This window comes from Tribolium castaneum, chromosome 10 (genome assembly GCF_031307605.1).
Source record: "Tribolium castaneum strain GA2 chromosome 10, icTriCast1.1, whole genome shotgun sequence".
Lineage (NCBI taxonomy): Eukaryota > Metazoa > Arthropoda > Insecta > Coleoptera > Tenebrionidae > Tribolium > Tribolium castaneum.
Genome location: NC_087403.1, coordinates 8540108 through 8595025, shown reverse-complemented (window position 1 = coordinate 8595025; position 54918 = coordinate 8540108). Strand labels below are relative to the sequence as shown.

Genomic DNA, 54918 nt, shown 5'->3' with positions numbered 1-54918 from the left:
ATCTCCGCTACAAAAGGACCCACTACCTACCCCAATAACAATAATGACTGCAGAAATTTTACAACTAGCGGCACGGTCCCATCGGGCGGTTTTAAAGCCAGGATCGGAATAAGCACACTAACGTGTTAAAAATATTTTTATTAAAAAATTACATCAGATGTTCAAATTAATGACTTTTTTGGTCTCAACACAAACGGTTCTTCGTTTAAAATTCGCATGAACCCTTGCCGCAAGATTTAAAGATTAATATTCCATTTGCAGTAAACAGATAAAATAAATGGGAATCTGGGCCTGAAAAATTCTTACCTTCGGACCCAACAATGATCGCGTGACAAATGCAATAAATTTTTGAAAGCCACCACCCTGATGGAGACCTTTTGTGGAAGTGATTTACAGTTCTACCAAAATTCACGAGAAAAAAGCTGCTCCAATATCAGAACGCAAATTAAAAATCAACGACACATTTTCTTGAAAATTTAATTAGGCACTTTGATGCACTACCTCCAAATACACCCATAGACAAAAAATCGTTGACATTGGACTTTAGTTAACTAAGCGAAAGTGAATAAACGCACCATACAAGTAAATATTTTAAAAATTGGTCAAAACGTCCTTCTATACAATTAAATCACATACGATTTTTTTTAGATTTTTAGATGAATTATAAAGAGGTGTAAAGTGCCTAAGTGTAAAATTTGACTCACCCGGTATATAGCGTGTCTTAAGTCTTATGGTGCTTTTAGTCTTATAAAAAAATAATTTGTTAATTAATTACCTAAACTCCTAAACGATAGAGAATTAATTATTCAATTTGATGCTTTGCTATTGTTCAACTTTTTAAGGTATGGCTGACAGATTAACAATTTTTCAAAAAAAGTTATTGGCATGTTTTCTAGCATACATATGAAACACCCTGTATTTTTGCGATATCTCTAAAACTAATAATAATCGCACAAAATTCAGCGTTTTCTATCAAATATTAGGTATTTTTCTCTCTCTATGCCTGAAATATGTTTCAGATTTTTTCTACAATTGCTTATACTTAAATTAATTAATTGATTGATTGATAATAAAAATAAAAAAATTGTGATACCTTGTGTCACCTGAGAAGGCAAATGTTGTAAAGAGTGGTGTAAATTAGGTAAGCACACACCTGGGCGGAGACTAATTGCGCACAAATGTAGGAGGGGACGCGGAGCAGTGGCGTAACAAAATGTGTTAGTGGATTGTTTAAGAGACAATTGCTTGTAAATAATAAATTCCACTGTCAAAATTGCAGTTCACTTACAACTGCTTCAAATGAGTTTCCTTTCGTTCTTTGTGAAATTTTGTCATAATAAAGCACATTGCACGCCACTGGTTTAAAAACTCCTCTGCTTTTTACAATGAACTCGTTCGGGACAACTACACATACAAGCCCAGGTGTGGTGCTAGCAAAAACTTGTGTGAGAATTGCTTGAAAACATCATTTAAACATCGTTGTTCAAGAAAAACATTATAAATCATACAATTTCGAATAATTCATATATTCACATTTTTTATATTGATATTAAAATAGAAATGTGATCTCTGAGGTTAGTTCTTCTAAACCTATTACATAAAAGCCATGTAAGCTTGAGAATAAAGTTTTCAAAAGATGCAAACTTCGTTTACATTTAATTTTTTTAAGAGTTGCTAGGGCTAAAGCGCGCCCTCTATATCTCAGAAGCTATAAACATTCGAATAAGGCAAGTTGAATTATTTTGATTTATTTTGAGCTCTACTATTATAATCGTGTTATAGTTATATTATATTATAATACCCTTTAAAATAAATGTAAAACCTTTAAATCCACCTTGTTGCAAATTCGAATTCTTTTGGTAATTCCCACGTGCTACCCCTGGTGTCCATTTCGAGAAGCAAACACATACCAACTTGCAGTGGAGAGAAGTTTGTAGCGTGATAAATAAATCGAAAAAAAGTGAGTAAAAACTGTTGTCACATATCTCTTTTTGTCTTTAAATACATATTTGAGACGTCTTGAGCGTGTAAAAGTGAGTAAAAACTGTTCTCACATCCCTCTTTTTGTCTTTAAATACATATTTGAGACGTCTTGCGCGTCTTTTATTGGAAACACCTTTCTAACCGGCGATTGCGACTTAGGTAACTCTCAAACTTTCACGCATTTGGGTAAAATCTGTCTTAAATTTATTTTGAATGAGTTTTTGGACAAAAGGCACTTTTCTGCCCACAATTTTCGTTTTATTCAAGATGGCGGCAAGGCAGAGCCCTCTGCCTTGGCGCCCCGGCAACTTACGAAAAATTTCCAAAACGGTTTAACTTTCAAAAATCAAATTCATTGTTTTGGTGTGCAGGCGACTAGCGAGACATGCATCCGTGGCGCTCGCCGTTCTTTCTTATCGTGTTGTGTGTCTTCGTACACGTATTAGTACTGAAAGCCGCATTTGACATCTATCTTTCGAGCCCCATCGAACATGGGACTCCATTTAAATCAACTGAAAAACCGCCGGCAGGCCGCGCCGTTATCATCGTTTCTGATGGTCTTCGAGCTAAAGACCTTTTCGGGGAAAAGCAAGAAATGGCATTACCGAATTTGACGTAAGCAGTTGGTCTTTTTTTTGCTAGGTTTTGTAAATTTTTTCTAGTAAATTACGTAAAACTCGCGCCTCGTGGGGCGTCGCCCGCACGGAACTTCCGACCGTTTTGTTAGCAGGGGCTTATGAGCACTCGGCTTCGATTTTTCTGGGGCTGTCTGGAAATCGAAACAGTTTTGATTCGGTTATTAACCAGAGTACGTTCGCCTGGTGCTGGGGTGGTCCCCAAATTGCTGAAATGTGCAGCGAAGGTAAGTAAACAAAGTTTTTCTCTGGGCACATTTTTGCGATAAGAGAAACGGTAAAATTATTGCAGAAGTGGCTCAGATATCAGTACGTATAGTATTTCTAATACAAAGTGATAAAAAAAGTCCTATCTAGTAAGCGTACTATTGAATGGAACAAATATTTATTTATTTGCTCAAAATTGTAAAATTAAAAATACGATATTAATTCAGCTGTCAAAAATATATAAACTGACGTATTGTTTTTAAACGTAATAATAAATAAATAGCTTTTATTTTTGTTGAATTTAGGTTGTTGTGATATAGTAGCTGATGATAAATACATATATCCCATTTCAGTTTATAGTAGAATTTTGCAACAACGCATTTAAATTTTTTGGAGTGAAATAAAGCTCAGATTGAAGAGTTTCTGTATAGCAAAAGAATTCTGTGTTAAACTAAATTCCAGCAACAAATTTTGAGCCAAGAAAATCCACTAGAAACTCCCAATTTGTGTTACATTTTACTCCAAAAAATGCAAATGCGTTGATACAAAATTTTACTATGAACTGAAATGGGATTACGGGAGTGTCAAAAATAAAGAAGTGACAATTTGAGTCTCTTCTAATTTATAAATGGTAAAGAAAGTGCTACTGGAATCAGTAAAAAAGGTTACATTTAATTAATTGTGGATTAATTGTGTGGATGGAACAAAGAAGAATGAAGAGCTGGAGAATGAAGAATGAAGGCTTTGGCAGCATTGTCTGGTGTCAAATTATTTAAAATATTGCCTAGCTGTTTATGTACATTATACGGTAGATCGACTTAAAATACACAAACTAAAGATATTTTTATTATACACAGAGTGTTGTGAACCAAAGTTATATAACTTTGGTCTACCACTAAATGGAACACCCTATATATTTTTGCATAATTAGATTGTATAAATTATTATAGGTCTATCTCTTTTCGATTCGGAATTATTTAACTTTTAGTTATAAAAAAGACCAATTTTTGAAAAATTATTAGGTAAGTCGGCAATGAATATTTTCAGAATACCTACAGTTTTAGCAAACAGTCGACTTTTACTTGAAACACGCACATAAATAGCAAATGCTGAATAACTATTTTTTTTTCAAATTGAACATCATGTATTGTTTACACGTATCGATAGCATTTTGCATAAGCTTTTCTAATGGTAGAGTAGCAAATTTCACACATTTTTCGAGAGTTTTCAAAAAAAAATTATAAGAAAAGTTGTTATCCTAGAATCTGATAACTCAAATGGAAATTGGTTTTTTGATATGTACTAATGTGACTAATTAGTAATTACATTAGTAATTTAATTGTTACTTGATAGATAAATGAATTTTACTTGTCAAGAATTAATAATAAAATAAATAAAAAAAAATTGTTAACACTTCAAGAAATATTTTTGATTTGCTATACAAACTGCATATCGTTAGAAAGCTTATAAAAAATGCTATCGATACGTGTAAAGAAAGACATGGTTTTCCTGTAAAAAAATGAGTTATTCCACTTTTCCGTTTTGGCACATCCTGTACATTATGTGCGTGTTGCAAGTAAATGTCGACCGACCAGATGGTCGTTGAGGTAACCTCGAAGGATTCGAGCCTACAGGGTCGTATTGTTTGATTTTTGCGATAGTTTTCCAATTTGATAAATAAAGTAAAATCACCGTTAATTGTTTAAAGTAAACGTAACTTTACAAACCGTATGATCACTATTTTAATAAGATCTTGCCATGACAAACAAATGAATAGTATAATGCATCTCTCTTTAAAATGCCGAATACGACCCTGGAATCTTGTCCCATAGCACGCGCCGGTAGTTTACAATGCACTTATAATTCAGGGGCTGGGGTTTCTTTACAGCTTAAATCCTAAAAAGTTAAATACCTCTATTGCACCATAAAATTCAAGGAAAGATAGACGGACTATAAAAGTCGACTGTTGCTAGAACTTTAGGATATTCTGAGTTTTTCTGTTGCAAACTTATCGGAAAATATTTATAGGTGACTTCGCAGTGATTTTTCAGTTTTTTTTTCTAAAAAAAAGTTGAATAAGTCCGAAACGAAAGAAGATAGACTCATAATAGTTCATATAAAGTTACATTATTTTTTGCGTAGAATCTAAGTGTGTAAAAATATATAGGATGTGTGTTCTATTTGGTATAAAAAAATATAACTTTGTGGCATCACCCTGTATGGTCGTGGTCGAATTGGTTCCCAATAATCTCTATAAGTATAATTCTGTAAAAGGTGATGGTCGAATTGGTTCCCGTATGAGCAGGTAGGTAAAAAGGATTAAGCCAAATATATGTTAATATTTTAGATTTAAAGCTGGTAGACATGTTCAAATAATTATTTTCTTAGCACAAAATCCAACAACAATTTTCATTTATTCATGGCTAACTGATTATTTAAAAAAAAAGAAGAATGTAAGTTTAATATGTCTATTAATACTATTAAAGCATCAAAATGGAGACAAATTACAAATATAATTTTAACATTTTTCGACATAGTTCCCATTAAGTTCTATGCGCCTTCTCCATCGTTTTGGAAGTACTTGAATACTCGAAGAAATATTTAGCCACACCCTTTAAATTGTTAAAATACGATTTGTTTTTGAACGTTTTGGAACTTGTAAATTTGTTCATACACTTATAAACGCTATTTCTGTTATCATAATACTTTAATCTGATTATCTGCCTACCTGACCGACGGGAACCAATTCGACCATCCCCGGGAACCAATTCGACTATAATTAGAGAGGATTACAAAATTTGGGAACCAATTCGACTCGTCCCCCCTGTATTATAACGCTCTTTGTATAATAAAAATATTTTTAGTTTGTGGACTTTCAGTCGATCTATCGGATAATGAAAACGGCATGGTAATATTTTAACCAACAAATAAATTATAGATCGATTACGCACCCCTGGGTCACCTGTATTCAATAGAAAAGTAAGTTCTGATTCGTTATGCTGACAGTAAAGAATGAATGATTGTTTAAAACAGAAAACGCAAACTGATCAACAACTGAAGACAATTAACAGTGAAATAAAGGATGGTGTTCTAGCTGCTTTGATCTTCGTTAGTTTACCAGAACATTTTAATCCATTAATTATGACTCTAATGAACTGCAATACTGAATTAACTACAGATCAAGCCAAAGAAAGATTACCAAAGAAAGATTTATAGCGGAAGCTGCTAAGTATGAAAATAAAGGAGGATATTCAGCCATAATATTAATAATGAAGAGGCATGAACAAGAGGAACATGATTTAATTGCAAAAAATTAAAAGGTAACAACGTGGTGACAGTTGCTTCAGGAGAACAATTTGAAATCCCAGCCAATGAAGAGACTTCAATTTTATTGAATGTTAATGGTAAGAAACTTCAATAAGACAAGTTTATTATGCTCCTGGTTTGAAATTTAATTTAAGTTGTTGTGAACAACTAGCGAAACTAGGGACTTGAAGATAATTTTTGAAAATCAAAGATATGAGATTCTAGAAAAGAAGACTGGAAGCCCAAAGCAGTTGCGACATCAAAAGATGAAATTGACTCTTAAGAGGCTCGTTAATATGATTTATAATATAAAATTTGAAGACATTAAAGGAGAATGTAATATTTGTGAAAATTGTTACAAAGGGAAGCACAAAAATAAGTTTCAGAAGAAACACAGGGCTAAAGAAAAATTAGAACTAATTCATAGTGATATTTGCGGTCCAGTGAAAATAAGTTCACTTTACACAACGTGATATTTTTACTTAAAAACATTTGTATATTTTTTAAAGAATGTGAAAGTGTGAAGTTTTTGATATATTCTAAAGTTTCAAGAAAATTGTTTAAGTTGAAACGGATCTCAAAATAAAATGTCTACGCACAGATAACGCTAAAGAATATGTAGGTAATTTCTTCAATGGAGGAATTTTTGAAAAAGTTTGGAATTCGTTATCACGTATACACCTCATCAGAATGGAGAGCAACTGAGAGACTCAATCCAACTATGGTTGAAAAGACGAGAGCAATACTGCATGATGCAAATTTTACTCAAGATTTTTGGGCAAAAGCTATTAATAACGCTTGTTATTTAAAAAAATAGGAATTCTACTGTAACATTAAATAATACGACTTCAGAAGAAGCCTGGACCGGACGAAAAGAAGATTTAATAATTTTTTGATGTGAAGCATTAATCCAAATACTAAAAGAAAAACGAACTAAATGATATTCAAAATCAGAAAAATTTATCTGTGTTGGTTATTCTAAAAACTCAAAGGCCTACAGATTAATGGATGAAAAAAGTAAAACTGTGGAGAAATCAGGAAATATTATGTTTGCAGAATTGTCGACAGTGAAGAAAATAAATTCAGCTTCGAAAGTGAAGAAATTTCATCGTGATGGAAATAATCCTCAATAAGAGTTAAAAGAAGAAAAAGTGCCAGAAAATATAAGACAAGAAGATTTTAAAATTCAAAATGTTTTGCATGAAGATGACAAGAAAAAAGACACCCAGAACGTGAACACCGAAGACCTGTAAGATTTGGTTCCATTTTGTGTGCAGTCGATGAAATTGAATTTAGATCAGTAAGATCTGGATCTGAAACTTCATCAAGAAATGACGGTGAACAGTGGGGAGAAGCTAAAGACTTGGGTAAAGTTACTCATTGTTGCGAATGAAAATTTTAAGAAAGAAAGTTTTCACACCTATGGAAGCTGGAAAGGAGTTAAGTAATGAAATAAAATTGGGAATAAAAAAATTAAGAAAGAAAATTTCGACACCTATAAAAGCTGGAGAGAGATTATCTCTATCACATGTTATGTTATTGTGCCTATGTAAAAATATATGTGTGTAGTTAGTTACGAGAGTATTAAAAATAAAGAAGTTACAATTTAAGTCTCTTCTAATTTACAATTATTTCAAAATGGTCTTAACATATGAAAATTTCCTACTTAGCATTAATTTGCTTAATTTTTTGACATTTTAAATTTCTACGCTTACTTGATTGGACTTCTTGTTCACTTTTTACCTCCTATTGTACAATGTTTTTGTGACTAGATGACCTAGGCCATATTCATTCCTACGTTTATGACTCTGCGAATCCCGATTTCGGCCTTCGGGTGTACGAAGACGTCGAGACTTTTATTCTGGAAAGATCAAACTGTGAGGTTTATTGTCTGGACTTTATAGAACGGGGAAACGTATTTTTCTTGCACTTGTCTGGTCGTGGATTTAAACCGAACTCAATGTGCGTATTTAATTTCACTAAACCGCCTTTTATCTTTATTTTGGCATCAGGGAATATTATAACAACATCGGGCTCGTTGACAAAATCATTCCAAAGATCGAGGAGCTGTTTGAGACTGCATTTCCCGACGATTCCACCGCGTACATTTTTACTTCCGGCAGTGGGGTGACAGATTGGGTGTCGGAACCCGCAAATGAAATCCCCTTCATAGCGTGGGGCGCTGGCGTTAAAACCATAAACGGACAGAAAGACATCAAACAGGTGGATATTGCGCTTTTGATTTCAGCCTTAATTGGTTTAAATTACCCCGTGAATTCAATCGTAAGTATTATCTTGTGTTTGGACAAAAAATGAGGAATTTTTAGGGGACTTTACCGCGCGATTTGATTGATACATCCAAAGAAAATTTGGGCGAAATGTCGCTTTCAAATGTTCGGCAACTCCTGGAAACATATTTGTTGAAAAGTCAATGGAAGATGAACAATGCGTATTTTCACGGTTTTGACAAAATAATTTTGGGTAAATTTAGGCAATTGGAGGATTTGCTAAGTGACAAGAAGTTTGCACAATTTGTATGTGTTTTGTGTTTTTGTGTGTCTTTTTAAGTAATACTATTTCAGAACCAAGAGTGCGACCTGTTTATCGGATACCTAACCCAAGGTCCTGAATACCAGGTCTCGATTCTAATTTCTGTAACAATAGGATTTGCGGCTTTTATTATTTATGTAGCCGTTTTCAATATACCTGTACGCAGACAATCACGGGTCACTACGTCTACAATAAAATTCATACAAATATTTATTATCATCCCGGCGTATCTGAACGTCTTAATTGTCTTAAAGGGTGAGATTCACCACCAAAATTCTTTTTTACAATGTAGCATTTTAGCTCAAAAATCTTCATTGCTGTATTACCTATATTTCCTATTTCCTATTGGTATGATACACGCACTTGTACGCCGGTACCCTCAAATCGTGGCTGCCATGAAATACATCAGGCGTTACGGCTTTAAAAACACTGCCAAAAGGTCTGTTTTGTTTTTGGTTGGACTTCGTCTATTAGTAAGTAACTCTTTTGATTGGCCCCTGTTTATAAAAGTTTTGTAAAGGCGGAATCGTTCTACAATCGTATGGCTTTGGCTGTCTTGATGTTCGTTATGGGTTTGGCCGTATATGTCACACCGTCAATGAGAAGACATACAGTGAGTGCGCAAAAATTGGCTTGGCTTGCAGCAACGGTTTTTTTGGGTGTCTTGCAGCTAATCCCTGTTACTGGGATAGTAACTAAATTTTCGGCTTAGTAAGTAATTTTTTTGTTAAGTGCATGTTTATTTGAATTTTAGCATGATGGGGTATGGTTTCTGGTGGATTACTATGGATATGGTGATAGTACGTCAGTATGAACATCCGTTTTATAACATAAAATTGATAGAAATAGTTGATTTGCAACACTTTTTTGTGAAATTAACCCCACTGTATACTATTGCGGTCCAGTTTGAATTCATTGCACACGATTCATGGTGGAATGTTTTTGCATGGATTTGGGCCCGTAAGACGCTTTTGTATAAATGCTTACTTTTGACTGTTATGTTACTTTAGTTTATCCCGTTGTTATTATACCTTGCTCGTCACAACATGTTTTCGTACGCCTCACAAGTATATTTGTTGCTTTTGCACCATTTTGCTTAATGGTGACATTTGGTTTTGAAATGTTCTTTTTGATAATATTTGTGCTGGGGCTGTACGCTTGGCTTACGATTGAGAATACGTGCTACGGTTACGAAAAAATTATGCGGGCGAATTTTTTGGAAGAATTTGAGCTCAACCGTAGACTGACTGCTGACGACTTCCGTCGAGGGTTCTTTTTTGTATCCTTTTTCAAACAACTTACCTACCTTGAGAGTATGAGTTTAATGACTTAACTATTTAATAGGTATCTTTCGTTTTTGTCGGGTTTATTGGTACCGGAAGCTCCTTTGATCCAGAGTGGCTGCGTACCACTTTCATTTCTGCTGAACTGTTTACAATGGCAAATTTCCTATTTTTAAGGATTCTGATACCATTTATCTACACTAGTTGTACTTACCGGGCTATAAATATTTTTCATAAAGCAAGCACCCTTACGATGTTTTGCGCTGTTTTGGTATTTTTGGATTTAATGCTTTTGGAACTCTTTTTTAATCTTAATAATGACGGAACTTGGCATGAAATTTCTACCAGGCTTTCATGCTTCATCGTTATGCAGCTGTTTGTTTTGGCACTCATAATGTTGCACGGTGTGGGGTACTTTTTGACGACTCTATTCTATAGACTTAGACTGAATTGCCTTTTGTGTCATTTTTAGTGAAATTGACCGTTTTTGCAGTTTGTGTTGTCAGTATTTGTCTTCTTAAATTAGACTAAAGTTTGATGTTATTTTAAATAAATTTTGCGTTCTTGATAAAATTTGTCTTTTTACACCACTTAATCCAATATTTTTCAATAAACACTAAATCTTCTATGCCTGATTGACTGACAGATATACAGAGTGCCCCGCGAGGTAGTGCATATACCATAGATTGAGCATTAAAATTAAATGGACTCATATATTTTTTTTTTCAAAAAGTTCCAAAAATACAGATTATAATTTTTTTCTTTAATAATACTAATCCAATTTTTATAAAATCTGATATACTGACCTTATTTTAAACACTCATTTAATTGTGCAAATTGTAAGCTTGTAGGGCATTGTTGAAGGAGGCTACCAGAGCCTTTTTTCTACCAGAAACTTTTTTGTCTCTTATAATTTATTTGTAAAATATACCATTTTCGAGTAAAATAATAAAATAATAAAATGTGAAGATGCAATCGATATTAGCACAGCCACAAGTTTTTAAACAAAGCGGCTTTGACTTCAGAAATATTATTGTCAAACCTGGTTTCACATCCAGGAATTTGAAAACGAAATTTTACAATAAAATTTTCACTTTTGACAGCCTTTAGGTGCGATACTGATGCTGATACCGACTGCATCATTTCACATTCTATTATTTTACCCGAAAATAACAGATTTTACAAAAATATACAAGAAACAAAAAAGTTTCTAAATGGAAACGGCTTTCAAATTCTATTAGTACCAAAGCTAAATTAATTTGTGCTACAAAGTTATGAAACAATTTATGTTAAGGGGGCCTCGGTAGCCTTCTTTCACATTGCCCAACAAGCTTACAGCTTGCACTCTTAAATGAATGTTTAAAATAGCGTCTGTAATCTTATCAAAATTGGATAAGTATTTTTAGAGATAAAAATTATAATGTGTATTTTTGGGAGAACTTTGGGGGCTAATAATTCCACAAAAAATTTTTGTAGAAAAAAATTAAAATTATGGGTTCATTTAATTTTAATGCTCGATCTATGGTTAAAATATATGCACTAAGTCGAAAATCAATCTCTAACAAAAAGGTGAAATGGGGTGTTGAAATTTGAATGAAAATTCATTATTTCTAAAGATATATTAAAGTTACATCCATGGTATTTTGGCTTTATGTTGAAAATGCAGAAAACGTGTTTCAGAATTTTCGGGAAACGAACCCCTAACGGGGTTCAATGGGGTGTTAAAATTTAGATGAAAATTCGTAATTTTAAAAATAATATTCATGCAATGTAAAAGTTTATAAAAAATAACTCAGAAACGAATGAAAATTTCTGAATGGGGTTTTTACGACATACAAGCATCTACGTTTCTAAAGTTACCTATTGTTGCATAAATCACAAAAATTCATTTGTTAAAAATTTTTAATGTTTTTGTTCATTAATTTTTTAAAACAATATTTTACAACAGTTTGATTTCGGAAATACATAAAAAATTATTAATTTAATTTTTGTCTAATAGTTTAAGTTACCTCTAATAAACTTGAAATTTTAACGCGAGTATTTAAGGAATGCCCTCACAGATTTTAACCACTAGAAGAATGCGTTATGAAAAGTCAATTTGAAGACAAAACAAATTCCGTATCCAAAAAAAATTTCCCCATTTTTCCTCCCATGATTTTCACGAGCCGTTCAATGTGTCTCTCCTTGTTAGGTGCCAGGAAAATATCCATGAAAATAATGCACTAAACGATGACCGTGAACGTTTTTATGCACAAAAAAGAAATAACTTTTTGCACCAAAAAAAATTATCAGGTGTTTACACGTTCGGTTAGTCAGTTGCGACTACGCTTTCGAGTTAATTCACGTGTCAGTTTGAAATTGAATCATTATGGTCAATTATTCAAACGCCAAATTGAGTCATCTGGTCCTAGTGTACGGGGTAGTGGAAATAATCCTGTTACACTCTTGCCATCTCCAGCAGGTGCAGGCTCTCCAGATTTAAATTCGTGTATTTTTTTATGGATTCACGTGAAACAACTAGTGTTCAAATTGTGTTCTAAGTAAAACCGTCAAGGAGCTGACCGTTTGTGTTATGCAAGCATCAACCCTATCATTTAGAAATCACGAGAGGATGTGTGCAAGACCGCAAGTTTTCCTACCCTGACGAGATCAAGCGTGCATTGCGACCGAAGGGCAACATTTTGGGCAATTTTTATAATGGTACTACTGACCTACTAACATTGACAGATATTTTTTTTGTTTTTACGGTGTTTACGTTCCATAGTTTTTTTGTGTTTGAATGAACGAAAATATCGTATCTAGACATAGGCGGAGACGGGTTTTCAGTCTCAACTTATTTTTAATTTTAACTCAAAAATGACATGTTTTCGGCAAAAATTGGAGAGAGAAAAGTTGTTTCTTTTGACGAGGTCTATTAGTGTTTAAAATTTGTGAGCGCAATCCCCAAACAGCCCGTATTTATCTGACTATACTACCCAGCTAACAAGTAGCAAATATGGGCATAAAGATGTCAACTTTTTCCCACAAATATGTCAAGTATATGCCTCATTTTGACCATTTATGCTTTTTTATTAAATATTTATTATATATATATATATATATATATATATATATATATATATATATATATATATATATACTTACATACATTATATATATATACACTGCTCAACAATTGAAGTGGATATTGAGAGAAATTCTAAATTTTGGTAATTCATTGTATATTAAATAACAAAAAACAGTCACAGTAAATAAATTAATACTCATTCACACACATAATTAAAAACTGAAAAAAATTGTCCGTGAAAAACCAGAACTAGAAGTAAAACAAAAAATGAATAAAACCTAACTAAATTTAAAAGTTCTCAAAATCAAATTTTACACCGTCCCTACAAAAACCTAGTACCGTGTAGGTCCTTCCCTGGCTCTTAGCAAGGCTCTTAGTCGATTGAAGAGACTCATTATTAAATTATTAATAAAATCTTAAGGTATCGATCCCAAATTTCTTACAATCCATTAGCAAGTTCTTGTAACGTTTCAAGAAGCTGCTGGAGCTGGTTTAAACACCTAGACATTTCGGCCCAAACGTGTTCAATGCAGTTCATGTCAGGCGAACAGGGTGGCCACTCCATTCGTGTAATGCCATGATGTTCTATGCGCTTATTCAAAATTCTGGCGCGATGAGGGCGGGCATCATCATCAATAAACACGAATCTTTCGCTTATTGCACCAAAAAATGGTACAATTATCGGCTCTATTACTCTATCTCGATAACGCTCAGCAGTTATTGTTTCATTAATTAAGACCAATAGGTCTGTGCGGCCATTAAAACATATGCCTCCCCACACGCACACTGATCCGCCACCAAAAAGAGTGGTTGGAGCCATCACATTTGCATTGTACCGTTGTCCTCTTTCCTTCCACACTTTTTAGCATTTTGGCTAAGGGAACAACGGTATAATGAAAATCCAACCACTCTTTTTGGTGGCGGGTCAGTTTGCGTATGGGGAGGCATATGTTTTAATAGCCGCACAGACCTATTGGTCTTAATTAATAAAACAATGACTGCTGTCCGCTATCGAGACAGAGTGATAGAGCCGATAATTGTGCCATTTTTTGGTGTAATAGGCAAACGATTCGTATTTATTGACGATAATGCCCGCCCTCGTCGCGTCAGATTTGAGAATGAGCGCATACGACAACATGGCATTACACCAATGGAGTGGCCACCCTGTTCTCCTGACATAAACTGCATCAAACATGTTTGGGCCGAAATCTTAAGGCGTTTAAACCAGCTCCAACAGTCTCCTGACATTTTACAATAGCTGGCTAATGCATTGCAAGGAATTTGGGAAGTGATACCTTAAGATTTTATGAACAATTTAATTTGATAATGAGTCTCTCCAACTGAGTAAGAGCCCTGCTAACAGCCAGGGGCGGTCCTACACGGTACAAGGTTTTTGTAGGGATGATGTAAAATTTAAATTTGAGAACTTTTAAGTTTCGTTACGTTTTATTCGATTTTGTGTTTTACTTCTAGTGCTGGTTTTTTACGGACAATTTTCTTCAGTTTTTAATTTTGAGTGTGAACGAGTATAAATTTATTTACTGTGATTGTTTTTTGTTATTTAATATACAATGAATTACCAAAATTTAGAATTTCTCTCAATATCCACTTCAATTGTTTATATATTGTATATATATTATATACATATTATATATATATATATTATATACACTTTATTTTTGATGTGTTTGTTAACTGGAAATTATATAAGTATAAGTTATATTTATACATAAAATTAATCATTATTAGATGATATAAGATCGTGCTTTACATTTTCAAAGATACCGACGAAATGCATTGTTGTAAAGAAGTTGTCGTCTTCCTTATTCTCTTCCATCTACTTTCATATTTTCCACTAGCGACGTGCTGGTCTATCTGCGATGTTTTTTCACGTGGTACCTTTAAATAAACACTCCTATTAAATGAATATTATGTGAAAAAAAAATCATAATTTTTAGGTATGTTTTGAGAAAAGAAAAACTTAAAAAATGTGTGTAAATTTTGATTAATAAAAAGTTACTTGGACCTTGGTATTTGTTAGTAAATAATAATTCTTTTGGCTATCAGGTCCTTTTATTAAACAAAACATTTTTTTTATAATAAAAACATAATTAGGACGTTTCGACATAAAAGTGTCATTATCAGCTTGACGTAATTTGTATAAGTAGATATTGTAATAATACATTTAATAAATAAACATACCTTGAATGGTTTAGTAAGTAAAAGCATACAATGAAATGCGAAAAAAAAACTTCAAAAATAAAAAATAAGTGTTCTATAAACGCCATCTATAAACAAAAGAAAACAACAGCATTTCTTTATTTCTCGGTCCTTTTGAAGATACTTTCGAATCTTTCGATAAATAAATAGATGTGGTTTACAAAACCAGAGTTTACATAAATATCTGATTACGATTTCCTTGTTTTTGAAAGGTGAAATGTACTCATTTCTACGATATCTAATGGTGGGAGAGTTCAAAATTTTATTTATTTTATTTAGGGCTAATAGCTCGTTAAACATTCATAAAAGATCTAGTAATGCAATAGATAAATGGAAAAAATTGCTGAAATGTGAAGGAATTTTCAAGACCAGGTATAGGGCCTCAAAGAATTGAATTTTCTACACCAGACAGTGGGCAGCTCACTCTCGAAGTCTAGCGTTAGGTCCAAAATCCCACTTTACTTCGAAATCTAGCGCGTTAGGTTCGGCAAACTATCTATTGACCCAAAATTTACGATCTTCCCATTTCTTACTGCTTTATTTGGAAAATTTAGGGTTTGTCTCGATTGGTGTTTTACATTTTTGTACCCTCGGTCTCGGTTGTTGGGTGTTCCTGCCGTTTAAAAAAAGGCTTCATTGTTAATCAAAATCTTATTTGATAAAGGTTACAATATTCAGAAAGTACAATAGGCATTAGAACAAAGAATTCCATCATCAAGTAGATGAAAAGAACATTTATAAACAGTCTGTATTAAAATTAACCCCTTCAACGCTACGCCACTGATAAGCAACCCGCCGTTATGTTGGCAACACATTGAAATGACATAACCTCAGTTTTTTGTTTACTTCAAATACACAAAAACCGGCCAAATGTGGAGTTTTTCGTTTGAATATAGTAATCTGTGACGAAACATGTTTGGAACAAATCGCAAAGTATTCGTTTTAATCTCTTTCGGGTTTTTTGTGCACGGTCTTGTGCTAAAGGCTGCGTTCGACATCTACTTTTCTAGTCCAATTGATAATGGAATGACCCCCATTTTATCCACAAATAAACCCCCAGCCAAGCGTCTTGTCCTTTTCGTGGCCGATGGTTTGCGAGCGGAGGGAATTTTTGGTGAAAATCAGACCGAAAATGCACCGAATTTGAAGTAAATTTATGATCGTTTTTCCCACCATTACGAATATTTTTTCAGTAAAATAAAACAAACGCGCGGTTCTTGGGGCATCGCCCACACTCGAGTGCCCACAGAATCGCGTCCAGGCCATGTGGCCTTGCTTGGCGGAATTTACGAAGACCCTTCAGCCCTACTCAAAGGCTGGAAAGTGAACCCTGTTGATTTTGATTCCGTGATTAATCAGAGCCGGAATGCGTGGTGCTGGGGCGGTCCCAGCATCATTAACATGTTCAACAAAGGTAGAAGTTAATTTACGTCATCTAAACCGAAAAAATATTTTTTTAAGATGATTTGCCGCACATTCACTTGCATTCATACGACTCGAGTTTAGAAGATTTTGGTAACAATAACACAATTGGGTTAGATTTGTGGGTGTTTGACGAGGTTAACAGTTTCATCCAACAACAAAAAACTTGCGATGTTTGTGAATTCAAACAAACGGGAAATTTATTTTTCCTTCACTTGCTTGGTATTGATACAGCGGGACATGCCTTTAAACCCAACTCTTTGTAAGCGCGTGATTACTGATTAGACAACTATTTTCGAGCTTATTGCAGAGAATATAAGAAAAATATCAGATTTGTTGACGAAAACATTGTAAAAATTGAGCACCTGTTTGAGACCATTTTCCCTGACAAGTCCACAAGTTATGTGTTCACGGCCGATCATGGTATGACAAACTGGGGCTCACACGGCTCTGGCTCCGACCATGAAACCACAACCCCCCTAATTGCCTGGGGGGCCGGTATCAAAATTGAGAAAAAACGCAAAGATGTGCAACAAATCGATATCGCGCCGTTATTATCGGCACTTATCGGAATTAATTACCCCATTAATTCATTGGTAAGTTAGTAAATTTAGTTGAGAAAAGCTATCGGCCGTTTTAGGGACGCTTGCCGGTTGATTACCTCGCCACCTCATTAGATAATTTGGCGCAGATGATGATTTCAAATGTCTTACAACTAGTAGAGACTTTTAATATTAAAAGAAACAGACGGATGCGAAACGCGATTCGGTTTGTGCCCTTTCAAGGGGTCACAACGCAAGAGCTTGAGTCGAGAATTGCGCATCTGAAACATTTGTCAAGTCTGCAACAGTTTGACTCACTTGTAAAGGTGCAAAAGTGTCGTTTCGCATGATTTCAGTATTTTTTTCCAGAAAACTGAGTCAGAGAAATTGATTGAATTCCTAATTGAGGGTTCCGATTATTATCACAATTACTACCAACTTCCGATTTTAGTTTCCATAACTGTGGGGATTGTTGCTTGGATTGTTTATTTAGCGACGTTTAATGTCAGGGTTTCTCAAAATACCTCACGTCGAAAAATAACTATTTACTTCGAAGTATTGGTTTTTGTTCCACTGTACTTAAACGTCTTATATTTATTGATAAGTGCGTCTGACAATTACGTATAATTTTTTCGTTGACCTTTAACCAAGCGACGTTTCTGAGAGTTCAAAGAAATTAATTTGTTTGCAAAATGTAATTAATTGATGCTGAAAATTTTGATTTTGTCGCCAAAATTAAGAGTTGCGGTTAACGAAAAAATTTGGTTAATGGGCGATTAATAATCTCACTTAAAGCCGGTACCAATTATACAGGGTGTTTCAAGTTTTATGGCTGAGGCAAAAATAAATATTTTTAGTCGAGTAAAAAATTAAATTAATTGTCTAAACGATAAGGAATTAATTACGCTTCCATTTGTTACTTTGATATTGTTCAAACTTTTTAACGTACTGTTGCGAGACATTGAAACTAAATTTTAGTAAAAAAATTGTTTAAGTTATTCGCGTATTTTCTACAGTGAAATTCCTTTAAATCTTAGAGCCGTAATTGCTCAATCAGAATTATGCGTAAGTTGATAGCTTTTGAGTAATTAACGTTTCAGTATTGAAGATCCAAATGCTCCAATAATTTATGGCAGGCTATTGTCAAGGAATTCTGACCTGATCACCACAATACCACAAAGACCATCATAAATTATCTCAATATTAAAATGTTAATTATTTAAAAGCTATCAAATTTCGCATAATTTTCTTTTAGGAATTGCCGCTCAAAACTTTACCAAATAAAAAATACTCCAATAACTTTAAAAAAATCACAAAATTGGTCTTGAATGTCAAAACCTTAGAAATTTTGACAAAATATGAAATGGTAGCATAAATAATTTCCTATCGTTTAGGCTATTAATTTATTTTTTATTCGACTACAAATATTTATTTGTGCATTGGCCATAAAATTTGGAACATTCAGTACAGGGTGTAGCGAAAAGATGAGGACAAAAGGGAGTCAGAGATTCTCTAGGTCAAAATTTATCAGTTTAACCCAACTTACCTTTATACAGCGCCAAAGTACAAAAATTATTTTCGTTTTTTGTTAGTAAATTTAAAATGGAATAATTAATTTTGATAAAATTTGGTAGAACTAATTTGTCATCAAAACCACATGTTTTGGTGCTATTTCTTTTTTTATCAACAAATGAACACATTTTAGGACCTATTTTTGTCATACGTTATCTGAGTAACCTAATTCTTTCTTTATTTGAAAGATCCATTATTTCTGAATTTTTATATTTTGATAAAAAAATATCTACCTTGGTTTTGTAATAAGACAATTATTTAAGTAGAAGTGTCAACATTTCGGACGTTCGGCAAGGATTATTATTGGTTTTAAAAATGCATTTAATTATTTTATGATTACTTTAATTATTATTTCTATAATTATGAATTTTTCTTAACAGTGGTGTAGATTTTAATTAGTTGTGTTTGGTAGAAATCAAACGATTTTTTGAAATTTTGTGAAAAAATGCCTTTTTTGGTTTAAATGAATAACTAATTTTACATTATTGTTATCTAACATACAATTACATAAAGGAACTAAGGCTTAAATTGAAAATGTAATAATAATAATAAGATTTAAAAAAATGTTTTGTTAGAAAAAAGCTTTTATTTGAAAGATGCACTAAAAAGTAAAAAATAATGTTCTATCAGAGAAGAAAATTTTTGCTTAGAAATTAGGATTTTAAAATTTATAAAAGCTTTGGGAACAGTGCTCAATTTAAGAAAGTAATTCTGTAATGACGTATTGTTGTGACTTATGACTGTTCCCGAAGCTTTTATAAATTTAAGAATATTAATTTGTAAATAAAAATATTCTTCTGTGATGGAAAATCATTATTTTTTTACTTTATAGTGCATCTTTTAAACAAAAGCTTTTTTCTAAAAAAACATTTTTTTAACGTCTTTTTCTCTTAGATTTAGTTTTGCCGTATTATTGTAACACCATTACTTTTCTGATTTGTGCAAACTTGTTTAGTGGTATGTGATAGCAAACACCTGTTAGCATTGGAAGCACATCCTAACCTCTGTTCTGTGACTATACCCTATCGTCCAAGATAAATGAATAAAAAAAATAGCGACATTTGTTTGTAACGAAACGTAATGAAAATGTCACGCATATTAAGTAAGTATGCAAAATTTCAATTCAACGGGAACCCTTTAAAATTTGGCTCCAAAAATATGACTGACAGACAACGAAGCAAGGTAAATAAAAGCTTTTAATAAATGGACGGACGTTTGAGATTTTACATGTCGACTTAAATTATTTTTTTTTACTCTAAAACCGAGGTTGAAAAGTTAAAAAAAAATAAAAAAGAATAGATCCTTCGAATAAAAAAAGAATAATAAAAAACCAAAATAACAGTTAGAGCAAATTATTTATACCAAATTTCATCGAAATCTATTTTTTCATTTAAAAGTTATTAAACAAAATCGAAAATAATTGTTGAACATTGACACCCTCTAACTTTTCAACGGTGCAACTTGATAATGGGGTAGTAGTTAAGTTAAATTCAGGGGCGCGTCCATTAAGTAATTTTTTTTTGTTTCCAAAAATTTATGTTAAAATATTTAAATAATGTATTAGAATTTTGCTCAACAAATTTTTTATCCAAAAAATGCAAATTTATATACATTTTTAAATAAAACACTCTATATTTTGTGCATTTTTGGATATACATAGTTGTTAATCATAATATTTTTTACTAGTAGATTTTGTTAAGTTTTTGAAATAATTGGATCTCATTGACAAAAACAAAATTTTTTTGAAAAGTTAAAAAAAGTACAACAGGGAATGAACCTACAGTTGTTTATGTAAGTTTAAGTAATTAAAATTTCTAGACGTAAAAAAACTTCTTTCTAAACATAAAATAAGATGTATTGTTTTACTTTTCCAAAATATTCCAACAATATTTTATTAAGTAATAATAATTTATTTAATAAATGTGCATTAAAAAGACTTCTACTGTTATTATTTCAAAAACATTTGTTCATCAGTTTTTTATATTATTTATAAAAAAAAGAAAATTGAAGTAGGGGGGCAGTTGGCCTTGAATTCGCCATTGGTTAAATCGCTCTATATTGAGCTGGGGAGTCTCTGGTTCCTCTTTGTTCCCATCTTTTCGTTACACCCTGTATAACACAAAAAAATGTGCAGCTAGTTAGTATTATTATTATTGTTATTAATCGCCTTCACTCACTATTTTATTAAGTAACTATTCTGTGATTTTTTTGTTCTAGTTCAGTCGCTTCCGCTGATGTATTACGTTTATTTCATGTTTCCCATTTTCATGGTTCAGATTTTGGTACGTCGTCACGTTTTCATTTCCGAGGCTTTGAGACAAGTAAAAAGTTCGGGTTTTCGAGCGGCTTTGGGCCAATTTGTTGTCTACTTAATTGGACTAAGATTATTAGTAATGACCACACCAACAAAACCATTTTTTCATCATTTATTAATTATAGGTGCAAGGATTTCATAATCGCAAATCGCTAAGTATCGTAATGTATTTAGTACTAGTTTCCGTTTTTTACTCCAAATCGTTACGTCACACTAGTCGCTACCAGAAAACACTTTGGACTATTTGTTGCGTTAGTGTTTCACTTTTCCCGTTTCTTCCTGAAATGACAACAACGTTCAATACTACCAGCTAGTAAGTAAAAAGAACAGTAAAAAAACGTAATAAAATCTAGTCTTCTTGGATATATTTTATGGTGTATGGCTGCATGCAAATTAATTAGTTGCCAAAAATCGAGCAAAGTGATTAGTGTGCAATTTGGAATGGTGGTCTTGACCCCGCTTTACACTTTGTCGGTGGAAAAAGGCTTGGTCACGTCAGATTCGCCCCTTAAAAATTTCGCACTTATTTGGTCGTGTAAGCAATAAAGTTTGTGCATTTTTGGAGTTAATCGTGTCTTTGTAGTGGCCCCAATTGTTGCGATATTGTTTTCACCGATTCAAATTTTTTCCCGCCTTTGCAGTATTTTTATTGGGTTTGGTACCTTCTACCTGATGGTGACGTCCAATTACGAGAATTTGTTCTTGTTTTTTTACGTGTGTCTACTTTACGTTTGGCTGATTTTGGAAAGTCGATTGGATTATAAAAATCTGGGGGAAGCCACGTTTGAGAGGCGTTTTGAGGGAAATACGTCACAGTCAAGTGATGATTTTCGCCGAGCGTTTTTCTTCGTATCCTTTCTATCGAATTCTTGTTTGTGGTTTTGCTTTTGCAGCCTTAACTCTGTAACAGGTTGTTTTGATTTTTATAGGATTTTTCGGGACTGGGAACATAGCAAGTTTGAACTCGTTTGATCCAATGTGGGTTCGTTGTTTCCTGACGATTTTTAGTCCATTTAAAATGGCAGGACTGATACTTTTAAGGATAATTGTACCTTTTTTATTTACTAGCTGTGCCTACAGAGCTGTGAACTTATTGTGTAAAAGTAATACGCTTAATATGTTTTGTATAGTATTGATGTTTTCTGATTTAATGTTACTTGAACTGCTGTATTATATCACAAATATAGGGTCCTGGTTAGAGATAGGCATGAGTCTGTCAAAGTTTATTATAATGGAAGCTTTCGTTATAATTATCTTAATTTTGTACGGATTTGCTTATTTATTGACTTCTGTTAAAGTGAAATTGTAAAAACCGAAATAAATTTTTTCTATTAAGTTTGTCATTTATTCAAACAAAAACCAACCAAAACCATGTTTTTGATTAGATAAGATTAACCCTCTACGGATTCGCTCCAAATCAAATAAAAAAAAAGGTTTTTTAAACATTTTTTTTATTTTGTCAACATTCAAATCATTTGTTTTCTTTGGGCGAGTGCTGTTTGGATTAAAAATGATGAAGAACAATATTTATCTGCCGTAACAACTAACTTAAATCTTTCTCAAGAAAAAAAAAACACCTATTCATTGACAAGTTATGAAGATTAACAAAAACAAAGACGAACTGCGACCGCTAGAGTTCACTTCGTGAAAATTTTCGGAAACAGAAAACACAGAAGGCATACAATATGTTTCCAACTGCAGGTTTAATATTGATGTGAATTATTATTTATTATGAGGATATAGAAATTGATAATATCCAAGTAGATGAAAAAAATGTTCATTCATACAATCTATATACAGGTCGCTAAAAAGTATGGATATAGTTAAACATTATAAAAACTATTTATTCAGTTTTCTTTCGCCATTTGTTCTAAGGATACAAGGCTAACTTAATTTTTTTTTAATAGCAAGAAAAGTTAAATTTAATATTTTTAAAAAGAGTAATTTTTTCTTGATGTTACACACGCATACGATAATTTAATCAAAACTTTAAAAAAAATATCGAACTGATAAGATTTTGAAAAATGTAAAATTTTGTTAGCATTGAAAATGTTGTCTTCATCTCCTCTTTTTAGCTCTTTGCCGCTTGAACCCGAAAAATCAGAAAAGGTTAATAGGAATTGTAAAAATAACATTTTTAACTGAAAAAGAACACAAAAGTTTAAATACGAAATACGTGATCAGGTGTTGTGTTATACCGTTCTGAAAATATTTAGCCGTATTATCCATACTTTTTTGCGATCCTGTATATAAAATTGCTTGTTCTCATTGACTGACCTATCAACCCACAGAGTAAAGGGCTGGGTACAGAAAGTTAAAATTTTCACTGTAGATATAGATTTTATAACGTAGGTATCTACTAAGAAAGGATTTTTGGAATATCACCTCCTAAAGAATTTAAAATTTAATTTAAAATTTTCGATTAAACATAAAGAAACGCGTGTTATTGGATTTTTGGAAAGTCAACCCCTAAGTGGGTTAAATGGGGGTGTTGAATTTTAAATATAAATCCGTCATTCAAAAAAATATTAATGTGATATCCATTAAATTAGTATTTAGGCTTTAGGTTAAAAAAAATTAAGAAACACGTGCCTCAGAATTTTCGAAAATCAATCCCTAGAGTGTTAAACTGCTGGGTACTATAATTTAAATTAAAATCCGTAAATTCAATTATACAGGTTGGTCCAGTCCAGCTCTCGTCTTCTGCAGCTCAGTTATTATTAAAGTTGGACTTTTGATATTTAGTAGATGTTATTTAAACTGTAGGAAACACTTTTGTTTCAAAAAAGATATGACGTCAAAATAATATTTTTTTAACGACGTGCTATTATTTTTTGTGCTTATTATGATACTTTTTTAGCTTCTTACGTGTCTAAAGTTTTTTTCAGATCGGTATAAGGATTACTATTAGAATAATAAAAACAAAAAAATCGGTTTTATATCTTTCGTTTTAAAAATTAATTAAAAATAGAAACAGAGTTTTTTTGACGACATTATTACAATGTAAGTGTTAAACAAGGTTTAACAAACTTGTTAAGTATTAAGTAGGTTTGATTGATTTTAATTACTACAGGGTGTTTACAATTTAAACGTTTTAAAAAAACTTTTGAGTCTCTTATTTTGCTTATTTCAAATGACAACCTCTGTTTATTTTTATATCATTCGATGCAGAAATGAAAAACATACGTGTTTCATGATATTTTAGAGATTCCACCCCTACGGGGTTAAATATAAAAATCCGTCATTTTTTAACTTATTTCTATGAGAATTGGTATTTGGCCTTTCGGTTAAAAATGAAGAAGCATATGGTTAGTTAGGGTAAACGTGAAATAATACAATTTCAAATCCGTCGCAACGCGACGTTTCGACGCTCTGAGAGGTCACAAAAATAAAAATTTCGCGGACAGTGATGCGATCGCGAAACGATCACTTTGCTATATATCCGTTACCCAAAAAATATTGCAAATCAAAATAATTATTATAAACTTAAAATTTGATTGTTACAAATGGCAATGAAAAAACTTACAAAAATATTACAATACAATTGTTATTTTAAATTCAAGCAAAGACGTCGACCTTCTTAATGGTTTTAATTATTAATTGAACATTAGTTTTATAAACATTTTGGTTTACAAAGCTCCATTAAATTACAATTTGTTGTTAACAAATTTTATTAGAACTTTTATAAACCTGTCCTTAATGTTTTAAAAAATTGGAGTAGTCAGAATAAAAGTTGTCAATGAACGTTACGGCAATTCATTCTTGGAAGTACCCGAATTAAAATTCCGACCATTACCGTGAAGGCGTAAATTAGATTTGCTGGAAAATAATTAACAAACCCTTAACACTACAAAGTATAACTTAAGACACCAAAATGTAATTTTTCTTAAAAGTGATAAACATTTATTAATTTTCTTAGAAGAAATATGGGGAGTAAAAAAATTTACATGTTCATCGCCACGTTTCGACACTTGAGAGGTCAAAGAAAATAAATATGTTTTTTTTTGCAAATTTAATTTATTGTTTACTTGATGCAAAATAAGATTATAAATAAGTTTATTATAATAATTTAAAACATATATACCCAGTTTTATTGATTTTATTTAGAATACCATTTCTAGTTAATGATTAAAATTAAATATCACACGTAGGTATAAGGTAATTTTTTATTGATTTTTGTATCCGTCTACATTTTAAGAGAAGCTCAAAAAGATCACAAAGAATGTTACCCTCCTTAAAATTGAATTACGACTATTTTTTGGGATTAAGTTATCAATGAACGTTACGGCAATTCATTCATGGAAATACCCGGATGAAATACTGACCATTACTGCAAATAGGGTTCACTGAATATAATTAACAAACTCTTACAGCAGGGGATAATTAAAGGGCAAAATTTCAATGAAATATTTTTAGATTATTGAAACTGATAAACATTTATTAATTTTTCTTAGAATACAAATGAAAAATACAAAATTGTCGCTTTTTTTGAAAATCTAATTTACTCTTTAGTTGATGCGAAATAACAACTGTTGTGCAAACAAAGTAAGTTGTAACCTTTTCACAAAGCGTCGAAACGGCGCATTGCGACAAACTTGATATTGAATTGTTTCACGGTTGTCCTATCCAATCATTTCCATCAAAAAATCCTTAAACATTACAAAAGACGATAAGCAAAATTTTGAATATCACTCAAAACTAGTTTACGAGTTTTGATAATTTATGTCTGTGTTTGGTTGCGGTCAAGGGACCGAGGTTGTACGGTAGGTGTTCGTCTATGGACGCGTTATTTACACTTTGGGTAATAAAACTGATATTTTTAGTTTTTTGTACACCAAATAACACAAAAATATTTTTTGAATCTCACTTGTTTTTCTAAGTTTACAAAAGTGTGCAAAAAATGTGCTAGGCATCAAATTTCTTATGGTACCTGACACCATACTTTTTATAAGTTTTTGCTGAAATTTTTAAAATTCTGGTGCCACGAGGCTTAGAAGGACAAAAAAATTATGAAGTTGAATTTTTTGTCAGAGAATAAGTCAATAACTATTTGAGAGAGAAAATAACAAATAATATGGTACGAAAAGGAAATATTATCAGCTTTGATTTTGATCATAATATGAATATCCTAAAATATCCCATTTTCGAAACAGCAACGGCATTGCATCTTTTGTATCGCCTTTCGGAATATACATTTTTTGTTCGTTGACATTTCATATATTTTTCGCGGTTAATACACCACCGTTTTTTTTTCCTAAAAGGCGTATTATTAGATACTGATTAATGTAAAAGATTAATTTTCGAGGGCCGGGTTAGGCGTCCACATATTTGTGCCAGGGGCCAGGCCCGCCATAAGAGGTGTTTTCGCCTGCGTGCAAGTTTGTACGTATTGTTATTTTATTTGTTATCTGTTTATAAAGGGTATACACCCACAAGATTTTTTCAAATTAGGAAATAATAGAGATTTGGGGTAAATGTCATTAACTGACAATTAAGTTCCAATCAAGTTTGTCACAAAATTTATGTATTAAAATAACAAAATAAACATTCTAGTATATCTCAAAAATACTAAGATTTCTTCGGATTTCTTTAAAAAAATTGTACTTTTTTAACTTTCAAATTTGCAAACTATACTGTGACTTTATATTCAAACAATTTAATAGTTCACATTCTGTTGTAATAAGAGATAAATTCCTTAGACTAGATAGAATTGTTTAGACTAGAAATGGGTAGTGTAGATAAGTACCGTGTGGGCAACTTTATCGCGCATTTAAGAAAATCACGATTTCTAATTAAATAAAAAAATATTGCATTTTACACGCCTGACTGTACGTTCGAAAGGTATCTCCCCTAATTTTTTGGTAATTTTTCACTTACAGATAAAAATAAAAATTAAAAAAAAGTAATTTTCGACCAAAAAGTCCAATTCTGAATTGTATACTAAACCACGCGTATTCGCTTCAGATAATTGTTTACGAAAGGAAAATACCAAACAGATTTTCAATTAAACGCACTTTTACATTTTAACTTTAAAAATGGACTGTAAGTGGGGTAAGATTATAAAAGATTTCGTTACTGTAAATAAGGGGCTTCAAGAAGGTCGGCTATTGGTAACTGATCCCTTTGTTGGCAAATTATACCATCTTCTAATAAATCACGAGTCTGGTTTGCGTCTAAATAAAAAGACCAATTTTTTAACCAACCAAGCAAAAATTTATAATTCTGATACCAGCGTTCGATGGGCTATCAGGTAAGCATGCATTTAGTCTAAAAACTTTGTAGTGAAATTAATAGTTAGTGCCCAAAAACTCACAAAACTGCTACGACTTTATTTATTAACAAAAAAAATAATAAAAATCGAGAATTGTCCTTATCAACGTACAGGCTGGTGTGTAAAATTTCAGGATTTTTATTTCATTAAAAGTCGCGATTTTCTTGGGTGCGCGATACACTTTTTAATTATTACTGCTGTATTTGGAAAAATAGAAATCAAATTATTTATAAAAACATATTCCAAACTCTTATGGGGTTCTTGCAAAATATTTTCTGAAAAATGAATTTTTAAAGCTTTAGTCTCGTTAAGTAAATCAAATCCATCATTGTTTGTCCCATGTCGAAAATCATCTTTAAGTTTTATGTCTTTACAGTTTTTTTATAAAACTTTTTCTAAAAAATTGAAGTTATTCACAAATCCAAATGGATTGTGAAAATAGGAAATAGGTGAAAATAATAAGAGGATTTTAATTGGATCTTTACGTCAAAAAATATTTTTAGTTTATGTCTAAGAAATAACTAGCTTATTAGCAAGTGGGTGTTAAATATCTAGGGAGGTATAGGGTTTTATAAGGAGTCCTTTTATTATTTCTTAGCAAATTTTGTCAAAAATACATTATTACATAGAATTTATTATTTTACCTAGCATTTAGAATTTTATTTGGAAAATCACAATTTATTTACCTAGCAGTTTCTTAGTATCCGTAATTTTTGCTCTAAGTCTGTTGTTTTTTTTTTTGAACGACAGATATTTTTTTACATTCATGTCTGTGGAACAAAACCACCAGGTTCTAATAAACCGGGTTAAGTACGACAAATTTAGCTATTCGAAAAAAAGTTCAAAAACTAGTCTATCAAACAGCACATGGGAGTAAAAGTAAATTAAAACAATAATATTGTTTTAATTAAAACGTATTGTCATTATTAATTTGATTCCATGAAATAAACCCTCACGAAAATGTACACAAGAAAAAAGCCCACAGAAAAAAGCCTACAAGAAAAATGCCCACACGGAAAAAGCTCACACCGAAAAAAACTCCACACAAAAAAAAAACGCACTGAGAAAAAAATTTACATTGAAACCACCCCACACAAAAATAAACCCACAATGAAAAATGCCCACCCAGAAAAAAGCTCACATGAATACAAGCCCAACCGTCAAAAGCCCACGGAAAAAGTCTTACAGAAAAAAATCTCTGCTGTCGTGGATGAATTTATAAATCGATAACTTGATAACTGAACGAAATTTAGTGAAAATGTTTTTTATTTAATAGTGTAAATAGGTAAATAAATATAACTACAGGTTGCTCAAAAACTGGCGCACCATTCATTGGCACGTTTTGATAAACATGTGTATATTACAGGAAAAATCTTCCTTAAGTCGAATTTAAAAAAAATTGAACCTCCAAACTTATTTTGTTAAATTCTTCAGTTTTCATTATTTTTTAATGATGAATAATTATTTTTAAATTTGCTATCAGACCTTAGCAGTTTTTTGAATTAAAAAATAATAATAAAATCCATAAAAAAATCACAATTTGTAGATGTGTCAACACTGGGAATTATCTCCTAGGAACCGTTTCAGAAATAATTTATATATATTGTTGATCAAATTCTATTGCGATCACAACGTTGCCACATATCATTTGTTTAAAATTTGTTATTTTCAATGGTTTTACTATTTTTACCTTTATATGTTGACATTTCTCTATCACACACCATTGAGTAATGGTGTAATTTTATTTATAACATATAGGAATTAATAACTACGGCGATTCAATCGGGGTAAAAAATTAAAATGTAGACTAGTTTCGGCTTAATTTATTAAACCATATCCAGCTATAGGTGATAAAATAGTTAAAAAATTTCCTAGATCATAAATTGAAAATTGATTACATTTTAAAATTTAAAAACTGACACAAAAGTTAAAAGAATAGCTGACCTAAGGTTATGCTACCCTGATGTTGATTTTGGTAAATTGTAAATTGACAGGAAATCTTATCTTTAAAGTAGAGGAAGACAAAAAGAGAGTTTACTGTTGAATATAAACTAGAGGAGAAACGTAATACGACCTATTTGCATCAGCACAGTTTATACTGAGTTTCTTTATCTGGGATTTTTTTGTATGTGTGTTTTTTGGTAAGTGAGTATTTTTCTATGTAAATTCTGTATCCACTTCTGTTCTTTGAAAACGTTATTAATTTATTATCGAATGCCTGAGAATAGATATCATTATCTTTTCTCCAATGATAAAATTCATTTCTTATGATTGACTGCACGTAAGTACAATGTTATGGGAAAAATTAGCTTCTGCTCGTACAAAAATTTCAATGATAAACACATTGTAAGTTTAATTGGAAACGCATAAATATTTCGGGCCGTATTTAACAGTTCGAAAGTATATTTTTCTTTTCATAATTTAAAAGATATTTTTTCACACAAACATGTGCAATATATTTTATTTTTAACAAAAATATTGTTTAAAAAATTTGAATAAAAAAAATTAATAAAAAATACGCCACTGCTCCGACATTCAGAAAAATTTGAAAAGCATTAACTTATACTAGGTCAAAAGCGATTTTATTTTAGAAATCAGGCCATAAATAAAAATTCTACAGCACCTGACGTTTTTCAAATCATCAGCCTGTATACTTATAAAAAACTTTTTTTGTCGGGCCCTTCTATAGCCCAATAGCCCACAATCCCACACTGGCAACAAGCGTAGTATACTTTCTTGTTCAAATTTGGTGGATAATTGATATTATACTATTTTAATAAGAGATATGATAATGCTGTGCGTTATAATTTTTTTATTATTTTATATTCAAATGAATTCGCGCCGAACGGTTTTGTTCGAGCGCCCTATTACAGATTCCTTTATTAACAACCAAATCCCCCCAAAAAAAAAACCTTTTCACGAAAACAAGTATCTAAAATATTAATTTTTCAATTTTTTGTATAAGATCATCACTTTAGTTAAAACCACGCACAAGTGTGAGATGTATGGCCCTTCTGGAATTTTTTATTTTCATTGATTACGTCCTGCGGTTAGTAACTTTTTACCGACGCCATTTTGTAGCGTCATTCTTGTCCTTGTCTTGCTGTGTCGCGCACGCTAAGCGAAGATATCCAAATTTGTTCTTTATCGCACCAGGTATTAAAGACCAAAAGCCATCCTCATGGAAAATCGTAAGTACGCGCATGCTTTCATCTTTGCCGCGTAGTATTTGTTGATATTGTTCAGAAATAATGTGATTCTCACCTGATAAACCCAAATGTAGAAGTTCGTGAAACGGTCCCTTTAAACCCTTTAACTGTGTTTTAAAAATTTAGTTTTCCGTGATTTATTGTGCCTCAAAACGAGTTTTTTTGTTTGATTTTGATCTCTTGGTGGTAATTTAGCTCCGTGGGTGATATTATTATCAGCTGTTAAAACCGCCAACATGTTATTACAAAGGTAATACGATCTAAGTATTTCGTTACTCTTGCGTCAATTATTTAAAAAATTCAACAACAAAAGCTGAGTATTTCATACACAGAATGTATTATACAACGGTTTTCATTAATTTGTGAAGGTTAAGTTCCCCGGTCTTTTCATTTTTCGAAACCGCCTTTCTCGATTGATCTAAATGATTGATTCGGGTTTTTCGGTGTAATTTACTAGAACAGGCGGTAATAAGTCGTAAAATTCATATTCAGTGGTAAGTTTCCCAAAGTTGGGTGAGTTTTGAAGCGGGAAAGTTTTGGCGCCCATAACCTAACAAACCGTCTACAATTTCTATCCAATTTAGCCAAAATCGTTGTTAAGATGCGATTTCCGCCCAACTCGATGCAAGTTGAAGCCAAAAGTTGCATGTTTCGGGTTTAGGATACACTTTGGCGCCTAAAAATCAATGTGCCACGACGGCAAAACTTCTTGAGTTTGTTGCATTTCTAGAACCAGCTGCCCCTGCTGTAGAATCGGCAGAACCTCAGCCAGGACCAAGTGGTGTTGAGCCGATTGACGTTGATATTATTGAGATTGTCGATAGCCCGGAACCCGGGTTCCCAGCTGGTGAAGAAGCTGCAGCCTTGCAACCCTACGGTGGGAACTTCGCGGCGGACACATTTGATTCAGACGTTGATGATTTTCTGGATGAGGCGTTCGAACTTTTCATTCTGCAACCACAACGTTGGCAACAGTTTCGGCAGTTTTGCTACAATCCTTACTACAATTCGTCGTTGATGTTCGACATGCCTCCTATGTCGCCACAGCCGTAAGACATTTTTTTCGTCCGGTTCGTTTTTATAAATATATCATTTTATAGAGTAGTTATTAGCGATGAGTCGTCAAGTGATGAAGAAGACGAAATGTAAGTAAGTGTTCTTGTCGGGTTTCGTAAGTTTCAATGTTTTCTAGGGAAACGCTTTTCATCATTTCAAGCGACTCGGAAAACGAAAAAGATGACCATGAGCCGGATGGAGCTGATGGGGAAAAAATGGAACTAAAGGATGGTGAAAATGAGGACAGGTTGGTTTCAGAATAAAAGCATGAATGTATGTCTAACCGTCTTCAATAAAATTCCGTTACAATATTCAGTAACAATTATTTAGTTTAAAACATTCATTCAAAGGAAATATCAGTTAGAAATGGACTAAGGTTATTCTGCTTTTGGTGCTGGGAGCGGTTTTTTGGAGTTTTCACCTCTAATGAGACCATGTTAGTTATGTGTACTAGAACAAGTTATATTATCTGCGATTTAAATTCAACGTAGCGACTTATTCCAGTACTTTGGTGTTGGGTTTGGGTATTTTAACTAATATGTTTGCTCATAAGTAGGAAAAAAAATAGTTATAAATTTATTTTTATGCAATCATCACATGAGATTACATGAGTATACAGCTAACTACGGATATGAAGACCATTAAATTTTAAATTTTATTTTAAACAAAATAAAATTCAGTCTGGAAAGTTCTTGGCATGCTGTATACTCACGTAAACAACACTTAGAGGAGCGACTTTATAGTTTTTTTCAAGTAAATTTAATGATTGGTTTCCTCTAAAACCAAATGGAGGAAAACACGAAAATATTTACTATTAAAACGCTCTTCCAAATTTTTTGTTATTTATTTTTTTACGTCGGATCCGTAAAAGCAGAGGCCGAAATAGGGAATCCATTATATGAATAAATAAACAAAAATTCGGGAGAGCATTTTAACAAAATCAACATTTATCTTCTGTCATTCAAAACTGTTTGGAATATTGTATTTTCCCAGAAGAATTAACAATAACAACGCAACGTAATGCCAAATTATTTTCTAAATTTTTTTAAAACGTGGTAGCATTAACTTTTTATGAAATTTTAAATTAGAGCGTAAGTGTTGACAGTTATATTTAGTTTTACGAGGACTTTAATCACGAAAAAAAGGTGGTTTTCTTATATTTGTTCAAAACTTTTGGTTGTTTAGATCACAACGTCCTAATAAGTAAATTAGAAAAATACGCATAAGAGATATTAAATTGCATCATTTTGTTTTAATAATAAATTTTAGCAGGTATTATATAAAAAAAGAGCAATAACACATAGTGTTATACTTTGAACAAACCTACGGTGCTATTCACTTTCACAAGTAGATGAAATAATATAATTTATATCATCTAAAGAAATTATATTAATTAAGGCTCGGAAAATTTGCATTTAAAAACCCTAAAGTATGCATACAAAAACTGTTAAAATATGCTTACATGCTGTTATAAAATAGCAAAATAGTAAGTCTTTTGTACTTCATACATAATTTTTAATTATAAAAACCCATAAAATAATAAAAACAAAAGTCCAGTATGTTATTAACAACATATTTTTTATTTTTAACAGCTACATACTATTTTTTGACACATATTTCGGTTACATTAATTTTATTTAATATTTTTAGCGTTATAATGGTATACTGTAACATATTTTTGTAAATTAGTTCATAATCACAAACTTTCTTTAAAAAATCAGAAAATTCAACGGCTTATGGCTTAGCAGAAGGAACGGGTTTGTTTCTACTTGCTTACACATAAATTATTTGTACATTTAAAGTAATTCTTGGAGATTTTGTGCCTAAAAACATTGAAAATATGCATATGCTTATGCATTTATCTATATTTTCCGAGCCCTAATTATTACTTACTATTGTTAAATTAACTCTATTTTTCTTTAAATTGAAATTACGTTTTACAGTCGAACTTTTGTAAGTCGAATTTTTTGATATCCCAAACCTTGTAACGAAATTTTCCTTTTTTCCCCACCATTCAGTTATCACGTGTTCTATTAAGAGACGAAATAAATATGATTTTTGAAGATCCAATTATTCAGTCTATAATCGTGTTCATTTCGCAATGTGTATTGTTGTATATGTACAGCTTGTATATACCCAGAGTACCCAAGTCGCAAACTTATGTAATTTGAATGAAAAAAATATTTTTTGTCTACGTTGTGCATCTTAAACCCTACAATTTCAACGAATTCTACTGGTGACGGAGCAAAGTGGCATTAAAAGGAACTACATCTTCAGGATGGGAAATCATGAGTGTAACGCTAATTGTTGAGTTCTCTGATATACATCACAGTATAGAACAAAGATATTTCAATTTTCACTGTTTATTGACAAGTAATCACTAAGATTAACTGAACACAAATGGTCTACACCTCACACTTACCCCGTACTTGTCGTCCATATTTAGTGATCGCAGCGCCCTCACCGGTGGTTTTTAATAGTCATACGGACTTTTCTGTCGTATTGTTGTGCCTGTGTGATGTTTTCTTTTATGTAATAAGTAGATATGAATAACATAGAATTAAGAAGCATGCCGAGGTGTGTAAGATCAGTTATTAATTCTTACAACCTCATTAGTTTATTTATTAGTGCATGATAATGATAAGAGTAGAATAAACAGTTAAACTTTAGGAGGAAATTAATTTTGGCCTTCCATAAAGCTAACTGTATTTAACGCCTAATTTTTTTTTTTTTTAACTTAATCTATTCTTAGCGAGAACGCTGCGATGGCTTTGGTCGAAATGAGCCGCACGACTCGTCAAACCGACGAAGCAAACAAAGAGAACATAGACCGGTAGTTTTTCCCATAATTTTATCCTTTTCGAAATAACGTTCGATTTTTAGCAGCAACATATCAAGCGAAAAAGATCCGGGTGACTTGTCCGAGGGCGCGTACGGGTACGAAAATGCCGACGATATTCCGCTACCCGAACTGCTCGAAATCCACGGTAAACAATTAGTCTCCGGGTTCGAGTTTGGCGAGGCAACGAAACGTCGCGCCCAACAAAACATGCAATCGGCTCGAAACAAAACACAAGGGAGGGAAGAACCGTCAACGTCCGAGTCCGCTGACGATTCCGTAAGAGAGAAAAGCGTAAAAACGGGTAAAAAATTGACGAAATTGCAGAAATTAACACAAGTGCACAAAACGCCACATTCCCGCAAGCGGCAGCGCGTGGCTTCGGCGCGAACCAAGCGACAGTCCGAGAGAGATTTCAGTAAAGTTTCCCGCCAAGTCCCCGAGTGCCTTCGGGGTCACCCCGATTGCGTCGAGGTCTGGGATTTCATGATTTACAAAGAGGAGGCTTTGCTCAAATTGCGAAACCCGAGACTGTTTAACGACTTTAAAAGCGTTACGCCGCGCATGCGGGCGATACTTCTTGATTGGTTGATGGAAGTTGCCGCCGTTTACCACCTCAGGAGAGTCACGTATTATTTAAGTGTTGATTATTTCGACCGTTTCCTGTCTATAAGACCCGATATCCCCAAAAGTCTGCTACAGCTAGTGGGGATCACTTGTTTGTACATTGCTGCCAAAGTCGAGGAGATTTATCCTCCGAATCTTAACGAATTTTCCTACGTCTGTGATGGCGCATGCCAATCCAAAGACATGATCTCGTGTGAAGTTTTAATTTTAAATGTAAGTTGGGTGGGATTATTATGCGCGGTTTCTCCTCACTTGTTGTTACAGAGTTTAGGTTGGGAGGTTGTTCTCACAACGCCTACTGACTGGCTTAATTTATACATGCAGTTGCACCATAAGAGTACTGATATCGTCCGAACTAAACTCAATATGGACTTCAATAAAGACTTCGTTTTTCCACAATATTCCGCCTATCAGTTCACTCGTGCTTCGCAACTGATTGATTTGCTGTCACTTGATCCCGGATTTCTTAAATTTGGATACAGTGTGATTGCTGCAGCCGCAATGTACTACATGTACGGACGCGACATCGCCTTAGCTGTCTCAGGTTTGTTTAACTACAGTTTCTCAACATCCAAGAGGAGTAAACCGCTGATGAGTTTATATGTACACTTTAAAGAATCTCCAAAATATAGCTTACTGCGCACACTCCGTATATACCTTACTTTTCTTACGCAAACGCAGTACAGGAACTCAGGTTGTACTATACTCTGTTTAATAACTTGTTTTACCTAAATAAGAGTTAATGCGTTTTCCACGTAAAAAAGTTAATGTGGTAGTATTTAAAAATGGATTAAATGTAGTTGTTTTTCAGTTTGGTATTCTCACCCTTGTAACTTTTTCATTTTTTTAAGAAGTACAACAAACCGTATATATTCTTAAATGAATTGACGAAGTCTATTGGTTAAAATTATCAATTTACTTTTACGATCACGTATGTCAAAATTCAAATTCAAAATGAACTTCCAGATAAGTCCAGATATGTATCACACCCCATACTTGAGGGTAACGTTACAATAACAATTAATTATTAAAAATTGCATGATCTCAATCTTTAACGGCTTAACGTTTAGTAAAAAATTTAGTAATAGAAGTCAGGTACTGTTTGATTTATTTTTAAAAAATGTCATTAGGTTTTAGCAAAAAATCTTATATAAAAATCGAGCTACGAAAACACCGAAACGGGGGCAAATTCCATATTGATAAAAGTTTTTGCTGTAAATGTGAAGACAAAAAGTGCTTACTTAGTATTGCAATTTCCAATCTTTATAAGAAAGTAACGAAAATGTAAAATAATCATGAGAGAAAGGAAGCAATTAAATAAAGGTGGCTGATTGTATCGCACTTTACGAAGGAATTACTAATGCCAATCTTAATCCTAAACTAAAACTGATGAAGAATTTAGAACTTGCTTCAACTTCAATCCCATTTCAGTTACAGAACATTACAGAAAAGTTCCAATCGTCAGAACATCTAATTATTGTTTCTTTTGACGAATAACTTTTTTTAGTAGATGCGTCCTTTTCCATTAAAATGTTTGTACGAAAAGCTTATTTTTGCCCATAATATTGTATAATGTTTTTTTTATATTTTTATAGACACTAAGTGGTGATATTTTGTATTCACGTGTTCAATAATAACCCGTTTAAGAAACAGAACTCTATCTAAAATATAAAAAGGTTTAAATTTTGATGAATCTTTAACATGAAAACGTAACTCAATTTTAAAGAAATTTGTAGGGACATAAACAATAAACAAACAAAATTTGTGGCTTACGGAGATGATGAGTTTTTGCCAATTGTGTCTGTTAAGTTTATTTAAATTTATTATTTTGAAATTTTTTACGTTAGCGATTTAAAATTTCGCTATTAAAATGCGAAACCTCTTATACACATTGCTAACCACCGGTTGAGAAACACTGATCTAAATAGTTAATTTCAAGAAAAACTTAGTTACTTATGAAAGCAATTTTAGTATCGCGGCTTGTCAAGTCAGTTGAAGTTTGATTAAAAAATGCCTAGTTATTTGTTTAGACATGATTTTAATCTTAGAGGAGTGCTAAAAAATGTATTTTTGCTAAATTTAGTAAATAAAAGTTTGTAATAATTGTAATACTTTTTTATCTAAAATAATCTTAATTTTTTATTTGGTTTTTAATTATTTACTACTATTTTGTCATATTGTGATACATGTTAGAATTTTTCGTCATTAATAATATCAGTATCTGTCTCTACATAACATATTCTTTTGCTTTTTGCTAAATTTTTATGAAAATTTATCCAAATGGCACTAAGATTTAGTTTATTTATTGTGAGATTTATTTAACTGGCTTTTTAAAAGATTTTTACAATCTTAGTCAGATGGTTTCTGGCCTTATTCGCTATTAAAAAAAATTGTCGGGAAGTCCACGAAAATGAATGGTGTTTCTCGTTATGTGGAACTGGAAATCTTATTTTTTGTTTAATCAGCAAATTTAAAAATAGGAGAAAAATACCTAGGTCATTACTTTGAAAATAGATGTGTTTTACTTTTAATAACAAATTTATGTTAGGTAGCCTGTCTTGGCTAAATCAGGACAATTGGTCACCTAGTCACCTTATTCAAAATGATAATCAGAGTGAATTTGATTTTATAGAATTCATATTTTTCTTATTATAATTTTTCAAAAAAGCAAAAAAAAAACAATCACTCTTTATAAAATACAAAAAACAAAATAAAAAAGTTAAAGCTTCTTATTGTCTTATGATTATGAGTAATTAAAATTATCAGTCTTTTTAATTAATTTTTTTAATATCAATTTTTTTTATACTAAGCAGAAAAAAGTTGTATTCTTCAAAAAAAGTGAAATATGTATTTTATGCGTTATTTTGTATTACTTTTTTACAAAAATAAAAAAATTACAAGGGTGCGAATACCAACCTGAAACACCCAGTATAAATGTATGTTCAGCGGTTTACCCCTCGATTGGCCTTTAAATGTTAACATATTAAAAAAAATACAAAATCGATATCGGTCAACCTCCTGCATAACAAAATCATTTTTAAGTACAAATGGTGTTTCAGAAATGAGTTTTTTTTATGAATCACTACTGTTTATTTTACATTTTTGGAGCTTTTAATGCTAATTATGTTGATGTAAATTTCTGTGCTTAGTTTTTGAAATCAAATTTTTTCGATGAAAAAATTAAAGAGAAAAGTTCAAACTTAAGCAGAAGTAAGATTATCAAAAAGTTAATAACAATTTATAGGTTTCGATTGGTCGCAACTGGAGCCTTGCGTCGACTACATGGAGGTGTTCTACATAATTATTAAAGACGCCCCCGATCCGCGTCTGTACTCCTGTCTCGGTGGCCCTCATCCCGAGGAAATGAGCCGACTTTCGGCCGGGCTTCTCCGCCGGGTGCAATCGGGACCCCAAAGTGAAAATTACTCGTTTCAAACCCACATTGCCAGCATGGAGTACTTTGTTAGTATTGTTTGACTTTGTTTTTGTGTTTTTCTAAACAAATCTGTTTAGGAGACAGCAACAATCTACAGATTGAATAAATTACGGCCTTCTACTGCTAATGAAGATACCACAAGTGTTCCTGCAACAGAGGAAAACAATGAAACGGTTGATTTGACTGAAGAACTTGAGAATTTAACGGAGCTGGCAAAAGAGGATGCCAGCGCTACTACTGTTGACCACAATTTGATGACTTTGGACGAAATTTTTGAGCTTATTTTAGGCCAAGAAGGGAGTAAGGATTCTAGTTAGGGGTTTATGTTGTTACTATTGTTCGTAACTAGTTAAGATGTGTATTTTATGACTTGTTCTTAAGTGTTAGTTTCCTCGTTCGTATTATTTATCTCACTACACTAGTGCCTTTTCTAAACTGTGATCAATAGTTTTAAATATTGAGATCTATTTGTAAAGAAGCGTTGTAACCTTTGTAAATTTTTGCTAAACATTTCACTTCAATTTTAGTCATAGACAAATCATATTTATTAGCATAAATTAGTCAATTGTAATATATTCGATTTTAACTTAATTGTTTTAGCGTGACGCGAGATCTATGATGTAACTTTTATAGCGTTTGGTGTCGTTCCAGTTTTAGTCAAGCAAATTGTTTTGGATTATTTTAATCGTAATTTAGAGTCTTGTAGTCACTTAAAAAGACTGTATTTTATACATATTTTTGTATATTTGGAATTTGAAATAAACTGTTTTGGTACTACTTGAGTTTGGGGAATGGCTGCTTGCCCAAATAAAAATTTTGCAAAAAATGACATCTGGTATTCTTTTAGAGATAAGTCCTTGAGTTTAGGTTTTAATCGAAACACTTGGAAATATTTAAACATATTTGAATCAAATGTGTTCCCGGGTCTGGGGATTTTATTTTTTGTGTTGGCGACCCTGTCGACATAACCTTTTCGAGAACAGCTGTCTCCCCATATAACAGAGTACAAGAAATCTATTAAAAAACAGCAAAAATTCTAGGTAATTTTTGTAGGCGTAGTTAGCCAAAGTCAAGATTGAATTTGTTAGTAGTTATTTGATAGTCTTGACTGTGTTTGTTTCAAAATTACGACACGTGTGTTCTAACCTGAAATACTTTTAGCCGCAATGGAGTACATGCAATACGAGAATATTTGGCTCACCAAATCAATTTACGAGGACGCAGAGACAAAGTATTACGAGAACTTGGCAAAGGTAAGTGGCTAGAACAGTGAAACCGTGCAAAAATAAAACCGTTTAGAGTAGTATTCAATTCGCTTCCATTTCTTCAAAATCTAACAAAATTCATATGGAAAATCGGCAAAAGTATTGTTCTTGTCTAGGTGACACTTGTCCTACTAATTGGGTGTTTATTTTCGAGTACGAGACGTACTGGTATTAACATAATGGTGTTCTGTTTGGTGTAGGCGTCCGTAACTCCTTTGGCGGGCGAAGTTGCCAAGGCGCGACAACTTCTTATTCAAAGTAGGGATTCTTTTAAAGATGTGAGTAAAGGCTTGACTTAACCCATTTGCATCCCATACTAACCCATCAATCTTTCAATGACCAATTGTCTTACGGCTCAAAATTACAGGCCCCTGCGTCCGAGACCCAATCCACTGATCACGGCGCGATCAAATTCTTCGAGAAAAAGGCCGTCGAATTTGAGAAAAGTACGCTTTATAACCACTCAAACCCAAATTAATAATTATTCCACAGCTATTAACGCGATGGTGGAGAGCATAAAACAGCTAGAATTGCGTCTTTCCAAAGTCGAGAAAAGCGTCAATTCCGCTCCCAAACCTGCACCAGCCCCGAAACCCGCCGCTGACGACGACGACGACGTCGATCTGTTCGGCTCCGAATCCGAGGAGGAGAACGAAGCCGCCGCCAAGCTGAGGGAGGAGCGTCTGGCTGCTTACAACGCGAAAAAGTCTAAAAGTAAACGCAATAACAATTTCACTATTGACAAATTGGTTCATATTTGAGTCGTGTAGATGCAAAACCAGCTGTATGGTTTTTGCATTTTTAACTTTTTTTTATTTGACTAACAGTGACTGATTTATCAGTTAAATGTTAACAGATGTATTACATCTATTAACAGTGTAGGAAAACATTGATCGTAAGCCGTTTTTATAAGAACGTTTTTCGGTTCTATCATAATATGATTGCAACTTCGAATTTCAAGAATATAGATAGATAGATAGATATCTGGTTTATTATGTTCAAAATTTATTCAAAATTTTACATTCGTCAATATTAAGTACAGTAGGGTGATTTGAAAATGTCATGGCAATAAACCTCGGTTTGGGATCGGTAGGTACTCCGACCTCAAACGACATAATTTTACTTTTCAATTTGAATCCAATTGCTTAAAATAAAAATAAGAAAAGATGGCTCCAGTTAAAAACAAAACTATGTTTTATTTGCAAATTTTAGCAGATATTTGTTTACAGTTTGTCACTTCGGTAATTGTGTTTGTGTTTTATTCTCCATAGGGAGAATAAATTATTTAGCAATGCGAATTAAATATCATCTTTATTGAAATTGGTTTCATCGGCTAAGGGTTTTGACGGTTAAATTTACTAGTTGAAATAGAAGAATTACAGAGTGGACCAAAAAGTAAATTCACCTCTGCCGTTTTGTCAATAATTTTAAAATATACACTAATTTTTATAATTCCAGTTCAGCGATTCTCAAAATTTAGGAATTTAGCTTCAGAATGATTTTTTGGGAATATACCTAATCGATTTGTTTTGCCATTCTTTATCTACCTTCAAATTTTTGCTAAACCATTTCTTAACACGCTGTATAGATACTGTAAAGCAGTGCTGATGACGTTTGTGAAGATTTCAGTGTTGTTAAACGATTTAAAAAAATACGACAAAAAGGAGGTGTGACAAAGACTCTAACAACGATCAAAAGTGACAAAGAATATTTTTTCAAAAATATATTTTTATATTTTACCCTGTATTTTGTGCAGCAATTCGGCTGTGTGCTTTTTTGAGTTTCCATAATTTGGTGTTTAATTACTTGATAATCTAGAGTGTGCAAATCTGCTTCTTCATCAATAAGTCGACTATGGAATCTAAATTCAATACCGCTTCGTTCAAATGACTGCTGTAGTTTCTGAGTACTTACTGTCATCTCTGTAAGATCTGTTAATTAGTTGTTTTTTCATTTTTTTTAGGCAATGTTGTTTCAATTGTATCGTTTGTCTTTATTTGTGTTTTACGTTTTTGTATTTTCTTGTGTATGTTCTGTAGTTTCTAAGTTTGAAGCGCTTTTGCTTTTGTTTGCCAGCATTCAAAATTTTGATTCAACGACACATCGCGTCTAACAGTCATAGATGACCTTTATAATAATTTGTTTTGCTATTCTACTAGATCTTAAGCCTATTTAATTAAGACAAACAATATTTTAGTCTGCGAGGGTAGAGTTTAAAAACCTACATTTCTTTAACATTTTAAATAGCTCTCTCTACTTTTTGAAACATTTTTGGATGGGAGGCAATAAAGTTAAGCGTGGAGAAAACTAATATTTGTTGACTTTTTTTAGTTAGGGGTAGCTTCAAAAAGCAGGGGGTTTCATTTAAAATTTCTAATTAAGGATGGTTAATTTCTAGGGGATGATGTATGTTAAGAATTCTACTCTATCTTTAGCACAAGAGGGTAGAGGGTGGTTTGGGCCGACAAAGGCCCAGAATTGGGAGCAGTAGTATTAGTAAGTTAGTAGTAAGGGAACCCTGTTGACGGAAGACAAAATAATTTGTTATTGTTAGAATGTTAGAAAATATTGTTATTGTTAGAAGGTGGTGTTTTAATGCGAATAAACATACAGTTTTTTAAATGTGGACTGTATGTTTATTGCATTAAAACACCATCTTCCAACAATAACAACTTTATTTTGTCTTCTGTCAACAGGGTTCTCTTACTGCTAACCTACTAATACTATTCGCCCAACTCTGGGCCCTTGTCGCGCCAAATCACCCCCTACCCTCTTACGCTAAAAGTGGGGTAGAATTCTTGTTTAAATTAAACTGGCTTAAAATTAAAGACCACTACGTACTATGACTAAAAATTTTTAAAATAAAGTTACCTCTAACTCAAAAACTATATTAGATATTTTGAGTTAATAAATATCGAAATCTTTTAATATGAACAAGATAGTACACGTATTTCAACAAAACTGACTTCAGGGAAAAAACGACTGATTTCAGAATAGGGGTTGATAGGCAAACATTTTCTGTCGCAATAACCCCCTAAAGTGTGACAACATATTTTTGTAATAACCTTGTACAGTATATTAAAATTCGCATACAAACATGCATATAAATATAAATACGTATGAAATTTAAAAGTGCATTCTCGCTGACGTTTTGGCGCGCCGTTTGCTGATTGGCTAAAAGTAACATAGTTTTGACGCCTCATAAAAAAACTAAATTGGTTGTTGATTTCCAGAGCCGGCTTTAATCGCAAAATCGAACGTGATCCTCGACGTGAAGCCCTGGGATGACGAAACCGACATGAAAGAGCTCGAAAACCAAGTCAGGAAGATTTCATCGGACGGCCTCCTCTGGGGGGCCGCCAAACTGGTCCCTTTGGCTTACGGCATCCACAAATTGCAAATCTCGTGTGTTGTTGAAGACGAGAAAATTTCAATTGACTGGCTACAGGACGAAATCACAGCAATTGAAGACTACGTCCAGAGTGTGGATATTGCGGCCTTCAACAAGATCTAAGCGACCCTTTGTACTTTTTTATTTAAATAAATAAAGTGGCCCCGGTTTCATTTCCAAATAAATATAGTTAATTTTTATCTGTGTTTTATTAACCATTTCGTTTTTTTTTTATTTTTCCACATATTAGTATCGACTTTGCAGTCAATTGTGATTTGGCACAAGCATGGCTCTTCTTAGGAAACTAGTGCCTTACTCTATGAGAACTCATAGCAATAAAAAACTGTCAAATAAAAAAAAAATCATTTCTAATAGCAATTAAAATGTGTTGAATAAAGTTGTGTATAAACATTAATAAATTGTGAACGGTGTCTTTAAATGCCAGATTCATTGCTGACGACTAAACATATTTCGACTATTCTACACATTAACGGATCAAGAAAAAAAAATGTACATAGTTTCCCCATCTAAGAATTCTACTTTGAAGACACAGAATTAAAGCAAAGTCAAGCCGCAGAAAAAACACTTTTATTTTTTGAAATTCGAGAACTTCAAAATACGAGTGTGCTAAAAAGCTTATTTAAGCAGTTAGGCACGCTTTCTATCTACCAAAAAAAGTGTTTATCACTCATTACCACATAATAAAATATAAGTACAACAACTTTTCTATAAAAGCATTTTGCAAAAGTATTCATTATTTTTACTATTTCCCTCCTTTCCTGTAATAATTGATTCGCCTTTTGGGGGCCATTCTGAACACTGTAATGAATTTTTAAAGATAAAGTTTGCGAAATCGGGAAATTTTAAAGAATCTTTAAAAATTCATTAAAGTTCCAAGGGGTACTTTATGATTTTTTTACAGTCGAAGGCCCTATCGAAGAGCTTAATTTCCTGCAAAAATAAAGAAAATTGCAGGATATAAAGTGGGTGAAGAAAATAAAGTTTGCAAAATAGAGGAACTTTATAAAAATTAAAAAAAATTGTTAAGGTCCCAAGGGTGTTTGTCCGAACATGATTTTTTTACAGTCTCCTGCAAAATAATCTCCTGTAAAAATAAGGAAAATTACATAATATAAAGTAGATGAAAAAAAAAGTTTGCGACATCGGAAAATCTTTAAGAATCTTTAAAAATCCATTTTTACAGTCGAAGGCCCTATCGAAGGACTCTTCTTTTACAAAGATAAAGAAAATTGCAGAATATAAAGGGGGTGAAAAAAAATCAGTTTGCATTGCTTGAATATGAGAATAAAAAATGCAGAAATTAAATACAGTTAAGTTTTAATTTGTAATAGAAACACATTATAATGGTCAGGAGATTTTCTACAAATGTGATATGCAAGTCAGCGTAACAGCTTATTGATGTTTTTATAATGATTTACGATTATTTTGATAAATTTTCTGGTGTGAATTGGCTGCAGAAAACGAGAATGGTGGGGAAATAAATTGTCTGGTCGACTGTAATATTGATGGTGCCAGCACCATTTTTGAACCATGCTCTTCACCGACATTCAATTTTTTTGGAGTGATTGTCAAAACGCTGTCAACTGTCAAAACCCGCTCGGTCTGTGTGGTGTTGTTTGAATCTAAACTGGTATTTTTGTGATAATTTGTATATTCCAAGTGAGAAAAGATGTATCCCGTTGGTGGTGAGACGTCTCTAAGTTAGTTCAATCATAATCAGCAATAATAGCAACGAAAAATGCTTAGATAAGTCCTCCGTTGTGTACAGCACCCCTACATGGCTTGTTATTTAAACGAAAATGTTTACACGCACACGTTTACCCCACGAGAGTATCAAGTGGAGCTGCTGGACAGCGCTAAGAAGCGTAATACAATCGTATGTTCGAGTGCGAGTTCGGCGAAAGCGTTTATAACAATAAAACTGCTGCAAGAGTTCTCCCACAAGATGCGGGTGCCCCACGGAAAGCAGGCTTTATTCGTGCTGGACGGCCCGAACGTCCCGATAATGACGTCGCACGTGAAGCTGCTGACCGATCTGACCGTTACGAGCATAGATAAAGAGGAAAACCCCCCGTCGTTGAAGGCAAGCAATGTGATTGTGACCACAGCCGAAGTCTGTGTGCTTCTATGTAAGAAGAACTTCGTTCATTTGGACAGTTACGCTCTAATCGTGATAGACTGCTTATACGGGGGGCAACAGTCGTTAGTTAGGGAAATTATGGCCCGGTATCAGGCGATTCAAGCGCCCAGACCTCGAATTTTGGGCCTGACTGCCGGTCTTTTGGGCTCCGAGATGCAACCCGATCGTCTAGAAGCCGAATTACAACGCTTAGAAAAATTACTTAGTTCCTCGGTAGACACTTCTAGTGAAATTCTCACGCTGATACGCTTATCTTGTCGGCCGCGCGAACGCATAGTCGAGTGCTTTAAACCCATTCCAAGCCCTTTGCAGGACAAAATCAAGGCCACTATAACCTCCTGTCAGGATTTCCTCAAGGACCACCGCTACGATCCGAGCGAAATCTACGACGATGACTTGCTCGAGGAATTCAAGCAAGTCCCAGACCCCAAGGAACAGCCTTTGAGCTTCTTCGACGACTTCCTCGAAATTCTGGACGATTTGGGGCCCTGGTCGGCCGACAGAGCCGCCTATGGCATGCTTATCAAGATCGAGAAGCTCAAAGTCAAAGTTCCTTACGAAAGACATTATTTATTGTTATGCGTTGCTTCATCAGTATTAGTTTCGATAAGGGCTCTCTGCGAACTCGAATTCCAAGACTACACAGATAAGGAAAAGGTGTTTCGTTTCTCAACGCCGAAAGTACTCAGATTTCTCCAAGTTCTAAAGCAGTTTAAACCGACCGGTGATAAGCCGGAAACTTGCGACAAACTACCAGACCTCAAAGACCCCAAGAAGGGAAAAGGGAAAAACTACAAAGGGCCCCGAAGGCCGTACATCTCGCGCGCGCAAAGCGACGAGATGCTCTGCGCACTCGTTTTCGTCAAAAATCGCTACAAGGCGGAGGCCCTCTTCGCCCTACTGTGTGTAAGTAAAGCAGACGTGTTCCTGTAAGGCTAAGGGGTTGCCCTAAAGTGCCATCGTGTTTTAATGCTGCCTGTCGCAAGGTTTTGCCACAGAACTAACACTAAAATCATAAATTGAAGAAGTACGTTTATTTTGTAACTTATGATCTGTTTAAAAACTACTTTAAAGCCCTTGATGTTTAACACAAAATTAAAACAGGAAAAATATCTGACAACTAATTGTTTGGACTAAAAAAAGGAAAAACTTTCTAGTAGTTCGTGATTTATTTTTTTTGGGGGTTTAATGAGGTCACGACTTCCCACTGGCATACTTTTAATGATCTGTCACAGAATTTTAGCGTTTTTTGTTGCAAATGTGTTCTATTTTATTTTTTAAATCTTTCACCACTGTGGAAGATTTTTAAGATAATTTTTCATTTTGTGCCAAAAAGACACAAGACATATTTAAATCAGGCCTGTTTGCTGACCAAGACATAACATTAATGTGAGAATTACCGAATCATTAGGTATTTCAAATGTTTTGCTGTGTGACAAGAAGCATAATTTTTTTGTATAATTTTTCAGTCGGTGGTAATAAATGTTTTTGCAAAATATATTTGATGGTGTTCATGAACTCAAACCCACACCGTTTACAAACATGTATCATACCATTAGCAAATTTAAGCGTACTTTTGAGACAGTCTTTGTGAAAGATCTCTTGGTTATTTATTACTCGTTTTTGAGAATTGAGAATTTCAGCAGTGAGTAATGTTTTTTTTTCTTGTTAATGATAGTCAATTTTGGTGTTAAATTTCTTAGCGTTTATATATTTAGTTGCCAAGCTCAAGTGGATATATTTACAAAAAACACTAGAGTATTTAGAGAACTGCATAAGTTTGAAGTGATTTTATTTTTCCTTTAAACGTGAAGCATTTACTTCTCTCACTTTTGCTAAGAAATTCTTTTCTTTTGAAAAGAAGAAGCAACGCAAGTCTAGTTTATCTTTAATAGTCTAATGCTATTTTTGTTTATATTTATCTGCTTGACTTCATGGTTTGAACTCGAGCTTCTATTCTTTGGGCAAAATCTTGCGATACTAAGCTGGTCCCCTCAGCCTTAGAAATTGATGGTTTGCCCGCTGATTGTTTGCATTGTGTCAGGTGATGTCAAAGAGCGACGAGGAGTATTGGTGGGTGTCGGTTTCGTTCTCCGTGAATAAGATCGCAGATCCGGTGCGCGAGCCTCGGGAGGCGGAATCCGAGCATAAAAGGCAGGAGGAAGTTTTGCGGAAGTACAGAAGTCACGAATGCAATATAATGATAGCAACGTCGGCGTTAGAACAAGGCTGTGATCTTCCTAAATGTAATTTAGTGATACGTTTCGATTTACCTCAGTCGTTCCATAGCTACATTCATAGTAAAGCGCGAGCGCGCGCAAACGAAGCTCATTTTCTTTTGCTAGCGAACGAGAACGAAGTTAGCGATTTTGTTGAGAATTTAGCCGAGTACAACGAAGTTGAGAATACGCTATTGAAGAGGTGTTACAGTTTGGAACCTGATAAGAATGAGGAGCTGGTTGCTGATGCTTCGTCTCTGCAATGTAGACCGTATCAGCCGTCGGCCGAACCGGGGGCTAACTCAGTTAGTCTCTCGAATGCTATAGCTTTAGTCAACCGGTATTGTGCAAAATTGCCCAGCGATACGTTCACCCGCTTGACGCCAATTTGGCATGAGGAGAAGGTCGAGAATGGTTATATTTGTTCCATTCGGTTACCTATCAATTCTCCGGTGAAGAAAACGGTGACAAGCCCTCCAATGATTAATACTTTACTGGCACGCAGAGCTGCAGCTTTTATGATTTGCCAACTCCTACACAAAGCGGGGGAATTAGACGATAATCTGCAACCAATAGGCAAAGAGAATTTCAAAGTGAACGAAGAAGACTGGAATAGCTCGGCGCTTGAAGAATCAGATGAAGAAAATCTAGACCCGAGACCGGGAACTACGAAACGGCGGCAGTATTACTATAAAAAAGTTGCCGATGCTCTACTTGACTGTCACCCAATTATTGGCCAACCGACTTACTTTTACAAAATCGTAATGAAACTGACCTGCCCTTTGCCCGAAGAACAAAACACCAGGGGGCGGAAAATATACCCTCCGGAGGACTCTCCTCAAGGGTTTGGAATACTGACCTCCAAAGAAATACCAAAGGTGCGACTCGTCTCTTGATTAAGTTTGGTCTAATTTCTAAATTTCAGATAAGTGCCTTTCCAATTTTCACAAGATCGGGTGAAGTAAGTGTTGATTTACAATTGTGTTCACAGTTAATTGTAACGGAGAATCAAATTTGCAAAATTAGGGAATTTTTAAATTACACGTTTACTAGTGTTTTACGTTTACAAAAGTACCTAACCCTTTTCAATCCTGACGCTTCGGCCAATTCGTACTTAATCGTGCCAACGATAGATGGTGCCACCACCACCGTCGACTGGGACTTCATCGACTTAATCTACGCCAACTTGACGGTACTCCCCGAGATAATTCCGGAAGAAGTCCGAAAAAGCTACGAGTTCGATCCCGAAAAGTACCGAGACGCGGTTGTCATGCCCTGGTACCGCAACCAAGATCAACCCCAGTATTTCTACGTCGCGGAAATTTGCTCCAACTTAAACCCGGCCTCGGACTTTCCAGGCTCCGACTACGCCACTTTCGAGGAGTACTACTTGAGGAAATACAGCATACAGATACAGAATAAAAGCCAACACTTGCTGGACGTTGACCATACGTCGGCCAGGTTGAATTTCCTAACCCCGAGGTATGTCAACAGGAAGGGAGTGGCTTTACCGACCAGTAGCGAGGCCACGAAACGAGCAAAACGCGAGAAACTGGAACAGAAGCAAATTCTCGTCCCCGAATTGTGCGCCATCCACCCGTTTTCTGCCTCTTTGTGGCGAAAAGCCGTATGTTTACCCTGCATCTTGTACAGGATCAACGCACTGCTATTGGCTGATCAAATCAGGCGAACAGTTGCGTTGGAGCTGAATTTGGGCAAGATCGAGCTGGATTCAGGTAACTGATTACTGTTTTGTTCCAGGTGCGTGATCTATTATTTTAGAGTTCAAATGGCCACCGTTAAACTTCGGATGGTCCTTGGCCGACGTCTTGAAGAAGTCCAAAGACGAGGAGAAGAAGAAACAGGAGAAAATCGAACCAGTCATTGAAGAAATCCCATGTACTGAGATAGCAAAGATCGAGGATTTTGACCAAGATGACGACGAGGAAGAAATGATTGAGATTGGGACTTGGTCGAATGACATGGCTCAATTAAACAGCGACCAAGAGTTTCCCGTTGTGAGGTACGCCTCACCGACCAGTTGGATGGACCTCCAAAACACTTACGACGATTCGTCCTTTTCGGACTCGGACTACTCCGGCGATGAGTCCGAGTCCGAATGGGGCGGACTGCGTATCGAATTCACGGGTGATAACGTAGCCGAAGCCGTCGATGACGAGAACAAGAAAGACGACGATTTCGAACTCGTCGACTACTCCAATGTATGGAAAGTCGAAGACGAGAGCGAAATCACGCAAACACTGCGGAAGCAGTTCCATGACGCGTGTGCCCGTAACAAAGATCACATTCTCTCTTCAGGCATTCTAGTTTCAAAGTCGGAACAGTTCCAGAAATGTTCCGACTGTGACAACACCACGACGAAAGATTCGCAAGTTGCGAATAGTTACGACTTTGACTTCGGTAAATTATTTATCGAGCTCGATCAACACAAGGCGTTACAAATCGACTTGGCGCCGCAAGATGCCAGGAATGAGTACGACATATCCGAAACCATGACTTTTAAGTTCGACGAACAACCGAATTTGGTCGAACATCCCGGACCAAGTCCGAACGTACTACTGCAAGCACTGACGATGTCGAATGCCAACGATGGGATTAACTTAGAGCGACTGGAAACGATCGGTGACTCGTTCCTCAAATACGCAATCACGAACTACTTGTACTCGAAGTACGAGAATGTGCACGAGGGCAAATTGAGTCACCTTAGGTCGAAGCAAGTGAGTAACCTTAATTTGTACCGACTGGGGCGGCGAAAAGGCTTGGGGGAATACATGATCGCGACTAAGTTCGACCCTCATGACAATTGGCTGCCGCCGTGCTTCTACGTCCCGAAGGAGCTCGAAGAGGCGTTGATTGATGCCCAGTTCCCTGCCAACTGCTGGACGGTGGCGGACATGGCCGCTACGAGAGACATGACTTTGGATGATATATGTTCGATGGTTCGCCAAAGAGGCGAAAGTCTTTCGCTTAGTAACATAATCCCGTACAATTTGGTGACGCAGCACAGTATCCCCGATAAGAGCATCGCCGATTGTGTCGAGGCTCTAATCGGGGCGTATCTGATCGAATGTGGGCCTCGCGGAGCTTTGCTTTTTATGGCGTGGTTAGGAATACGAGTTTTGCCACAGTTGGAAGACGGCACTTATGGCGAGATTGAATTACCGAAGTCGCCCCTGTCGAATCACTTGACATATCCGCGCGAGGAGTTGGACATGCTTTTGGACGGCTATGACCAGTTTGAACGACACATAGGGTATAAGTTCCGCGACCGGTCGTACCTACTCCAAGCTTTAACCCATGCTTCGTTCTCACCAAATACTCTGACTGACTGTTATCAAAGACTTGAGTTTCTCGGTGATGCCGTTCTTGACTACTTAATCACCCGGCATTTGTACGAAGACACTAGGATGCATTCACCGGGAGCTTTGACTGATTTAAGGTCCGCCTTAGTAAACAATACGATATTCGCGTCGTTGGCAGTTCGCAACGGCTTCCACCGCTACTTCCGCAACCTATCGCCAAGCCTGAACGAAGTGGTCGAAAAGTTCGTCCGACTGCAAGAAGACAGCGGCCACACCCTCGTCGACGAACTGTACCTAGTTGTGGAGACCGAAGAGGTCGAAGACGTCGAAGTCCCGAAAGCCTTGGGCGACGTGTTCGAGTCCGTCGCCGGCGCGATATTCCTCGACTCGGGAATGTCGCTGGACGCCGTTTGGAAGGTTTACTACAACATGATGAAGAGCGAGATCGAGCAGTTTAGCAACAAAGTCCCCAAGTCGCCGATCCGCGAACTGCTCGAGCTCGAACCGGAGACGGCGAAGTTCGGAAAACCGGAGAAACTGGCTGACGGACGACGCGTCCGCGTCACGGTGGAAGTCTTCGGGAAGGGGGTGTTCAAAGGCATCGGGAGGAACTACCGAATCGCCAAATGCACAGCTGCGAAATGTGCGCTCAAAAATTTGAAAAAACGAGGCTTGATCAAAAAAATTGACGAAAGTTAAGTGCCATCGGCAAATACAACAAACAATTCTAGTCATTATTTCGCGGTGAATTTTAGTGTGCAAAATAGGCCTTAAAAATTTCCAGTAATCTGTGATGTAGTCGCACAAAATCGCAATGGCAGCTGAGTTTTATCGTTTTAATTGGTTCGACTCGCAGATTTATCTTTACGATGTGCATATAAAGATCGTTTATCACTTAACCAAGAAATGTTTGTTCAAAAATGTGATATAACTGCTCGTTGTGATAGAAACGAAGATAAATAGGTTATCCACTATAGTGTAGAGTTTCTATTATTTTTTCTCCGTTTGTAAATATTGCGTTTTGGATGTAATACAGACTCTTCCTAATGACGTTTTTTCTTGTTACCTACATCAATCCCACAAACAATGCTTGCTTACGTGATTTCCTGCGATTTAGATAAAATAAGTGCTTAGGGAAAAATTCCTATCTGATAGCAGTTGTGTCGTTAAAAACGTCACTAAATCGACGCATTTTTTCAAGTCATTTTTATCATATCCGTTTTTCCTTTATTAGGCAATTACACATTTTTCTTTGTCGCAGATAATATTGTGGCAATTATCAGACTTTACCCTCTTCATAAAATCTCCCTTATCAGTGTCAACATTACGAATTTTTAAAAATAAAAATAAACCACAATTCGTTATTCTTTGAGCGACCTCCAAGTTGAGTGTGCACTCAACTTACCTAACATTAGATAAGATCTGCGATTTGTAAAATACATATGAATACAAAATTAGACAATTCTGCGATCTTTTATCGAGCGAATTTTCCAAAATTTAACTGAAGTGTTTACGAAAAAATGCAGTTATCAATTATAATCACTGCGCTTGATCGCTAAAAATATCGAAATTAAAATCTAGCGAATAAATTACGTGTGGTATTTTAAAACCAGGTCTGAGATGTCCAAAAAATGGCGCAATGGTTCAATAAATTTTGATCATTACTTGATTATGCAACACGTTTCAAAACCGGTGTCGTAATGAAAGTTACGAAATGTGTTACAATTAGGTAAAAGTGCCTTTTTGGCTCGCCATGTATCGGAAGGCGTCTTGGACAATCCAAGGTCACCCATGTTTGAAAGGTAAAACAAGTTTAATACTTGCTATTTTAATGTCAGTAGGAGACCTTACGTTTACAATTTCTAATTTAAACTTTCACTTTATTTGTCTGGTGCGTTAACGACGTAAAACGAAAACTCAAAAATTGGTAAACGACGCTCAACGTACTTTTTTCTTGATTTCTTATCTCGCCAAGTAGAAATTCCACATTTTTTGCCTTGTTCGAAACAGTATGCATTTGGAGCTGCTATCTAAGCTATCGTTTATCAGATCAGAAACCGCTATAGGTGATAGTTTCCTAATAAAACAATCGAGCACCGTTCGAAAAGCGAGAGTAATCAGTGCGGTAGTGAACAGTCGACGGTCGAAGAACGTTCAAGGCGACAAATGTTTCCTACCTTTTGAAATAAATAAATAAGTGTCAGTCAAATCCGCAACTCGGCCGAAATCATGTCAGAAATCGACGAAATCAGGGCGAAACTCCGTGACCAGAAGCACGAACACTTGCTCCGGTATTGGCCCGAACTCAACAATGAAGAAAAAAAGCACCTGCTCGAGCAGCTCAAATCCATCGACATCGAAAAAATCAACGATTTGTTTCGACGAGCCGAGAGCTCGTACAAAGAGACCCAACGGACGTACTTGGACGACCAAATGAAACCCCTGGACCCGTCCCACTTCGAGTCCGAAGAAACCTCCACGGAGGAGACCCTCAACAAGTACCGAACTTTCGGACTTGAGGAAATCGCGGCCGGACGGGTGGCCGTTCTCCTGCTGGCCGGGGGTCAAGGGACGCGCCTAGGGGTCTCCTACCCCAAGGGTATGTACAACGTGGGCCTCCCCTCCGGAAAAACCCTCTTCCAGCTCCAGGCGGAGCGCATCCGCCGGCTGCAAACCCTGGCGAAGGGGAAGACGGGAAAGTCGGGGAAAATCCCGTGGTACATCATGACCAGCGGACCGACTGACGAAGCCACGGAGAAGTTTCTCCAACAGAATAACTACTTTGGGCTCGACAAAACCGACGTTGTGTTATTCAAGCAGGGACTTCTCCCTTGTTTCGATTTCGAAGGCCGCGCTTTTCTGGACGGGAAGGCGAACATCGCCCGCGCTCCGGACGGGAACGGGGGGATCTACCGGGCTTTAGCCCAGAACAAAATCCTGGATGACATGCAGCAGCGCGGGGTGAAATACGTGCATGTGCACAGTGTCGACAATATTTTGGTCAAAGTGGCGGACCCCGTTTTCGTCGGTTACTGCAAGTCGAAGGAGGCGGATTGTGCGGCGAAAGTGGTGCAAAAAACCAACCCGGACGAAGCCGTCGGGGTGGTTTGTTTCGTCGACGGCCAGGTCCGGGTGGTTGAATACAGCGAAATAACGCCAAGTACCGCGAGTTTGACCGATAAGAACGACCGTTTGGTCTTCAATGCCGGCAATATTTGTAACCATTTATTCACGGTTGACTTCCTCAAAGAAGTGGCGGACAAGTACGAAGATAAGCTTAAACTCCACGTCGCCAAAAAGAAAATCCCGTATTTGGACGACGAGGGAAACCTTGTCAAGCCGGCCCAAGTGTCGGGGGTCAAAATCGAGAAATTCGTGTTCGACGTTTTCCCCTTTTCGAAAAAGTTCGTCGCTTGGGAAGTACCGCGAAATAGCGAGTTCAGTGCGATGAAAAACGCCGATAAAGATAAAAAAGACTGTCCCTCAACCGCAAAGAGTGACTTACTCGCTCTGCACAAAAGATACATCGAGAAAGCTGGCGGGGTCGTGCGATGCGACGAAGTGGAAATTTCTCCGCTGTTGTCGTACGAAGGTGAAAATCTGGAGCAAGTGCGCGGAAAAGTGTTCGAGAAACCCATCATTTTGGCACCCGACGAAGAACTCACCTGTTCGTAAATCAGATAACCAGATATTTTATCTAAAGTATTGTGCTCAAAACATATTTATTTATTGTATTTTATTGGGTGAAAGGTACTACAAACTGTAAAAACATATTTTTTTAAATAAATCATTCTTCTATCCGACGAGTTTTCTATAAATAAGCAAACTTTACTTTAAAGTTCAAGGCCGATTAAAGGTGTGCGGCGCGAAATGTGACAAAATAAACCCCACCCTAAACTCGCAGCGAATTGATAAAATTCCATTCAAATGCAACAAACATTTTAATTATCAATTCGGAAAGAATTTTGAAAGGCAAGTTACTAATACGCACTAATTAGTTTTACGTAATTTTTACATATT

The 54918-nt window shown here is 34.7% G+C and overlaps 6 protein-coding genes and 1 non-coding gene across 13 annotated transcripts; all 7 read left to right on the top strand.

The window, feature by feature from the left end:
- The first annotated feature begins 1849 nt into the window (after positions 1-1849).
- Positions 1850-10531, top strand: LOC103314517 (GPI ethanolamine phosphate transferase 1). Of its 3 annotated transcripts, none has more exons than XM_008200817.3 (12): positions 1850-1960; positions 2355-2598; positions 2646-2845; positions 7904-8093; positions 8144-8414; positions 8459-8665; positions 8714-8936; positions 8982-9154; positions 9202-9392; positions 9436-9641; positions 9692-9960; positions 10026-10531. In XM_008200817.3, the coding sequence occupies exons 2-12, from the start codon at positions 2369-2371 to the stop codon at positions 10434-10436; spliced, it is 2571 nt and encodes an 856-aa protein (XP_008199039.1). In that variant the 5' UTR covers positions 1850-1960; positions 2355-2368; the 3' UTR covers positions 10437-10531. The 3 variants fall into 3 exon arrangements, with proteins under 3 accessions (XP_008199039.1, XP_064215524.1, XP_008199040.1); XM_064359454.1 differs by having other exon boundaries at positions 1945-2033; XM_008200818.3 differs by lacking the exon at positions 1850-1960 and adding an exon at positions 2006-2142.
- A 5507-nt stretch (positions 10532-16038) lies between these two features.
- Positions 16039-22436, top strand: LOC657215 (GPI ethanolamine phosphate transferase 1). Its single transcript, XM_008200813.3, has 11 exons — positions 16039-16399; positions 16445-16665; positions 16713-16935; positions 16984-17269; positions 17314-17535; positions 17585-17819; positions 21005-21177; positions 21227-21414; positions 21455-21636; positions 21685-21950; positions 22012-22436. Exons 1-11 carry the CDS (start codon positions 16164-16166, stop codon positions 22408-22410), a joined length of 2631 nt encoding a protein of 876 aa, XP_008199035.1. The 5' UTR covers positions 16039-16163; the 3' UTR covers positions 22411-22436.
- A 7981-nt stretch (positions 22437-30417) lies between these two features.
- Positions 30418-39314, top strand: CycE (Cyclin E). 2 transcript variants are annotated; one of them, XM_008200820.3, is made up of 10 exons: positions 30418-30563; positions 31312-31630; positions 31682-31726; positions 31774-31884; positions 34390-34470; positions 34524-34755; positions 34804-35316; positions 35368-35647; positions 38348-38565; positions 38617-39314. In XM_008200820.3, exons 1-10 carry the CDS (start codon positions 30554-30556, stop codon positions 38854-38856), a joined length of 2049 nt encoding a protein of 682 aa, XP_008199042.1. In that variant the 5' UTR covers positions 30418-30553; the 3' UTR covers positions 38857-39314. The 2 variants fall into 2 exon arrangements, with proteins under 2 accessions (XP_008199042.1, XP_968851.2); XM_963758.5 differs by having other exon boundaries at positions 34521-34755.
- Positions 39315-39422: 108 nt separating this feature from the next.
- On the top strand, positions 39423-43395 carry LOC657366 (elongation factor 1-delta). 4 transcript variants are annotated; one of them, XM_963830.4, is made up of 6 exons: positions 39423-39579; positions 39701-39792; positions 40005-40082; positions 40172-40250; positions 40297-40518; positions 43038-43395. In XM_963830.4, exons 2-6 carry the CDS (start codon positions 39706-39708, stop codon positions 43316-43318), a joined length of 747 nt encoding a protein of 248 aa, XP_968923.1. In that variant the 5' UTR covers positions 39423-39579; positions 39701-39705; the 3' UTR covers positions 43319-43395. The 4 variants fall into 4 exon arrangements, with proteins under 4 accessions (XP_968923.1, XP_008199043.1, XP_064215565.1 ...); XM_064359495.1 differs by having other exon boundaries at positions 39497-39579; positions 39695-39792; XM_008200821.3 differs by lacking the exon at positions 40005-40082.
- Positions 43396-44777: 1382 nt separating this feature from the next.
- On the top strand, positions 44778-51945 carry Dcr-1 (Dicer-1). Its single transcript, XM_064359494.1, has 5 exons — positions 44778-44901; positions 44963-46262; positions 47401-48453; positions 48501-49311; positions 49358-51945. Exons 2-5 carry the CDS (start codon positions 44994-44996, stop codon positions 51595-51597), a joined length of 5373 nt encoding a protein of 1790 aa, XP_064215564.1. The 5' UTR covers positions 44778-44901; positions 44963-44993; the 3' UTR covers positions 51598-51945.
- Mir11615 (microRNA mir-11615) lies at positions 49634-49716 on the top strand. Its single transcript, NR_161796.1, has one exon. It is a non-coding gene; the product is annotated as a microRNA mir-11615 (primary transcript).
- A 1182-nt stretch (positions 51946-53127) lies between the features above and the next one.
- Positions 53128-54573, top strand: LOC657520 (UDP-N-acetylglucosamine pyrophosphorylase 1). The gene is given in 1 exon segment (NM_001171062.1): positions 53128-54573. A coding segment is annotated over 1 exon segment (1446 nt).
- Positions 54574-54918: the final 345 nt, after the last annotated feature.

Excerpts from the sequence above, each read along its gene's own strand:
- LOC103314517 (XM_008200817.3), top strand. The coding sequence starts at position 2,369 with ATGCATCCGTGGCGCTCGCCGTTCTTTCTTATCGTGTTGTGTGTCTTC. Across the intron at positions 2,846-7,903 it reads TGCTGAAATGTGCAGCGAAG|ATGACCTAGGCCATATTCAT; the intron begins GTAAGTAAACAA and ends TTTTGTGACTAG. Across the intron at positions 8,666-8,713 it reads ACAAGAAGTTTGCACAATTT|AACCAAGAGTGCGACCTGTT; the intron begins GTATGTGTTTTG and ends ATACTATTTCAG.
- LOC657215 (XM_008200813.3), top strand. The coding sequence starts at position 16,164 with ATGTTTGGAACAAATCGCAAAGTATTCGTTTTAATCTCTTTCGGGTTT. Across the intron at positions 16,400-16,444 it reads GAAAATGCACCGAATTTGAA|TAAAATAAAACAAACGCGCG; the intron begins GTAAATTTATGA and ends ATATTTTTTCAG. Across the intron at positions 21,951-22,011 it reads TTCGCCGAGCGTTTTTCTTC|GTTGTTTTGATTTTTATAGG; the intron begins GTATCCTTTCTA and ends ACTCTGTAACAG.
- CycE (XM_963758.5), top strand. Across the intron at positions 31,631-31,681 it reads CCTCCTATGTCGCCACAGCC|AGTAGTTATTAGCGATGAGT; the intron begins GTAAGACATTTT and ends ATCATTTTATAG. Across the intron at positions 38,566-38,616 it reads TTGCCAGCATGGAGTACTTT|GAGACAGCAACAATCTACAG; the intron begins GTTAGTATTGTT and ends AAATCTGTTTAG.
- LOC657366 (XM_963830.4), top strand. The coding sequence starts at position 39,706 with ATGGAGTACATGCAATACGAGAATATTTGGCTCACCAAATCAATTTAC. Across the intron at positions 39,793-40,004 it reads ATTACGAGAACTTGGCAAAG|GCGTCCGTAACTCCTTTGGC; the intron begins GTAAGTGGCTAG and ends TGTTTGGTGTAG. Across the intron at positions 40,519-43,037 it reads CAACGCGAAAAAGTCTAAAA|AGCCGGCTTTAATCGCAAAA; the intron begins GTAAACGCAATA and ends GTTGATTTCCAG.
- Dcr-1 (XM_064359494.1), top strand. The coding sequence starts at position 44,994 with ATGGCTTGTTATTTAAACGAAAATGTTTACACGCACACGTTTACCCCA. Across the intron at positions 46,263-47,400 it reads CCCTCTTCGCCCTACTGTGT|GTGATGTCAAAGAGCGACGA; the intron begins GTAAGTAAAGCA and ends GCATTGTGTCAG. Across the intron at positions 49,312-49,357 it reads CAAGATCGAGCTGGATTCAG|AGTTCAAATGGCCACCGTTA; the intron begins GTAACTGATTAC and ends CTATTATTTTAG.